At 37.6% G+C, this 67,666-nt stretch overlaps 2 protein-coding genes across 7 annotated transcripts in view; both read right to left on the reverse strand.

The window, feature by feature from the left end:
- Window positions 1-7,991, reverse strand: part of LOC124176950 — a 17,265-nt gene extending 9,274 nt beyond the window's left edge. Inside the window, exons 1-5 of one of the 4 annotated variants that reach the window (XM_046558866.1) lie at window positions 7,887-7,991; window positions 7,311-7,507; window positions 6,845-6,971; window positions 6,012-6,084; window positions 5,807-5,876 (exon numbers count right to left, since the gene is read on the reverse strand). In XM_046558866.1, coding sequence (XP_046414822.1) covers window positions 5,807-5,876; window positions 6,012-6,069 — 128 coding nt within the window. In that variant the 5' untranslated portion in view covers window positions 6,070-6,084; window positions 6,845-6,971; window positions 7,311-7,507; window positions 7,887-7,991. Of the gene's footprint in view, window positions 1-991; window positions 1,015-5,717; window positions 5,877-6,011; window positions 6,085-6,844; window positions 7,225-7,310; window positions 7,508-7,886 lie in introns of those variants that run through there. The other 3 variants (XM_046558868.1, XM_046558864.1, XM_046558863.1) reach the window with 3 other exon arrangements.
- A 21,304-nt stretch (window positions 7,992-29,295) lies between these two features.
- On the reverse strand, window positions 29,296-36,546 carry LOC124176952. Of its 3 annotated transcripts, XM_046558874.1 has the most exons (4): window positions 36,381-36,546; window positions 31,144-31,216; window positions 30,810-30,960; window positions 29,296-30,738 (listed from the first exon to the last, which is right to left on the reverse strand). In XM_046558874.1, the coding sequence occupies exons 3-4, from the start codon at window positions 30,829-30,831 to the stop codon at window positions 29,660-29,662; spliced, it is 1,101 nt and encodes a 366-aa protein (XP_046414830.1). In that variant the 5' UTR covers window positions 30,832-30,960; window positions 31,144-31,216; window positions 36,381-36,546; the 3' UTR covers window positions 29,296-29,659. The 3 variants fall into 3 exon arrangements, with proteins under 3 accessions (XP_046414830.1, XP_046414828.1, XP_046414829.1); XM_046558872.1 differs by having other exon boundaries at window positions 29,296-30,960; XM_046558873.1 differs by lacking the exon at window positions 36,381-36,546 and adding an exon at window positions 31,895-32,222 and having other exon boundaries at window positions 29,296-30,960.
- Window positions 36,547-67,666: the final 31,120 nt, after the last annotated feature.

The following is a 67,666-nucleotide window of genomic DNA, read 5'->3' on the forward strand; positions in this document are numbered from 1 at the left end:
AAAACGTAGCTTTTTAGGTTTTTCCAAATTTTCTCCGTTTATATTAATCCGATCGAGACCGTATAGGGCTCATTTCCTTTCGTATTTTCATTTCGTACAATTCATCTCCTTAGATTACCAAGATTGCTGTATCGGTTCAGCTTTTACAAGCGAAAAACGAAAAAAAATCGTTTTTTTGATGTTTTTTGTTTGTAACAAATTAACCACCCGTATTTGCGAGTCGAAAACATAAAACTATACATCTACGGACTGTCTTTTGTGCGATGGTACTTACGGTATCCTGCTAAAATTTTTGGCCGGAAAAAATCTCAATTGCGTGGTTTAGATACTCCGAAACGTGACTATCTAGAACGGTCACCAAAACTAGTGATTTCAAAAAATCGACGACCTGCCGCAACACGGATCTCGATACGCTATGCCCTACGTGACGTCATACCCGAAGAATACGCAATAATCGATCCGTCATCGATTTCGTAGACTGCGCAACTCGTGCGCGCATCCTTCGTAGCATCGCGGCGCAGAACTTGACGCCAGATCGTAATTTCGTCCTCTGCGCAGCTCTGCGATCTACCGGCGGTGAGAGGGGCGGTGATCCCCACACCCCCCCGACGCCAGTCGATCCTTTGCAAATTCGGCGGTCAACTCTTGGCCGGGTTAGCAGGGGATTGTCTGCTACGTGCCGGCCGCCAGAGGGAATCGCGTCCGCCTTGGATTCCCGTGATGCAGGAATCTTCGTTGATTTTCCCTCTGCAGCCTTGACATCCTTCGTTCGAGATCATCGCTATTCCGTCGCTCCGCAATTTCCTTGATTTCGTTGCTGACTTCCTGCTTCAGGCCGTTGAAACTCGAACAGTAAAAAATAAAAACCTGAAATATCTTAATCACTATTCGCTACAGTGCGCCCTTCCGTATTTTCGAATGCGTGACTCCAGTTCTGCCGCTCTTTTATAAATACTTCGCTACTCGATCTCGAAGACCCCGAAATTTTGGTTCCGCCCGGGGTTCAGGAAGCCACTTGTGACAGACATAAAAAATGCGACGTTACAGAGTATAGGAAAATGCATTCAAAGATTGAATTCTCAAAAAGGTGCAGTATTTAGGCTCATATAATTCAAAGGTTTCCAACTCCCAAACATTTTTTTAGGGTTAAACCGAAAGTTACAAGTTCAGATATTAAAACTCTTAATTTTTCACTCTCTCGTTCGATATCTCAACAACGATCAACAGAAGGTGAAGAATTCTCATGACCTAAACTGTGAAGCGTAAAAACGGAACAAAAAAGTATATGATCGCAATTTCTGCATCTTGACACACGGCTGAGTTATCGCAAAAACAAAATAAAAAAATAAATCAGATTGGTGGATAAAGCTCATAGGAAATCTTGGTCGACAATTTCAAGTTAAGCTTTTCTGAGTCCCCCCTACACACTGAATGAAAATTAGCCTTCTCGGTTATTTGCACTTATTAACCTTTTTGTACGATCGTGTCGAGAGGAAATGAACTTTGGTATTGAAAACGATACCACTTGCTTTTCATTGATTTCGAAGATTGGGGCTGGGACTAGGTCTGCGTGCTCGATGGGAGGTTTGGAAATTACTTTTATGAACTTTGTTAGGATCCGTGGTTGAATTAATTACTTACAAAATCAAAGTTCAGAACACAGGAACATGATGTTTATTTATTGAAATGATTGGATTAGAAACATTACAACAAAACGTTTACGACATGAAATGATTAAATTTGAAGTACACAATAACGAAGGATGAAAGTATTTGACTTAACGTGAAGGTCTGAATGTAACTAGGTCTTACAAAAGAGATGGTATGAATTCCCATGAAAGGATTCTTACAAATTGTGCGTTTAACAAAAGTGAGAGAACTTTGGAAAACCGCATTAAATGAATGCACAAATTAAAAGTACTGCTCTGTTCGAAAGCATAAATTACAGTCTCCTCCATTCGGACGCAAAAACTGAAGTAGTGACACTTGTTGAAAAGAGTCTCCCTTAGAGTTGGCAAAAGTCTGGCAAACCTTCGGATTGACTTACAACAAATTCCAGAGAGTGAAACCAATCAAGAAGAAGAAAAAATGTTTCGCGTCTTTGAATTTGCCCATACATTCCTACCCCCAGTCTTCACACGGGTGTAGGTAACAGTCCCCTCTTATTTTGTGTTCATACTTAAAAATTAACCTATTCTATTATTGCGGCATCCTACCTATAACGCATACTATTCGATGGATGGTTTTATTGCACTGCATGTGCGCGTCGAACGTGTTATCCTGAAAAATACCTTCCAGTATTTTCGCGCATTTATTTGATCTTTAGGAGATATTTCGAGAATTCCTCTGACGCACGCGTGTAGGCGGCTTACCTGAATTATTGTTAAGACTACCTATTTTATGACGAAGGAAGGAAAAAGACAAACGTAAGGTCGTATGTAGGCTATTTTATGTCGTTGCGTTTGATAATATTTTTTGAGAAGATAAAAATTTTTGAATACTCCTCCTGAAATCAGCGGTTCCTCATGTCTCAAAGATTTTTGCGTCGTCCACGCAAAAAACACAGAAATAGTAGATGTGACCTTATTCTTTATTTTTCATTTGTCAAGAAACAACATTTGCCTGTAAGTGCGATGCAGAAAAATATATTTTGGTCCCGAAAGGGCGTGTCCACCAATTATAAGGCCTTTTACCTTCAATAATTTTTGTCGTCAATTTTAGTGTGGTTATGCGTTTCGAACTGATCCGTAGCAAATGGCACAAAAAACAGAAAAAAGATTTGTTTACCACGAAACTGATTATCAAGTTGACATGAATTTTCTCTAACTTGACCTGATTCGTTCGATTATAATTCCAGCTGGCGAATACTACCACTCTTCCAGACCGACCTAAGTACCTGAGCTTAGCTAATTCACTGACCGAATTCTCCGGTTATAATCGTAACGTAACGATCTTTTGCTGTCTAAAAATCTTTACATGAGAATCTGGCGCCCGACGATCTCCTCAACCGATTGTTTGAGGTCGATTTGGGAAATTGCACCGAAAATTCGACGGTACCCCTCAACTGAGGATGACAAAAAAACGTCGTTACGGTATAAACTCGTCTGGCTTACGTGCGTCACTATTCTTTTCTCTCCTCGACAAGCACAGAATGATGAGAAAAATTTTAGTAGTGGATACGTGACGCGACCTGAATAATCAGATGAGAGGTAGAAAGTGAAACACTGCACTCGTGAGAGACGTCCGGAAAAACAGAATCTCAGTTGACGAATTGTGGATGTTCCGAAATTTAAGAGACGTGTGGAATGGCGAAATGGTCGAAATACGGACATTATGAGAAAGAACGGTCAACAACGAGAGACTGTCCTATAATGAAAATAAGGCATTTCAGAGAAATCTGTTTCAGAAATGAACTGCATGAATTCGAGAAATACGAAAATTGGTATTGGTACTCGACAGACCTTGGTTGAAGGAGCCAAAGTTGAGCCGATGGTCATTTGGAAATCACCAACAAAATTTTGTATGTTTATTTAATAGAAGTTTTTTTGTATCATTAGACAAACTTCACTGCATGTCAGGTTTAAATTCTGACAGATGGAAATCAACACCAAAATGAGAAAACGTGATTGTTCATACATCGCTGAATGTAAGTTTGAGACGACCATTGCGGAATTCGAAATAATCGTTGTATTGCAGAAATCATCAAAACATCAGTTTTCCTTAGCAAATTCTGAGTTGCCTTTGACTTGGTCTCTGCATCATGAACCAAGATCAGTCGAGTAATACAATTAACACAATATTTAAATCACCAAAAATTCTGTAAGGAATGATATTTTCTGCCCTGTTTTTCAAACACTACACTGTATCCGACGTTTGGAAATTATGTATCGTTGAGACCAAAGAGATGCTTGCAGTTTTTTGTGTACAATTCAGGAAGTATGTCAAGTTTCAGACGAATCGCTGAGTCACATGGGGATAGCTTCATCTAGGTAACTACAGCTACTGCGCAAACCTTCAATTTAAATTTTTGACACAGCAACGGCTGCTTGTGCTAATTATTCGACCGTATTGACTTGCATACCTCGGCTGATACCATTTTGGCATTACATATTGAATAGCGCATCCAAAACGAGGGGGCAGCTGAAAGTTTTACAGGGTATTACACAATACATGGATATGTATTGCGCAAAAGTAGCCGCGTGTAATAGAGGCTTAGATGATGGAGATATTGTAAGGAGAATGAAAAAATCAATGATCAAGACGCGATAAGAAAATGTATTCAACTGACTTACGATTTCATCCGGAGAAACTGTTTCCGATTATGCAACAAAAAGTGTGGTAATAAATTTAACTATGTCTAACGATTCGAGTTCTCGGGTACCATTTTAATCACGAGTGTGCAGTGCTGTGGGACTATTCAAATGATGAAATTTCACGAAAAGCGTCTAAGAATAGGTAAACGGTTTAGTAACATCTGGTAGACCCAGTCTTCAAAATTTTCTCGGTCATGAAATTTTGGATTCTAATTCTACAATGGCTGGCTGGGCCCCGCGACTCCCGCCGGAACCTGTGATAACTGCACAGCTCCAAATCGAACGACAGCATAATTTTCTAACTTTTCCTCAGGCTGCACCTCGATCGTTTTTGGAATGAAAATCAAGACTAAGATGAAAGCGACAACAAGAGTCCCCATGTCGATGTAAGATTTTACCGCAGGAGGTACATCGACGTACCAGGGATGATATTCAGGATCTTTTTGATACATCTGGTACTCAATCCAGAACACGATGGTACCTATCAGCATTTCGAAGCTGACTATAATAGCAATAGCGATGGCCCTGACATTCGTCGTGAATGAAACTCCTACAGAAGACCACGTGACACCAGTAAAGATAAAGTGACCCAAGTATTTCACAAAAATGAGTAACGAAATTATCACAGGAGCTTGTATCCAAATTCCGATTAAAGTTGCCATGAAACTTATGACAATTACTGCCAACAGAGATAATTTCTTCGAAAATAGGATTATAGCTATAGCCAGAATGATAGTGAAGACTATTGATGCGAAACGAACAATCAAAACATGAAAAATTCCACTTCTTCCCATCACTGCTTGTATAAATGATGCATTGTTATGCTGTCCAATGCCCCATTTTATCAATATCAACAAAAAAATCATTCCGAAACTGTGAATATTTTGCATTTCGGTGATTTCCCTCAGTTTGTCTTTTCGTTGCTGCGTATACCTCACCACTCGCGAATTGTCACCGGGTTCCGGTATCAGTTCTGCTTTTCTGACGTACCTCAATCCGGTATAAAAACTGAGAGACTGTTCAGTTTCTCTGCGCCTATCTCTCGAATTCAAGTAATAGGGCGTCTCAGGGCACAGTAAAATTATTGCAATGTATAATACTGTTCTGATCAAGATAGATACACCATGTGCAACCTGATATGCCCGAAAACTGTCAAAAATTTGATAGACCGATAGCACAAAAAATCCTAACACTTGAACAGTTACCAGTGGAAGTACCATTGCGGTTTGGCGAATATTGGTGCTAGTAACTTCCGAAATGTACAGAAAAATAGCAGTGCAGGTGAAACCGAGATGAAACAAATAAACGAAGATCAGAATCTCTCTTAAGATTTGCGGAAGAAATCCACCGATTGCAACAATTTCAAGTACAGCGAAAAATGATGACACTAACATAGTTTTCTTACGTCCACAAAAATCAGAGCAGACTGCTGCGAGAATCGCACCGCCTGTGATTAAGATGACACTAGGCACGAGGTAAATGAACTCGAAATATCTTTCTGTGGACTGCAGATTCAGGTGATACCAAATAGCGCCGTTGGTTGGATTGAACATTAGAGATGATGCTGAAAAATGGAAAGAAAATTGGAAGATACGTACAATGCAATTAAACTCGAGGAAGGATTACAAAGAATAACTATCATTTCTGATGGCACGTGACGCACGTCTTCATCGCGTGCATATTATTTTCGAAAACCTACCAAACGCTGCAAGGCACTGCTTCCACTGTGATGGCCGAAAGCTGCCTTTTGACTCCATCGTGTACGCAAATTGCTGCGAAAAAAATTTCAACAACATTATCGTATAAGTGTATCAACGGTGTTTACGGGGTAGGCCCATGTAAGTGGAGTGAAAAGTGATCGTTGCATTTAGTGTTCCCCTTTGACTTGAAATACATTCAGAAGCGGCGGATTCCCGCTCAGAAACAAAAAAAAAGTTTTTCACATTATCTCAAAAATTGACTCCTGTGCGTCTGCTTAAGTGGAGTACGGCAAAAGACAGTTTGAGAATTAGTGGTCACGTTTGAAAGTGAAAGAAATATCCGAAATACAAAAATCAAGACTTTCGAGAATCGTCAATTTATCCTCCGACCTTCTATAGGATAGATTTTTCATAAAATGAAATCTGACTGTGGTGTGATTTTTTTTTATTAAACTTTGTGTTATTTTGAGACTATCGAAAACGTTTGTATTATATTTTAAAAAAAAACAGGGTTGAATTTAAAATATGCCGCGTAGGAGTTTGTAAAGTATATTGACAATTCGAAAAAGTTGTGGTTCATATACTCTGGATATTCCGCTCGCCTACAAATGTGGCTACCGTTTTGTAAATTGTCTTTTGCAGAGCTTCACTGACAATGTAACGAACTTACAGGGGTCAATTTCGAAGGTAATCCAAAAAACTTTCGCGACTCAAAGCAGAAACCCGCAGCCTTCAAATGCCTTTTGACCAACTTTATTTCGACCATTACTCTAGTCACAATGAAACATTAAATAGCATCATCATTTTCTATTACTCTCACACTGAAACTCACCTGATGATCGGAATAAAAAATAGCACCCACGTCGTAGAACACCAAGAGACACGTCTGAGGCACGATGTCGACACTCTTCGAGGTTTTCCTTCCTGAGCTTTTAGCTTCTTTCCTTTGAATATTTTTCCTGTCAAAATAATAACGTCGGTAAAGACACAATAATCTTTGTCGAATGTGAACAGTTTCGTGAGTGGGAGTAGCGCTAATGAATTTTACGCCAGAAGCCTCTATGCATACATGTATATAAACATATACTCTCATGATGCATTCAACTCATTTATGTGCTCTCGATAATATACTTTGCTCGGAATAATATGTTATGAAATCTTATCACAGCAATGAACGTCAGAGGTCATCTTGATACTGAAAATCTTTCTGAAGTCTTCATACGGCGAGGGATAAAAACCTGAATATTTTTCGAACCGGAGTGACACGTGTTTGAAAAAGTATAAGAGCAACGACTTACCTGATCCCGTTGCAAATGTCCCTTCTTCCCAACAAGTATAGAATGATGTACTCGGTCTTCGTTTCTTGATCAGACCTGACGAGCTTAAGGGGGGAGCAGCTCGTTCTCCACCGACTTTCAACGTAAGACAGTTGACTTTTCGCGGCTTGGCGGTCGAATGACTTGTGGAGTTCTAATCCCCTTACTAATGATGCGCTCTGTTTCCAAAGTAATCTTATCAAGTCAGTTTGTCTAGCGCGTGGATAAAGTAAGAATAACGCCTTATGGTAGTTATAATGAAAAATATGAGTTTGGGACAGTTACGACTGGAGCGATTCGAACTGATCGTGAGATGAGGGACTTAGAAATAAGTCAAAACTTGCTTGTGGATTATTTCTATAACGGAAACTAAAGTTTCCTGAAGTGTAAAATTTGATTAAATCAGACAAGTTGAAAGTACGTGCTGTTTCTTTGAATTGGATGAATTTCCAGTTGCAATCTGGTGTTACAAAGGTATGTTGACAGTGAAACTGCCGAAACGTCAGTGACTCTCTGTTCTCACTGGAATCTTTCTACGGCGAAGCATATTTCAATTACACTCGTGCATGAAGTGTACTCGATCTACCACGAGAGTTCACCGATGTGAGGAGCGACATACGTAACACACTGGATGCCCGTTTTTTTTTTTTTTTTTTAGCTTCTTTGCGATAAATCCGGCTATGTAATCGACGACGTATTCCATGAACTCATTAGCGGTTGCAGGCAAAGTTCACGCAAGAGCTAAAAATTGTTTGAGGTCATCAACAGCATTTTTCTCTTCAATACCCAAATCATAGCTGCAGTGTGATCCAGTATTTTTTTCATCATATACATATAAATTCATTTATCACAATGATTTAATGTCGCTTCTTTTTGCTTTCCAGATGGTACATGCAAAATTTTGGTGTTATATATTTCGCGGTGCTAATGCCGAAAGGGCCTATAATTTTTTTTCTTCATTACCTACCGTTACGTAGACTTATTTTCAAGCTAAATATTGATGAAACAAACATACTACCTAAAATTTTTTTTTCAATATCCAGCTTGAAGAAAAGACTACTGAACGATTGGCAATGAAAAAAAAATTATACGCCCTTTTGGTATTAGCACTGCGATTTCTTCAACGTTTCCATTACATGATGAAATCTGCTGACGTATCAGTAATTGCTTGAACGCCGAAATGAACTACAAAACTGTTAAATTTACGATTAGACACGAACCACTTCGCTATCTCACAGCACAAAACAAAAGCTCTAGATCATCTTGGCTCAACTTATATGTGAGAAAGCATTTTAATTGAGACTCTTCGTCCTTCAGGGGTTACATGGGTTTCGAAGGTTAAAAAAAGCATATTTGCCCTATTTTTTTGTTAATTACAATATAAGAATTATTTGAATCAAACTTAAGTCATATGAAAGAACAATATTTGAACGATATTTTATACAAATTTTGTACAATAATTTGAAAAAGTCAGCCGTTCAGAACTGGTTTATGGAAACCCAGTATTTTTGCCGTGGTTCCGATAACTCATACTAGCTTTATTTGAAATCAAAAAAACAAACAATTTTTGGCCGGTCGAGACTAATGAGAAGAATTTCCATAAGCTCTCTTTTCTAGACTTTTACTTCAATTGGCTTGAAATTTGGGAGAAATTTGCTTGACATGTTGTACTATCAGATGAAAAACGAAAAAAATCGAATAGATTTCTTGAAATTTCCATACTCATGTAACCCCTTCACAAAATAACCAAACACCCCGATTTGTAAATTGGTTTGGAGTACACAATCGTCAGCTACAAAACGCACTTCAATTCTTTTTTCATTCCGGGACACCAAACTTCTTCATTTTATGCTTTTAACGGTGCCTTGAATCCCCGGCGGAATGAATTTCTTACGTTATGAAAGTCGAAGACACAGTCGACACAGTGCAAGAATGGCACAGTACTGGCGTTATTTGCAGACTGCCTTAAGTGGAACTTAACGTCACACAAAATTCTACTGCGTCTGCAACGCTACACAACTGTTGGGGGTCGGAGCTGTAAGTCACACTTTCATGATGTTTTTCCGAAGTTCATGTAAGAAGTTGTTGATTTATTTCCAGTTCTTAGACCTTTACGACCCTGAAGTTTCGCTAACTCCAGATTATGCTTCCACTCGACTCTTCCACCTTCACCATGTAACAAGATTTGAAAATTACCAAGGCAGTTACGTGCTAATTTTTGCATATGCGATGCATCTAATATTAGGTACGTAGACTTTTTTGGGAAGGATCGCTTGGATCAGAGAACCGCGATTTACGATCTGGAAAGTCTGCACATCCTCCCAATACCTTGATTTGTGATGAATCGCTACGTGGCCCGACTGAAGTCAAATATGTCACTTGGACAGAAATCTTTTTGAGGCCATTTAGACTCTCTGTAATAAGATTTGCATATGTTTCTGCATCAATTCCATGGATGAGGTAACCTATCGATAATTTCCATGATTAATCAACCCCGACGATCATTAATACTAAGGCATCTTTGACTACAGGAAGGTAATCACTAGGAATTATAGCAGACATCATATCTACATGGCCCCGCTACTTATACCATGCCGACCTCTTTCAGTGCCTCTTTTAATACCCATTTCATGAAGCATGACGGAGCAAATTGTACGTTTGTCATTTCGCTGTTATGCTTGGACTCTATTTTGCAGGGTTCCAAACGATTTATTTATGAAACCTGGCTCAGTAAGGGCCGTTGGATGAGGAAAGGCTAGGTTAAATTTTTGATGAACATGATCGTAGGCCTTGGATACGTAAAGATGCAAAGCCAGTGCAAAGCATCTCAATTGTAGTGGGTATATTTCACGAGTCAGTTTTTGGTTAGCCTTGATTTTAGCCAGTTTTTGGTCAGCCTGTAAAATTTCTGAAAAATGATCAGGGCACTCTAGTCCTTCCTCACAAGCAATACATTCTTTTCATATTGTAGCTACTCATTCTTTCAAGGATTAAACCCAGATTTTCAATTTCTTGACACTCCGTCTTGGTGGTTCTTTGCTGCCCGGACCTTGTGTAAGTTCTTCTTTAATACAATATTTTTGACGGTAGATTTTCGGAGTATTTTCATAATAATGCGATACCAACGACCAATCAAGAAGGAAAAAGAACCATCGGACGACAAAGGTGAAATCGACAAATGGAACCTCGACCTCCGTCCATTCTAGGCTCAATCTGCTAGGAGATAGCATCGCTCCTTCCTCGCTTATTGCTATAGCAAAATCTGCTAAATTCTCCCAATAATCGCTAACCGTTTTCTCTATTATCCTCCTTTCGTAAATTCCACCTTCGTGAGTGAGTGCTTGAATCACTGGCTGAGGCAAGGCCTTAGCCTCTGTAATGTATCGTTACGAAGCTGCTCGAATTTTTCTGTCTCACGTACCTTAATTATTTCTTTCATTCCACCATCTGATGCCGATGTCTTTGTAAATTACGCTCCGCGGCTCTGACAATGAGTTGCTTTAAGCCGTTGCATGACTGCATGATTTCCAATGATTACTTTCGGATTTCTGAGCGACCTCGTAGTTAACGAATAAGTATTTCTCTCTAATTTACCTCAATTTTTGTACTTGTCTGATAATTTTCTCTGAAACTGCTTCTGCAACTTCTTTCGTATTTTAAGCTATATCTGTAGTAGTTCAGAAGCTTCGACCATGGCAGCGAGTTATCTATGACTTTTCTTTTGTCCAAGTTCTGTACTAGTTGCGTTGCGTCATCGGATTATTTCCGCTTATATGTCAGGTAGCATAAAATCCCCTTGAAAGAAAAGCAGCCAAAAATTCCAAAGGAAAGCGAACCTTTGTTACCAACGTAAGTGCCGCAAGAATTAAGTATCCTAATCTCTGATCGAGAAAGTTCGACACTCAAGTATGAACCAAGCATTCCCACCAACCAGAAAAAATTAGGCTCAATAGAATTTCCGTGCCTTCACACTCCTATACATGCTTAGCCGATGACAATTAGAATATCTTTGCCTCATTAAATTTTAGTATCCCTAGTACATTTAGAAGTAACATGTTTTGTAATCTTGTAACCAGGTACAGAACAAATTCAACCATAAAACAGAAAATATGAACCACCGCACTGCACTTCTAAATAACTCAGACGTCAAGATACAGCAATTCTGCAAGTAATTTCTTCATATTTGTTTTTTTTCTTTTTTTTTTGCGGTGACCACGATAATTTCTAATCTTGAATATGTGACAAAAAATTAAACTATTAGAAGACATCATCAACACTTGCTGATTGAAGCTGAGATTTTTTTTCTATTAACATTTGCGATTTTATTGAAAAAAAACGCAAATATTGTAACACGAAAGAAGCGAGCTTTCAATAAAATCACTGCAATTTTGGTAAAAATCGGAATTTCGAAAAATCCTTCGTTCAGTCAGCAGATGTTGATATCTTCTAACAGAATTATTATTTTTTATTTTTTGTGTGTTTTTCAAGTAAGGCGTCTCCAGTCATCGTAGTAACCACGAAGAAAAAACTTTTTCGGAGAATTGTTCAACCTCGATAATTTTTAAATATATCTTGACAAAAAAAAAATGATGTGTCAAGTTCAATGATTGGATCATGAAATTACGCTCTGTTTCGTATAAAAAAAAAATGCATTCGAGTTATGAAAGAAATTCTTGAATTTTGCCTTCGACAATTGCACGTGATACCTTAAGGGTGAACATCATCTCTTGCACTCATTGCTTTGCTTAAGAAATTTCCGAATAATCCAAAAACAAGGAATTTCACAAAAATTCAAATGACAGATTGTATTGCATGAATTCAAGAAAGGCATCACTTAATACTGACACTTGATCGACTTTGATCGAAGGTGCCAAAGTCAAACCAAGGTTAACTTGGAATTCGCTAAGATAAACTGATATTTATATTCCGATTTCATAATCTCTTGTCAATTTTCTTTTACATATTTGAAAGAAGTCAGTTAAGTGGACCAGTACAGCTGGAAATTTCGAAATAGGACTTTTTTTTGCTGTAATACAAATCAACGCATTTTTCGAATCCTCGCAATTGTTTACACAATGTTTTGATTTGACATTTCTTGTTTTCGAATTGTTTGAGTGGATATCACCTTTGAAAACAAGGTATTGTCGATACCGACGGGATGCTTGTAGATTTTTGTTTGGCATTTGATAAGTATGATCACCGGTGGAACCGAAACATCACCGCAGAGTTTTGATTCGAATCTCCGACATAGCAACAACTGCTTCGGATAATTATTCGACTCTATTGACTTGTATATCTCGGCAGATAACTCTTTAGCATCTTACATAAAATGTTACACCGAAAACGAGGGGGCAGATACGAATTTTATCGGGTAGAACATAAGAGAAATGTAGGCGTTGCACAAAAGTAGCCGAGTATAATTGAAGTTGTGATCATGGGAACTTTTGTAGATGGACGAAAAAATTTATGATCAAGACAGAACGAAAAAACATGTTGAACGTGCTTGCGCTTTGATTGTAACAGACTTTTTGCGATCACAGGAATAAAAATTGTATAAACAAAACCATGTTTAATAATATAAGTTCTCGGGTTCCTAATCAGTTGCGAGTGTGCAGCACTATCAGACTCTGGTATGAGAGAACTTGTGATAGGAATTTCGTAAAAAGCAGCTGAGAGCAGCATCATGCTTCACTGAAATCTAGTGCGACTAATCCTGGAAATTCTCTCGGTGTTGAAATTTTGCATTCTTCTCTCACAACGGCGGGCTGGGATCCACGACGTTCATCTGATTGTGAGGCTTTGATGACGTCGAATCTCCGGATCGTACTACAGCATAGATTTCAAACGTTTGCTCAGGCTGCACCTTGATCGTTTTCGAAACGAATATCAAGACTAAGGTAAAAGCGACAATAAGAGTCCCCATGTCGACGTAGGATTTTACTGAAGGAGGTACATCGAGGTACCGAAGATGATGTTCACGATCTTCTTGGAACATCAGATACTCAATTCAGAACATGGTGGTACCTCTCAGCATCGCGAAGCTCACGACAATATCAATACCGATGGCCTTGACATTCGTCGAAAATAAAACTTCTACAGAGGACCACGCGACACCAGTAAAAATGAAGGGACCAATTATAGCACAAAAACAAGTATTGAAGATAAGTATTATATTATTACCGAAGATTTTCTCATAAATAATAATTCAGTGTCAGACTTGCTCCATTATCCCCATATTTTTGTTTTTTATAGGGTATTTTATTCTGCTCGAGGTACGGCAGACTAGATAACCAAAATTATGGGTCTTTGAACATTCTGAATCCGAAACCGGTGTCAGAATTACTCCATCACGGCCAGATTTTGAAATATCTGTGGGCTAATAATCCAATAATAACCGCAAAATACTTTTGCGGATGACCAGATTTTCATCAAGATCGGCGGTCGCCGATAACGGCAAGTTGAAAAACATAAATATATATATATATATATATTACCCCGTGCACGATGGAATTTGATAAGTTTTACACGTTCATAGATTTTGAGAGCTTTCATCCAAGCCCTGTCAATATGTCAAAACGATAGATGCACGGAGACCCGAAATATACTAGTTATAGTATTTCCAACATCGTCGAAATCGTCAGTTCGATCAAGAATTATCTTTAACTTCAGTCGTTATTTTTATAATATCTATGACATACGCTTTTTGGTATATATAGATATACAAATCAGTGATAAATACGGTTGTTGATCCTAGGCGTTCTCGCTATTTTGACCCCTGGTATAAGGATTCTCTATGAGGATAAACGATATCTCTGTGATACAGAAAGCCGCTTCATGTGAACGCTTGAACTGCCTTTTGTAGCGAAAACTGAACAGCCCTGTTGAGAAGCTGATTGGCCACGTTTCAAATTCCCCATATATAGCTCATGGTGTTTATACGCGATCCAATTCTTTCTGTCCTTTTTTGTCGTATCTTCGTACAAGCAGTGGTTTTGTGAAATTATAACAGACGTTGGTTTGCAAAAGGCAACGTTAACTGCTGGACTATTAACGATGTATCGAAAATTGATTTCGGTATAGTGGCAAAGTTTTTTTAATAAAAACGAAAATCCCGCCGTAGCCGAAACACCACAGGTAGCTAAGTAATGTATTATAATTTATATATTTTAGTATATCATGCTGGTCAAAATTTATTGAAATTCCTAAAATTTCATTCAAGTAAAGTTTTCGAATGCGCATTATAACCTCAAAATGAATTTAAATCGCAGTCTGCTTTGTTTATTGCGTTTTCCATCTACCTCTTTTTACCCAGGAGTCTACAAATATTAATTAGCTATTAATATTAATGAGCACCTACGTTTCCTACGTACATAATCTGACAGATATGTCTTTTATATATAGTTAGGTTGCACGCCAAAGTCGCGCACCTATGACCTACATCCCGGTACATCGCTTAGCTCAGTGTGCACTGTAGAAGCTAAAATCAGTCCAGAGTACAAAGTGCGTAGCAAATCGTACGTCGTAACATTGATGGCGGGCAAAGGCCAAGAGTCACGAATGTGTGGCGGCAGCTGGTATTTACAAATCAATACGTTTTAACATAAAATATGTGTGAAGTTAGAAGTATCATCAATTTAGTATCTTGTTTGTCAAGTGGATGAAAGCATGTTATTGTCTCTCTCGTGTGGATTCACCGATGAAGCGTAGAACAGGCACCTACAGTAGTTAGCCGAAACTGGCAAAAAGCGAAGGACAGGGGTTGGAATATACAGAAAACTAGGCTCTCATCAAACATTGCATTTCGAAAACAGTCTGTGAAATGAGTAGCCGTACAAGTATAATTTGCTGGGCTTGGTGTCTCCTTTTTTGGCCTTGTCATCCCGAAATAGTACATTACGTGACAAGTGCGGGAAGTATTTTTTTCATTATCGACCGAGCATGAACGATCGACACGCGCGCTCTTCTGCTGTCTTTTCCTCTACCCCCTTCACCCCCCATCCCCCGGAAATATGCTCTCTGCGTTATGTCTAACCTAGATCCAACCAATAGGAAACCGGCATAGTGAGCACCTGACTACTCGCGTCACGTAGTGGCGGGGAATACTAACGGAGACACTGTAAAATCAGAAGTGTCAGGAACTTGATACAGTTCAGATCAAGTGTATGTCATATATCGAGTCTTAAAGTCTAAAAGTCATTGAAAATTCTTGATCGAACTGACGTGTTCGCTGATGTTAGAAATATCATAACTGGTATGTTTCGGCTCTCCGTCTATCGATCCCATTAATATAGGGCCTGTATGAAAGCTGTAAGAATCTATAAACGTATGAAACCTGTCGAATGTCGCATTTCGCCGTGAGAAGAGACAAATATGTGATCACATTTGCACCAGGTAGCCCCAGGGGTTTTGGTCGCAGTGTAAGATAGTATGTCAGCTTGCGCGCGTTGATGGTTTTTTTTTAATAAGCTTTGCACGATCGGCAACTGTCGGTCTTGAATGCGGCCTTGATGCTCCGCACTTCAATATTTACCCGTAAAATGGCAATGATCACGGTGTTTCACATAGGTGGGCGCCATTGATCCTTCGCAGACGTGGCAGACCTCCACCTCTCTGAATCGATGTTTCTGTTTCATACTCAACAGTTTCATCGGTGCAACTTTATTTAAATAACCTTTGAAGAGCATGGCTTAAGACCAAGATTCGTCGATGAACATCAAAATGCAGTCCGGACCGCCGTTCGGGCGGAATCGAGACAAAGAATCACCAAAGGCACAGTGGGACGTGCTTTGCACTCCATCGACCATAGGCTCGAGAATGCATTCAAGATCGGCATAGACGGCGAATGGCATAGGCTCCACATCCCGATAACTTTCAAATTTCAAAACTTTATTCTCGTCCTCAGGCAGATCTCTTTTGCATTTATTCGCACTCGACCAATCTCGGATGTAATTTTGGTAGGAGCACACTTCTTGAAAATGACATAAGCAGCGGTCACATAAGAATTTTGCGGTATCATGACACGACAATTGGGTTCTAAGTAACCGGGGATAAGCCGAAAGATGTGTTGGTTTATTTTCTCTCTTCTTTCACCCTGCAAAGTTTCAACTGTATCAAAGAGGGACATTCGGCAGGTTCCCCTTTTCAAACATAGCGGCACTACCTCACTTGAGTTGAGCCCATAAACATTGATGGATGAATTATTTTGTACCCTAAACTTGGAGATACCGGTGAAAGGCGTGGGAAAACTTATCCCCTCGTACTGCACTTCTTTGCTGCAGTATGGATAGCTTCTGGACACGGGTGTTGCAGTGTTCGTCGATGTTAATGATATTCACCACGACGTGTATTCGCTGAATTTCATTTTGCAGCTTTATAAATGTTCATGGACCGCTGTTGAAATTAACAGCGGAATTGACAGTCTCAACCATTATCCACCCAGAGTCACGATGCTCGAACTCTTCGACTATCGTGATGAGACGGTTGACGTCATTATTGTCGAACCACTGGTCGAGGTCAGTTGTCGGAAAAATCATCTCCTTCGTGGTGGTGAAACGCGTCACTTCCTCGATTTCTTCCTCATTCTTCATGTTCTTTAATTTGTACGACATAATGGCGTTCCCCTTGAGACTGCTATTCGCCAAAAATCGGATCAAATCGAGGCGCAGCAGATTTGTGACGACGCTTGTCCGGATCCGACTGGTGAAAGCGCTATCGACATCATGCCCATTGGGCGCGATTGAAGCCCGCAGCGTTGCCGATATTACCATAAAGTTGAAATTTTTCTATCCAAGATCGTAGGAGCGTGATCGTATGCTGCATCATCTGTTTCTCACTCACTTGTAGCCACGAGCGCATGGAAATATTCCGTAGTAATTGCACGTTTTCCACACCAGCATCGATCCAATGGTTGGCAGTTTCTAAGCTTTCGTGTCAAAGAGCTAGCGTAGATACCTTGTTGTATGCGATCTCCATCGTTCTGATGAAACTTGCGTGTTCCTTGTCAGCCATGAATTCAACTTTTATGTTTGAACGATATTTTAAACTGATAATTCTCAAACGCTGTTCTGAGATTGATGAGTCTGCATAGGTGGTGATGATCTCATGTACGAACGAAACTTGGGGTGAGGGAGGTTACGTTCTGCGATATCTTCCAAGAAAAAATGATAATTGGTGGAAAATGTAGATATGAAGCTTTACCGCCACCATATTGGAAAAACGAGGTTCGAACCCGCACGTCTCTATCGATGGTTTGAGGGGGTGTTTCAGGAAAATATCGTATAAGGTTACTCGTTCGATTGATAACGAGTAAGCTGAAAACAAATTGTAATTATAGTAAATAAATATGAGTGTATACACAAACTGTAATCATTAGTATATAAAAATACTGTGCATTTCAAAATCTACAGCCGACGTATTGGAAAACGTGTTTTAATTTGCATGCCTCTGTGAATAGCTTGAACCGTTGTTGAGATTGCAAGATGACGTGTTTGAGTATGAGAAAGCGAAATTGAATCTGCACGTCTACCGAATAATAGTAGGTTGCATCCTATACGTATTATCGTGGAGAAAATCATTAGAACACGAAAACCTGTGACATTCAATGAATCGATCACACACTCTGAGATTGATGCGCATCAACCGTCTGAATATATTGAAGGCATACAACCGTTATTTTTAAACTTCACATTCTTTCTATTAAAAGAACTAAAATTTGAAAGAAAGAAATTTCTAAATAAGTTACCCATCGGTAAGAGTCTGCTTATCAGAGAGCAAATATTAGATAATCGTCCTTATACCGTCTATAAATGTGACAAATAAAAATACATTTTGTTGCTGAAAGTATTTACCGAAGAAAAAATCTTTCACCTTCATTTTTTCGGCTCATTTTAATGTAGATGTTGTAACCTTACTTATGGGGTTCACCTTTCACGTATATAAACCTTAAACCTAATTTATAGACGTTTAAATATAATAAATGCAGGAAAACCAGTTTATTCAATGAGGAAGGAACACAAGTTGTATGGAAAATGTTCAAGTATAGATGTATATGTTTATTCAAACAATCTCAGCAAAGGTGAACAGAGAAATTTATAAAAAGGTAAATCGATCGAATCGTAAAAAGTAGAAAAGTGTCGTGCGTTGATATTCACACCTTATTTAAAATGCGCCTTGTTTGAAAGGCCATGAATGATTATTGGAGGAAGCTCACTGTTTCTATTGATTCTTTTTATTTCGTGTTGTTTCCGAAAAATGCACGAAAATGGCAGGTGTGACCTTATTTTTTAATTCTCGTTTTTAAAAAAATACCATTTATAAATGTGATAATTGAAAATATATATTGGTGCTAGAAACGCTTATCCAATTATAAGGCCCTTTGCATGTAACAATTTTTTTCGCTAATTTTAGTGTAGATATGCGTTTTGAGTACACGTGCAAAAAGCGTAAAACAGAAGTTGTACGCCCTTTTACCACAAGATTTGCCTTTTTGCCGCATACATCACTAAACCATTAGTCACGCGATGTATAACTGATTAACATGTTAATTTTCTTTGACTTGACTTAATTCATTATTAAAATAAAAAACTAAAGATAGTTGTTCATATAAAGCAGGTAAAAAATGCAATTTAAAAGACCCCTGAATACAGTTAAAAAAAAAAGAAGTTTGCGCGTTTAAAGAATAGAAAGAGGAACGAAAATGCTAGAAATATTTCTCCTATAGTTATAGTTTGAAGTGTACTGCGATCTAAATTATTAAAATTGCAATAAAACCCCTTAAATTAAGCTACAATTTTTTTGGAAAAATGCGCACCGAGAGAATCGAACAACTGTTGAGAGATATAAGAGAGAAACGAATAACGTTTGCAAAAAATTACTATCGGTAGTTAGGCAGTTGGTAAAAATTTATTTTACAGGTGAACTGCTTGAATTCAAGAACTACATAAATTAGTATTGGTACTCGGCTGACCTTGGTTGAAAAAGCCAAAGTCTAGCCAAGATTCACTCGGGATTCGCCAAGGGAAACTTGTATTTTTATTTAAAATAAGTCTATTGGTATCATAATACAAACTTTATTGCTTAAAAGGTTCAAATTCTGAAAGTTGGAAATCAGCACTAAAATGAGAAAACGTAATTTGTCACGTATCGCTGAATGTAAGTTTGAGAGGATGATTCTGGAATTCAGAATAATCGTTGTATTGCAAAAGTCATCAAAACATCAGTTTACCTTCGCTAATTCTAAGTTGCCTTTGATTTTTCCTCTGCACCATCAACCAAGATCAGTCGAATAACACAAATTAACACATGATTCGAACCCCTACAATTTCCGTAGGAAATGATGTTTTGTGAAAGGCCTCGTCTTTGAAACACTTGACTGAATTTCACATTTGAAAACCAAGTATCGTCGGTACCAAAGAGATGCTTGCAAATTTTTCTGTGCCATTCAAAAAGCATAACAAGTTTCGAACAAATCGCTGCGTCACAGGGGTAGTCATAGTAGGTTCACCGACTTGTATATATCGGCCTATAACTTTTTCGCATTATAAATTAAATGGTGCAACGAAAATGCGGAAGCAAGTAAGAGTTTTATCCGGCATGCATAGCGTAAAAGCAGCCGGGTATAATTCAGGTTGGGATGATGGGGACATTTTGGGGAGGACGAAAAAATTAGTTATCAAGACACAACAAAATAATGTATTAAACTTACTTGCAATTTAATAGGAAGAAACTGTTTCCGATTACAAAAATGAAAAGCTTGGACGCAAATTTTATCACGTCTCAACAATATTAGTTCTCGGGTACCTTATTAGTTGCAAGTGGGCAGCGCCGTCAGACTCTCAGCATAACAGAATCTTCGATAGTAATTTCGTAAGAAGCACCCGAGATTATCATAACAGTTTAGTGAAATCCAGTGGGAGCAGTCCTTGAAATTCTCTCGGTGATGAAATTGAGGTTTATTCTTTTACAATGGCGAGCTGGGCCCCATCTCTTCTACATCAAGGATTAATATCGTCTAACCACCGGCTCGCACCACAGCATAATTTTGGAACGTTTTTTCAGGCTGCGCCTTGATCGTTTTTGGAATGTATAATAAGACCAGGGTGAAAGCGAGAATAAGAGCCCCCATGTCGACGTAAGAATTTGCTCCAGGAGGTACATGGAGGTACCATGGATAATCACGATCTTCTTGGTACAACATATACTCAATCCAGGACACGGTGGTGCCTATCAGCATCTCGAAGCTCACGACAATGGCAATGACGATGGCCTTGACATTGGTTGAGAATAAAACTCCTACAGAAGACCACGTGATGCCAGTAAAGATTAAGTAGCCCGAGTATTTCACAAAAATGAGAATAAATAATATTACAGGATCTTCCATCCATATCTTGATTAAAGTTGCTACGAAACTGATAACGATTGCTGCCAACAGGGATATTTTCATCGACAAAAGACTTATAGCAAACGCCATGCAGATAATGAAGATTGTTGTTGCGAAAATTACAATCAGAAGATCGAAACTTGAAGAGTCTACAAGCATTTCATATGGAACATTGAGATTTGACATCACTGCTAATATAATAGATTCATCGTGCCGCTGTCCAATGCCCCACTTTATCGATACCAACACAAAAATCAAGCATAAACTGTGAATGTTTTTCATTTCAGTAATTGCCCTCAGTTTTTGGTTCCATTCTTGCGCACACCTCGTCACTCGTGAATTGCCACAGGATTCCGGTGTCGGTTCTTCTGTTCTGACGTACCTGGATCTGGTATAAAAACTAAGAGACTTTTCAGTTTCCTTGTACCTTTCTCTCCAATTCAAGTAATAGGGCGTCTCAGGGCACAGTGAAAGTATTATAATGTAAAATAATGTTGCGACGAAGATGCAAACACTAAATGCAATCGAATGTGGCTCAAGACTGTCGAAAACGTTTCCAAATAATACCGCAATAAGTTGTAAGATTATCAGATTTACCAGTGGAAGTACCATTGCAATTTGATGAATATTGGTGGCAGTAACTTCCAAAATATAAAGAGGAATAGTAGTGCTGGTGAAACCGACATGAAACAAGTGAATGAAAAATAGGATCTCAAACGAATTTTCCGAAAGATAATAATCCAGGGAGCGTGCAATTCTGAATAAGGTGAAGAACGATGACGCTAACATAGTTTTTTTTCGTCCATAAAAATCAGAGCAAACTGCTGCGAGAATCGCACCGCATATGACTAGGATGACACTTGACAAGAGGTAAATGATTTCGAAATATCTTTTTGTGGACATCAGGCTAAACCAAACAGCGTCGACGGCTGGATAGAACATTAGAGATGATGCTGAAAATAGAAAGATAATCGAATGACACTTACAAATCTGACAAATTTTAAGAAAGTTCACGAGGAATATCTATCGTTTCAGATCGCATGCGTCGTACGTCTTTGTACTGTGCATAGTATTTTTGGAAACATACCAAACGCTGCAAGGCACTGATTCCACTGAAGGCTGCCGCTTGATTCCATTGTGTACGCGAATTGCTGCCAAAAAAAAATGAATAATATTATTGTACGAGCCAATGAAGGATGCATAGGGGCGCTTCTAAGGTAAAATCAGTGGAAAATGATCATTTTATTGTATGTTTTATTGTACGGATACTATCTAGACTAATGTACGGAACAGAGTCAACTGAAAAACATTTGAAACCGGCGGATTGCCGCTTTGAAACATAAAAAAATGTTTAAAAATCATCTTAAAACTTGACTTTTCTACGTCTGTCAAGTGGAATTCTGCAAAAGACAGTTTAAAAAATGGTGGGTCCGTTTGAAAGTGAAAGGAATATCGAAAACACAAGAACCAAGACTTTTGGGAGTCATCAATTCATCTTCCAAGATCCTGTGCGACGTTTTATTTATAAATTTAAATTTGGCTAAGCTGTGAATTTTTAATTAGGCTCGGTGTTGCATTGAGACTTTCGAGGACGTTTTTATTAATTGCTAAAAAATTGAAGATCGAATTTAAAATATGCCCCACAGGAGCTTGAAGGATATATTGAGAATTCTAAAAACACAGTTTCCGCTGTTTTGCAAGTCGTCTTTTACAGAGCTCCGCTAAATTCGACCTGCAGGAGCCAATTTTCAAGGTAATTCAAAAAACCTTTTTTATCTTCCAACGTGGAAATCCGCATTTTTGAAATGGGTTTCGGTTTACTCTATTTCGTCCACTAGTCTAGTCGCAGTAAAATATTAAATAGAATGATCATTTTCTACTACTCTCATATTGGCATCCCCATTCAGAACGAAATAAAAAAGTAGCACTGACATCGTGGAACATAAAAAGTCACGTCTGAGGCAGGAAGACAACTCTCTTTGAGGTTTCCCTTCCTGAATTTTCAGCCCCCTTTCTTGGAATTCTTTTTCTCCCTATCAGCATATTAACGTCAGTAAAGAAACAATTAGCTACATTGAATGTGAACAGTTTAGGGAGCAGTAGTAGCGCTAATGAATGTTACGCGAGAGGCCTCTACACATACATGGATAGATCCATTACTTTTCCCCGAAAACTTACGGGGGTGGGTCACAGATTTGACTGTCGTTTTTTTTTTCCTCGAGAGCAGGTCAGAAAAAAGGTGGTCCTGGAAATTTGAGGTCGATGCACCCAAATCTGGCCGCTGGAGAATTTTTTGAAATTTGAACAAAGTCGATTCTTCAGTCATTTTCAAAAACTTATATCTCAGCTTCTATATGACTCAGAGATTCCAATCAAATGGCATCCTTCTATGTCAGCCTTATATTTTCAAGAAAAAAATAGTCAGTTCAAACTCATATCTGGCTTAGCTGGGAGCTTCCAACTGGACTGCTATTTTAATAAAATTTTTCTTGTTTTCAAAAGGCTCTCAAATCTACATTTTTGGAAATCCAAGGATGATTGATGGCTTATATTTTTCGTAAGGTATATTCTGATGATATCTGCCCTATTTTTGCTTGATCGCTTCGATTTCACTGAGATGTTGCCACATAAAGTAGGTCATTTTTTGAAAGAACGCTGTTTTTGAATAGCTAGAAATTTTTTCTATCAACGCAAAAACCTTTGAAATTTTCACGGATTATACTTTATTGTATCCCTAAACAACCGTGAAAATTTCAGGTTTGCCTTAGAACTGGTTTCCGAGCTGTAACTTTTTTAATAATTTTTAGAAATGTCTAATTTTCGATATAATATGACATTTTTTGTGGTTTATTATAAGTTTCGATAATTTTAAGCTCCTAATTAATAGGTACTTACTCGAAATTCGATTGTGGAGTAGGGGGCAAAATAAGCCAGCTAAAAAAAAAAACTACGGAAAATAATTATTTCATCTGACCTGGTCTCAGTGAAATCGAAGCGATCAAGCAAAAATAGGACAGATATCATCAGAATATACTTTAACGAAAAATATAAGCCATCAATCATCCTTGGATTTCCAAAAATGTAGATTTGAGAGCCTTTTGAAAATAAGAAAAATTTTATTAAAATAGCAGTCCAGTTGGGAGCTCCCAGCTAAGCCGGATATGAGTTCGAACTAACTATTTTTTTCTTGAAAATATAAGGCTGACATAGAAGGATGCCATTTGGTTGAAATCTCTGAATCATGTAGAAGCTGAGATATAAATTTTTGAAAATAACTGAAAAATCGACTTTGTTCAAATTTCAAAAAATTCTCCAGCGGCCGGATTTAGGCGCATTGACCTCAAATTTTTAGGAACACCTTTTTTTCTGACCTGCTTTCGAGAAAACAAACGGCAGCCAAATCGGTGACCCACCCCCGAAACTTTTCGGCGAAAAGTAATGGATCTGCCCATACAATTTATTATACACGCTCACGATGTATTCGACTCATTTATGTGCTCTCGATGATTTACTTTACGCGGAATGAGATGTTATGAAATAATATTACAGGAAAGAACATCACAGGTGATCTTGATACTGAAAATCATTCTGAATTGTTTACACAGCGAGTGATAAAGACCTGAATATTTTTCAGGCCAAAGCGACACGTGTTCGAAAGAGTATACGAGCAACAACTCACCTGATCCCGTCGCAGATGTCCCTTCGGCCTCCTTCCCGACAAGTATAGAATGATGTAAAAATCTCGTTGGGTGCCTTCACTTTCTTCCACTCAATGTTGAAAAATCGTAGTGATCTCAGTTACTTGATCACATCTGACGAGTTCACGAGGAGCAGCTTGTTCTTCACCACAGCACGACAGAATGGCGTCCAGTCACCGAAGGACGCGTCATGACGGTTATAATTTGCGGCCAAGGGACCGAACGGTGCAGGACGAGACGCGTCTGCAGCGCCACCCTGCGTTGTTTCAACGCACTAAATGAGGACCGGTGGGCCTATGCGACTCGCTAGGCCCTGTAGTCAGGGAGCCAGCAACGGGTTACGTCACAGGTTACAATTACACCATCAGGCTAGAACAAATTCACAAATTCTCCCTTCCAACGTAGGAACAAGTGAATGCGGTATCTGGCACTCCTTCTAGGGTTACTTTAGCGCCCCTACCATTTTTAAGAGCGAGAAACAAACATTAGTCACAACATTTGCATCAGCACGGTACATTGAAGTATTAAAGTTAATAATGTTCCAAATAAGTAAAACAATTTCCAGACCAGACGGTGGGTTAAAAGTGGGTGCCAGAGGGAGTTAACGCTGCCTAACAAACTGCACTATTTAACCTGATTTATTATCGTTGAATACATAGCCAAAAAGTAAAATTGTCGATTCCAGAACAAAATTCCGATTGAAACACCCCGCCAGGTCAGATAAAGACCCCGCCCGATTGCGAGTGCGAATGAAACAGTCTTATGCGCATTTGTATTTCAGAATAAAATTTTGAACTCAGATATTAGGATTATACTGTGAATAACGCGACCTGAGAGTGAATATTGCTAAATAACAGTAACAAATAATGAATAATAGTATATAATTATAATTAATAATACGTAAGCTCACCCTGCTATACATATAAAAATGTTACGAAATAGAAATCTGGTAATCGAAAATAACTGTAGCGCCCGTTCTCTAATCTGCGCAGATTTAGGCTCTTTTTCCTTATCATTTACGATGTTCGTGTCAAGATTTTTCTCAGCCCTTTTGTATATAGAATGCGGATGAATTTCTGCAAGTATTTATTTTTGTTTCAGTCCTTACGACGTGACGTAAGTTATACACATTTTCGCGTGTCTTCATCGCTATCTGCCGCTATTTTTCCAACTACCAAGTGTACGTTATTTTTGCCATTCAAATTAAAATATCATTTATCATCTTATCATTATCATTCATCATATCATTTGATATCAAATGTCAAATATCATGACCACACCCCAACCAGCGCTTATAATATGACGTTTTTCGATTGATTTTTTTAACCTTCTGCGCCAGTCCCGCCGCGCTCTCCAGGACTAATTATCAACGATGTTAAGAAAGTATGACGAAATGGAAATTTTTTTTCATGGCGTGAAATAATGAAAGTGGTCACCAGCTCTTAGACTACAGCAGGCCTGAGAGGCTACCTCGACCCTCGAGCCCTTCTTTCCCCCCTCCGGTTTTGTCGTCACGCAACAGTCCCAGGTATAACCAGGGACTATTGTGAGACACTATTCCGCAGACATTATTTTCACTTTTGGTTTGAAGAATTTAAAAATGTTGCCAATAGATTTTTGTTGATATTTTGAACTCGTAGAAGCACAGATTCGAGAGCACAGCGTATAAGTAAAAATTGTTTCTATGTTTACCGATGTATTACATAGATACTATTGAAGATATGAATGAAATGAATTTCACTTTTTTTTATAGAGAATTCAATGAGCTTTATTTTTTATACGGATCTTTATCGCGATCGGATCAACGATTACCGAGATACGATACAAAAATTGAATTTGAGCACCTTTTCTCAAGATGGCGGACCGAGCGTTGGAGGTATATGTCAGGAGAATAAAGGTATATATATATAATATAATATAATATATCTGCGTGCGAGTAATAAGACCCAGCTAAGGTATATTTGAAATAAAATGAAAAATACCGAATTTAATCAACAGGTCTTGATAATAATCATTATTTAGGTACATTTTCTGTAAGATATGAACGAAAAATGGTACATTTTTTGGATTTTCGGGCGGGTTACGGTTCGCGATCAGAGAATGTGGAGTAGGGCGGTTCAGAAAAGGGCCTAGATTTCACTCTTTTCCGAGACTCTTGCATTTTTTGACTAAAAAATAACCCACGCACCGCGAAAGGGTTGGGCTGAAAAAGTTTTTAATACTGCATCAACGATATTGAAATTTCGAAAAAGGGTTAATCTCAAGAATTTCAAAATTGAGATATCCTTAATCCTTCGGTGGCTGTGTTTAGTATGATGTAACAAAAGATTTTTTAAAATTTGAGATGCGGCTGATTTTTTGGTTTACCACCGAATCGATGTTGAAATTTGTAAAAATTAATGTTTTTAACTTTCAAATATTCAAATATTTGTACATCAATGTAGGTTGGTACTGCACTATTAACTTCTTGCTCTAAAATTTTTATGAACGTGGATATATCAGTATTACAAATCGAACCATCCAAATGCAATAGTGACAATGGCGTAGGAATTATATGATACAATAAAATCTTCGCAATGTCGACGTTGTGCTCAATTGAGAGTCCTAGCATACGGCCAAATAAATCTCTCGACATTCGCACTTCTTGTACTTTATCTCCAAGTTTCACCTTCTCTTTTCACACCTTCAGCTGTGAAATTATAAATTTTGAATCTGTCAGGTGCCAGAACACATCCAGAAATAAAAGCTTCTCGCATTTCATTCCCAGCTTGTCTATATCAAAAAAGAAATAATCTACAGGCTTGGTGGCAGCTTTTCCGGTATAAATGTCCGGTATAAAGGTATTTATAGTCGAACTCTGGATCGAAAGGGTAAATACATTTGTTCAATATAGCCATGAAATTCTGAAGATGAGTAACATTTTGTTTTTTACTATGATACACTTCCAAATTTGCAACGATATTTTGAAATTTTTGTAATCCAGTTTATTTGTAGACGTGACATAATACCGTAGATCGAATGTTATAACTCTTTGCCAAACGCCTAAGAGTTGATATGAAGTTTGTGAAGTTTATAAAGTCTCTTAGCCACCTCGCAGTCTCAGCATTAATTGTTTGTTCCAGAATGAGGTCTATTAGTTGCTTGGAAAAACTTTTGTTGGTTCGTTTAACACCAAAATATCCTCTCTGAAAATCCTCCTCCAGACCTGGATGTGAGTCGGTGACTTACACCAAATTATCGTAATATTTCACAAGCCAGCGAGCGTAATTTGATCGATTCAATTGGAAAATTGAGGTTTATATCTTTGGGAGGATATATTTGAACAGATCGAAATGTCCTATACGGATGCTCCTGCTCAAATGTAAATGATAATACACGAGGTTTATATAAATAATAAGAAATTCGGATGTTTTACAATATTTCTCCTCCAATGTATCTTTTTTCTAAGCAATGCATTTATGCAGTAAATCAGAAAAAGATCTATTCTCAGTGAGAGGGGTTGAAATGTGTTTGGTTGGGGATTCCTCGAATGCTTTGCGCAAGTTATCAGTAATCTGCAATTTTGTATGGTTCACAAAAGTATCAAAATGCAAACCTTGCACAGACATTATCCGATGAAATCTCCTACATCGATGAAAATGTTTTCCCTTCATAAATGCATTCAGTGAACAAAATATTACGGCATTAGATAACGTTATGTAAGCCATTTCAAATTTTTGTTTTACGCATTTAATATTGTAATGTCATGCGTTAGTCTGAAAGTGCTTTACGATCATTGGCAGTTTAAATCAAATACTTATCGTGAGCTCGTCCGTGCGCACGATTATATTCGATAATGGGAACCGCTCTCGTTCGTTAAGTAATAATTTAATCATTCTTTGAATACTTTGTGTTCACATATTAGATTAATATCATAAACGTTGCATATTTTTGGCAGCACTACGATCGAGTTAGTAAGGCTCATTGTAAGGTCAAGAACAATAGCCTTAAGTGTCTTGTGAGTCATGTTTGTATTTGGCTATTGCAACGTTCTGAGTAGTGACTAGGCTAATTGTTCTTTTTTTTTCTCTTTTGCAGGTATACACAGTGGACCGAAATCACGGGACTGCTTAATAACTTTTGAATGGGTTTAAATACTGAAATGGAATTCCGAAGAAAGTTATGGAACTAAAACGATCTACAATTTGAAAGATTGGCCAATGTTTCAAGGCGTATACACACCGAGAGGGGTGAATGAAGGAAGCAAGGTGAAAATCTGAGTAACAAGAGGGGTCGAGTGATGGTTCATTTCAACGAACTTTCCGAGTATAATGCTTGCTATTTCGGACTGATCGTTAAAGCCAATCCGTAGTGGTGGGCAATCGAAAATTGGCGTTCAAGGATAATCAATGAAACAAAATGAGAGTGACAACATTATTTATGGCAAAATAACAACAAGGAACATACTATTGTGTGGTATTAACTGCCCCTTTCTTGTCAAAATAATTTTTTCAAAACGTTAATTTCATTTACGAATCTTACAGTGAAATTATCTTGCCAAGACGGTAGGTACAATAACTGACTATCAGATTATTCTCAGTATTAGGCTGCTGAAAATATTTTTATTCCCCAAACTGGTTCAATATTCGATACAAATAGATTACAATTAGAAAGAATAATTTTTATGTTGCGTTATCCAATGCTATTATTATTTTACTTAAATTCAATGTTCTCTTAACAAGTAATACACAATTTGAGCAGTGGCAAAAATTGTTGGAAGAATTTTTGTCAATGAGGTTTGAATATTTATGAAGTAATTGGTTCAGTAAGAATGATCGACGTGAGTAATGACACCTTACTTATTTTATCTATGACTGTGAAAATAAATACATCATAGTGAAACGTGTCCTGGAAGACCATTTCAGATCGAAGAAGAATTTATTAAACGCGATGAATACATTAAAGTTGAAAAATGTCGAATCAAAATTAATTTGCCAATTATTTTCATACGTTACATATAAAGTTAGAGGAAAGATGTCATGGACATTTTTCAATATGTCGTCCCGTTGAATAGTACGACTTTTCAGACGTCTCGAAAAAAGACTGAACTAATAATTCCCAGCTAGTTAACCTATCTACAAGTCATCACGCTAACTTTTCACAATAAAAGCACACTATGGTGGCACATCGAACTCCAACAATCAGGCATGAAACTCCTCTCAGTGAAACAAATTTGAAAATATTTTGACATCAAGGGAACCAAGGTGATATTTTCTTTACTGTCTCGACAACTCCAAATCTGCCGTCGAGGCAACCGCGTAATCTTTCGACATATCATCAGACTGCACCCTAATGGTGTTTGGAATGAAGATCACGATTAAAACACCAGCAGCAACAAGTGTCCCAATGTCAATGCAAGTTTTAAGTGTAATTGCTTCAGAATAGATCCATAAGTTCTCTCTCTCTATCAGAGACCCGATCCAGAAGAATGTGTTCCTTGCCAGCACCTCAAAGATCATAATTAAAGCAATGGCGAGAACCTTGATGTTAGTCGGAAATGATACTCCTGCGTAGGCCAAAACGACACCGACAAAAATATAGTGAATTGAGTATTTTACGAAAATCAGTATCACAAGTACCGGAGAAGTCTCATCCACGAATATGCTAATTACAGATGCTATCAAGCTTACTATAGTTACTACCAACAAAGATTTTTTCCTTGTGAATAGATTGATCGATAGCATCATGAGGATACTGAACCCCGCTAACGGCAAGAGTAAAGCGACGGTCAAGGAAACCGGAATCTTCTTAGCCACTTCCGCAAGGAGTAACTCACTGTAGGACTGCTTCGTGGCCCATTTGACTACTATGAGAAGAAAAATAATTCCCAGACTTCGACAATTTTCCATTTTAACAATTTCTCCCAGTTTTCCTCGCCATTGTTTGCGATACCTATGCGCTCGTAGATCGTTTAATGGTTGCGGAATATCTTCTGCTATTCTGACGTGCTTGCATCCTGTGTAAAATGACAGTGACTGTTCTGTTTCCTCATACCGTTCCATCCAGTTCAAGTAATAGGGTGTCTCAGGACAGTTTAATACTACCCACGTGTGACATGCGAACAGGATCAAAACACAAGCACCGGATCGAAAATTAAACGTCTGAAACTTTGGTCGCGATTGTTCAAGTGTTAAGGTCCAACTGAATATTGCGACGGAGTAAATTGACAATGGAAGCACCATCGCCATTTGCCGTATATTGGTGGTGGTGATTTCCGAGATCCAAGTAAGTACGACAACGCTTGTAAAGCCCAGGCCAATTTTAATTATGATCACTATCGCAGTCACGTCTCTTGCTTTGAAGTATACACAGATATAGCAGGCAATTTGAAATAACACGAATAATGATGACATCATCATAGATCACCTGCGTCCTTTAGCATCGGCATAGACTCCTCCGAGAATTACACCAATTATTATCAGGCCGATTTCTAACTTGGGGCTGATACCATGATACATCGTCAAGTCTTTGTCGCAGAAAAAAAGGCCGATTGGTGAACTCAATGTCAAAGTTGATGCTGCAACAAGGAAAGAGTTGACCTGTACTTGGTACTCAAAAATTGAATGGATATCAATTACTTGATTCTCGTTTAATCCCAAGAAAGTCGAGTGAGTTTATGATGATGCGAAATTTGCGCGAACTGATCAGATCCCGGACTGTAATTGTTGTATGTCCAATTTACGTATTGCTGGAAACCCACCACAAGCTACCAGACACTGCCTCCACTGTGACAGCAAGACAAAGCCGTTCGATTCCATTTTATACGTGAATGTCTGAAAAATAAATATTTTCAATATTACTGTACGAATATATCGTTCGAAAACTTGCAAGATGAATTTTGTGGGATGAAAATTTCATGATCCAGAACTTGTCATTGGGACACGCAGTCCATTCTTTTTGCCCCCTTTACTCCCAGGCCTTCAGGATTTTTCTCATTTTTTTGTGTTGAACTTGTGTGTAACGGAATTTATATTCATCAAAATGTAAAGTTTCACATTATTTTAAGTTTGTTTTTCATGCTCATAATTGAAAATATTACAATATGAAAAATCGAATGAAACGAAAATTTCATGACATTAATTCACGTCGTCACATTAACTTCTAGAATCACTGCTCGAGTTCTGTGTTCGGTATCGTAAAGGTCAAGAGATCTGCGATGGATTGAACAAAACGTCGCACCGAGTCAGCGTTGCTTGATGGCTTCATGGTGATTTAAGAGTCAATCTTAGGCATGTCTTTTATTTTTATTATTGTACCACATGTGCACGTGTACAAATAATTTTCGCAGGATGAATTCTCGAAGACGGGAGAATACTTTTCGAATGTTTTGTGACGAAATGATTCCTCATTCAAAAGTATCGTGGGTGAGGTAGGAGCATCAGATCACAGTTACGTGAAAATTACTGAAAAAAATTATTATAAAAAACCCACATACGTATTCACCCACTCACAATGTCAACATGGCTGCCGCTAATCCGACTGCGATAGCATTTCGGTTGATTAACGATTCACGGCACTTAAGTACCACTGAAATCTATTTCATCCACAACAAAACAGCACCACGAATAGGTTAATTGCAACTCCGTTGTTGGTTAGGCTCCATATACTGAGATCTTCTACCGCGAAAATTCATTGATATAAGATGGCGCCACCATAAACTTTTCGGTTTAGCGCTGTCTGAACTGGCGAGACCGAATCACAGTTGAGTGCAAATTTCCGTGGGCCACGTCCGTGCACATCACAGACATGTAACAACAGACCGCGCGACAGAGCTGAGAAGTCAACAGCGAGAGAGAAAACGAAAGTTGTATGTAGCCCCCCCCCCCCCCCCTACTTCTAATAGACGCGCATGCGCGAGGCACGTATCTGCTCCGCCGTTGAGTTTTATGTCCATGTTGCTACCAAATGTTGTTTAATGTGATTTTGAACTGATGGAGTACCAATCAAAATGCCAAAAAAATGCCTTATATGTTAAGGACGCCCAAGTCCATTTTGCAAACGCACTTTTACATGTAAGTATTGTATTTATAGTTCATAGTCCTAACCTAAAAATTTCATACTTATAGATTGATTCCTATTGTTAATGCAGGTTTCTTATATTTTACGTTTCATTACAGTATATGATAATACGGTATGTACTTGTCTGTATTATTCATGTTTGTATAAAATTGTCATAAAAATTATGAATAGCATTTTACTATTTAATATTCAATTTCTTACTAAACAAACGCTGAGCGCGCATGCGTGATTAGATAGAGATAGAGGGGACCCCATATGCAGCTTTCTCTTCCTGCTGCGCTTTCGCGCTCACCAACGGGCCACCTCCGTACTCTCGGGGTCTAATCTTATATGCCTATCTATAGTGCACACGCATACCCATGCACAACTGGTGTAAGCCGTGTAAAGAAACAAGATGTGCTCTAAACAGAACTGCGCAATAGCAGAGTCACGTGATAGCCCCCAGATGATTAGTTAAATATAAATGACGTCATCTGGAGGCTGTTATTAATGGCCGAAGCTACGAAGCTACAGTGATGCGCAAGAAAACACCTTATTTCCTTTCACCATGGCTCGTGTAACACACCGCAAACACAGCTTGAGTGCGTTGAGCCATTCCAAGCTCCGACAGTGCCAAACAATTTATGTATGGCTGATACGAAGAATCGATGTCACAATATTCGGGTGAGTTCCTGCAGGTAAGTACTCCAGCAAAATATGTGAAATTATTTATATTTCTCATATCATTTGGTAGATCGTCATAGTGGTTTTCTCACATCATGCTAGTTGTTTTATAACATGCGTATCAGTTTCGAATAACTTTAAACTTGATTGCCTCTTGTACTCTTAGGTGGGATTAGGACATGAGAAATGAGAACTGTCGCACATTCATTGCATACTTTCATTTAACCATTTACCATGCTAAGGAACGTAATACATATATGTCGATGTTTTAAACATCATCGTGCAATAATTAATTCTGTCACCTATAACGATTTGTTATTATTTACGAATTTTATGAAGGAGATGCGAGCAATCGATGCACATTTATTGTAAGCCAGGCGATATTGTGAAAATGCGTAGTAAAAAAAAAATTATACCATAAAAGGAAAGTGTAAAAAAATTCGTACCAATTGCTTTGCATCATCTGCAACAAGATAAGATATTGTGTAAAAGCTGGGCTTGATCACTTACGGAAATGTACGAGGTGAGACGTCACTTACTTAGCCATACGAGTGTAAGCCAAATTTGACGCTGTATGAATCGATTATATACAGCAGGTAGGAAGCGGATTCTTCATTATCAGACAAGTTCAGTACCTCAAATATATTTGTTCATTAGAAACTGGTGACAAATGTTTTAATATCATTATTGGAGATATTGCTATTGAAAATATTACAGCATCAGCATTTACAAAAATGCACTAGCTCGGAATTGCAAGTACAAGCGATTTTTTTAATTTTCCTAAATATGATATGAATTGAAGTAACATATAAAAGTAAAAAAGTTCATATTACAGTTTACTTGCATATATTACATGTAATGAGTAATAAAATGTTATGCGCTGTATAGCATTACACTGTAAGCGCGTAACAGCCGTACTTCACGGAAGTGTAATGAAGAATTGTTTTTAATTTTCTAGATAAGCTATCTTGATCTTTAAAAGACTGTTGTGCTAGGTGTAGACAGAACATGATTGAAATCAGTAGCTTATTCGCTTGATGGCTTCAACACAGCTTGGAAGTTCAAAAAACACAAAATGAATCCAGCAAAGGCTCCAAGAAAGCACTGAGTTGAAAATGCAATGTCTTGCAACAGTGTACAAAGTGAATACAGCGACCTCTTTGAGGCAGTCCAGAGTGTATACAGTAACAGCTAAAAAATGATGTGATGTGAGAAAACTACAATCCAAAAGATGATACTATGCACGTATGGAAATGGCACGAAGATGATATTTAGTAAGTATACAGATCTTCGTGATCATTCTTGATGATGAGTAGACATAGCTCAACATACCACGTATGCGCATGATTTTCTGAATCTCATTTTCCCAAATTATGACTCATACGAGATATTGGAAAGCAATTTTCGAGATACCTGTTTCTTATTTTACATGGCCACCAACGTTGAAGGTCAATTGATGCATTTGGGTACACGTTTAATTTTGAGAGGGCCATCGGCATGATAGTATCAGAAGCAAAACATGTAGCATTGTTTGGTATAATCATTAAGGTGGTCCTTAAAAAAGTCATTCTCGAATTTGAACTGGCTGTGGACCCCCCAGATGGATACAAAAAAAATGAGAAAAAAATTAATTCAACATTTTAGAGTTTTAGTTCAACTCGTAGTGTGCCTGTGAGCATAAATTGATTGTGAGTTTCGAATTTGGGCAGAAGACACTGATGATATAATCACTGATGATGAAAAATAGCGTTATAGCGGAAGAATGAAGAAGAAATCATAACTTTGCACGTTGATACTCCTGGGATCTTCCAAACCTTGGCAGAAAAGTTCTTTGAATATTTACAATAAGAACAGTGATAAATCATTTCTAATTTAGTTAAAAATCGATCAGTTGTTATTCTTAATTCGCACGCATTAATCATTACTTGGAGTTAGCGATCGATTATCATTTCTTAGTGTTTTTGTTTATCTCCAATATTCGAAGAATTTTTTTATTATTTGAACCGTTCTGGGAGGTGCAGAGTCGGTTAAAGATGATCATTTTGAAGGACCACGCTATAATGTTCATAACATTTTTGTTAAACTATTTGTAAAAAAATTTTTCGCAAATTTGTTGTAACCATGATATGGCAATGATTGCAAAATTTATTTCTACTAATAAGTTATGAAAAAGACTGTGATCTCTACAAAAAATGTAGTGGAATAAAACAAGCGGCTTTAGCCCTCGAACTTCTCGTTCTCACACTGAACGTTCCAGGTTCACAGAAAAAAAATATTAATATCAAACTCGAATTTCGATCCACAAATTCGGATTCGTGGTCAACGATTTGAACGATTTTTAACCGAAATCATTAAATTCCGGTAAATCGTTCTCGAGATATCGGACAAAAAAATTGAACACATGCATAAGTACATACGTACACACACAAAGACGTCCATCTGAAAATGATCGGAGGTGATTCTCTATATCTCGAAATGTCGAGATGAAGTGAAAACTAAGCTTTTCATTTGCGGGGTGGTTACAATAACTTCCTATTTTCTCTGATAACAGAAACGGGAAGTTAAAAATTGACCAGTAATTAACCTGTATACTTGGATACAAACATAAGTTTGTTCTACTTCTGTTCTATGGTAAAATATTAATGGAAATGTAAGACCATTATTCGATATATTATGTTGAATAATATCATATCTATGTGTTAGCAAATGTTACTATGAATGATCAACACGTTCGCTATTGACTTGTTCATTTGTACTAATCGTGCTGTTGGATATGAAGTAGTTTTACAGAGAAGAGAGTTTCACAGAAATAGAAGCAAAAAACTATACCTCACTACGACTGAATGAGTCTTTGCTACCAAAGAACTAATGTTCAGCATATGAAGTCGTAAAAAAAAAAAAAAATTCGCACATTTGGAACCCCATAGGTCCCATAAATAATGTTACACATTATACGCTCCTGACGGAAGAAGTTCGTACGTTGACCACCAGTAAACTCTGCTATCCACTAACAAAGATGGCGCCCACCATGGTTGACTGTCGGAGGCTTAATACGAATTAGATCAGCTTTCGAGATCTTCATAATACCTTTCAAGTGGAATAAGCTACCAATAAATATCCTTGCAAATAAGGTCACGGTTGACATTGATGCTGAGAATGATTTGAAAACCGTAAACCAGCGAATGATGAAGTACGAAATATTCGTCTGGCATAAATGATACACGTATTTCAAGAGGTACAGAAACATCAACTGACCTGGCCACTTAGTTAGTTTCCTTTTCCCCCCACGAACATGCAATGATGAAATGAATCTTGGTTAATTCCTGAAGTCTCTCCTACCCGACGTTGAGAAATCAAAAAGGTCCTCGTTTGATGATCGGACTTTGCCAGCTTGCGACAGATACGTAGTCCTTTTCTGACATTGAACGCAGCACATTATACCTTCTGCGCCTGCGTGGTCAATACTTTGGCAGGTTTACATCCCCGCTTCTTCTCTCAGAGAATCCTATATCGATCCAGTCGAGTCAGTGCATTGGATAAGTGAGATGCGCTCGAAAGCAGTCAGACTAAGAACCCTAAGTTTCTGGAGTAAATAAATAGTGCAGTTGAAGCAAAATAAAGCGGCGAAGGAAATACTATTGCATGGATGATGGAATATCCGAAAAACCAAAGCCACGTGAAAAACGATCAGAACGTCCAAAATACTACGTCAGGCTTAGTCCTTCACTGATAACTCACTCGAAGCAGAAAATAAATGCGAACATCCACAAGTTCTACGATTCGTGATATTCTATTTGTCAGAAATAGAAATTCAAGTCTTCGAAACAGCAACAAATGGTTTGGCGAATCATTCAACTGTTGTGATTTTCATATCTCATTATCAATACCTCCGGAACATACGAAGCTAGCCTAGAATTGTGTTGAAGATGTTTGAAATATTCTCAGATAGACGGATAAAGTAATGAGCAACGCATAATGAATACATGGATTTATTATACAATACTTGCGTTTCTTTGCAAAGAAGTGATCTGTAATTAAAAAACAAAAAAAAAAAAATTTCATCGAAAATTTTTCCCCATATTACGACATAAATTCACCAAAGTTACGATCAGCTGCTAAATGACGTACGAGCTGCACCGATGCATGCCAGACTTTTTTATAGCAATTTAGTAAGAAGTGCATAAAATCATGATTCTGGCTTACTAAAATTGAATGCGGGGAATTCACGAAATTCTCTCGGTGCCAAAATATTTAATATTCTTGAATCCTGAAAAGCCAAGCCTAACGATTCTCGCCTAAGGCCTCGATAATTGGAAGACTCCTGATCATGCCACAGTATAATTTTTAATTGTTTCTTCAGGATACACCTTTATCGTTTTTGGGATAAATCAAGATCAAGACTAACAAGATGAAAACGACAAAAAGAATCCCCATATTGCTGTAAGATTTTACTGAAGGGACATCGTGGTACCATGCATAATTTTTAGGATCTTGTTGGTACGTCAGATATCCAATCCAGGACATGGTAGTACCTATCAGTATCTTGAAGCCAGAAAGAAAGAGATAAGGAGACGTAACTTAAGCCTGCCTACCAGTAAAAAATGGGCCAGAAATTAGCAGAGAGTCATTTAGTACAAGGTTTCACTGCGCTGAGCGCACTTGATGTTCGGTCCTCTAAAATATTATTATTATTATTATTGAGTTTAACTGACAGTTGATCGCTGGCTAAATGACTGGCCTGAGTTGTCGTTGATGTTAAATCGGTACTCTTCCTCCCTGATCAGTATTTAAGACCTCTTTTCCTCTTTACTTAGCTGTAATCTATACTTTATTTTGCAAATTATGGAAAATCAGAAAATTAAATTCAGAATACAAGATTTCATTTCATGACTGTGAGACAATATTAGAAGCTCTGAATTGACGATAAAAAAAGGAAAAGATTGTTCCCGCTACTCCGGTATTCAGAAAAAGAATGTTTTCAATTATGAATTCGTAATGGTGAGAAGAGAGAAACAGAGCCAATACCTCATTAATAAAAAATGAGCTTTTGATCTACATTAATTTAAAAATTGAATGTGATAAAGCATATGACACTTCCATTGTAGACAAAAGATTGTTGAAAGATGCAAGAAGTGCAAAAAAATATGGTTCTTACAAGAATAAATAAGTGACAAATATACCTTTGTCTTTTTTTTTTTAATCCTTCCATAAAATACTGTATTCTTTTTATGCCTACTATATTTTTTATAGCTTATTCTGAAAAATATTATAATCAGCCAAAAAATATTGGCAACGCAAAAAAAATTTATCTCATCCTACATTTCAATCATCCGTCAAACCTGTGGCAGTGCCAGAAGAATCCAGGGATCAACGGATCGAGATGACGGAACATCCAGGTTGGTGTATTTACATTTTTACAAGGCCATTTTGTGTTTTGAGAGAAATAACTCTGTGTCAATATCTGACCCAACTTTGTTTTAAAGAGTTTCGTCTCCCTACCTCTTCCTCCCTGCTCGAAGCCCACAACAATAGCAATGGTGATAGCCTTGACATTAATCGAAAATAAAACTCCTACAAAAGACCACGTGACACCAGTAGAAATAAAGTGGTCCAAATATTTCATAAAAACAATTATTAAAATTATTACAGAAGATTCTGTCCATACCCTGATTGAAGTTGATATGAAACTGTTCACAATTACTGCCAAAAGAGATATTTTTTGTGTGACAAGGATTGATAACCAACATTGTAAAGATACTGAACATCACTATTTCCAAATATATAATTCGAGAATACTAGATCTCATAAGTCGATAACATTCGCTGCTGTCCAGAGCTCCATTTTATCAATATTAATCGAAAAATCATTCCTAGACTTCGGAGAGTTTTCATTTCGGTGATTGCATTCAGTTTATCCTTCCATTCCTGCGCATATCTCACCATTCGGGAACCATTACGGGGTTTCAGTATCAGTTCTGCTATTCTGACGTGATTAGATCCCGTGTAAAAGGTTAGAGACCGCTCAGTTTCCTTGTACCTTCCACGCCAATTCAATTAGTTAGATGTCTCAGAGCACAGTACTAGTATTATAGTATAAAGTAATGTCGTGGTGAAGAAGGTTAGACTGGAATAGATATAATGTACCAGCTCATAATTGAGTAAGTTGGATCAATGTAACAATCTTCAAATAAATACTTTCAGCGAGTGACTCGCCATTGGAAGGACCAAAGTAATTTGACAAATATTGGTACTCGTCATTTGTGAAATGTAAGGGGGACTGATGGTATAACTGAAACCCATACCAAACATGGTGAATGCTGCTATAACAATCACGTTTTGTACATCAAGAAATTCACAGATATAGGGAGCTATTTCAAACAACACGAAGAAAGTTGAAAAGTTGTGGCGCAAATTGCACTTAAAAGTGCAACGCATATTTAAAGGATGACCTCCGGTAAGAGACTGATCGATCAAAAACCATAGGAAGTGGATGCGGAATCAAATGGGTAAACCCACCATCAGACATGATGCTGCAATCAAACAAATGGTTGAATATGTATAGAAATTGAATAAATTCTAACCAACTAAATAGAGAATAATTATCAGTTCTGACTGCACATATCACACGTCCTTGACGCATGCACTGCATGGGTACAGCATTTTTTAAAGTATGGCCAGAAATTTTGAAATTGAATAGCAGTTCAATTGAAAGCAACAAGTCGTATGCAAACATAAATACGACTTTCTGCTACTGATTCAACGGTAAGAATATATGTCAATTAATTCGATAAGGTCGTATCTGCTGAAATTTTTTTTTGATTCACTTTTTTGGATTCAAGTATAAATTCATCAACTGAAAGCAAAAGATCTTAAAAGCTGGTAGATAGAACTTTTTGGTCCTGATGAATTTTGCAAAACTAATCTACTACGACAATTGCGTAAAGACGTAACAGTTGACAATTTGGATAATCGACGTTCAGAAAAACGACATCCTCACTTTATAACTTTGTTAGTTTAAATTGCTTATGCGTTTCAGTAGCCTTTAGAGCGATTATAAAAGAAAAAAAATTCGTGGTTACGTCCTTCTATCTTTATCTTCGAGATTTTTTTTTAAAAATCTCTGGATTGTGGCAGATTTCAACTTATTTATGCATTTGAATGGTTTCTAAAACTATTTCAGAAAAAAATGGTTGTTACGACCTTCTACTTTTTATGGAAAACTACTACTATGGAAAAAAGTTGTATCTGCGTAAGATACGACTTTTTGCCTTTATATTTTCGAACACTTGATTTTGATTGAATCATACTTTTGGATCATTTTCAGAGCGAGTGGTGAAAAAAAAAAAAAAAATGATACGCCCTTTTGCTACTGAAATCACATTTTTGGCGATTACGACCTTATGCTATTAGACACTAGGGTGGGCCAAAAAAAATTGGTATTTTTTTTTTACTTTATACTCTGAAAATCGGTTGCTAGATACCTCCAAAGAATCCTCACCAAATATGAGCTCTTAATTTTGATAACAAGGTCCTCCGCTTTACAAGTTTGCATTTTTTCCTGAGTATTAGAAACAAAAATTCACATCTCTTTGACAACTGTTCGTTAAAAAATATCTCCCCTCATATTCTTGTAGGAAATCGAACGCTCTACAAAAAAGGTCTCCTACAATTTTTTCGTAAACCTTACCGTTTAAAAGATATCAAAGCTTAAAGTTTGATTATTTTAAGAGAAATTTCTGTTTTGCTTATGAATTTTTTAACTCGCTTACAAAAAATTTTGATGAATTGCACAACTCACAGTTTTGTAGGAAATTAACTGCTCTACAAAAATGGTGTCCTATGATTTGTCGATTAAGTTAAGCGTTTAAAAGATATTCATCGTCAAACTTCTTTTAGGAACTCTTTTAAACTTTTCTTAGGAACTCACATTGGAATAAATTTTCATGAAACTTATAAATTAAATTGAAATTTTTCGAATTATTCATCAAAAACTGTTAAAATTAGTATGCATTGAAGTTTGACGATGAATATCTTTTAAACGCTTAATTTAATCGACAAATCATAAGACACCATTTTTGTAGAGCAGTTAATTTCCTACGAAAATATGAGTTGCGCAATTCATCAAAATTTTTTGTAAGCGAGTTAAAAAATTCATAGGCAAAACAGAAATTTCTCTTAAAATAATCAAACTTTAAGCTTTGATATCTTTCAAACGGTAAGGTTTACGAAAAAATTGTAGGAGACCTTTTTTGTAAAGCGTTCGATTTCCTACAAGAATATGAGGAGAGATATCTTTTAACGAACAGTTGTCAAAGAGATATGAATTTTTGTTTCTAATACTCAGGAAAAAATGCAAAATTGTAAAGCGGAGGACCTTGTTATCAAAATTAAGAGCTCATATTTGGTGAGAATTCTTTAGAGGTGTCTAGCAACCGATTTTCAGAGTATAAAGTAAAAAAAAAAAATACCCATTTTTTTTGGCCCACCCTATTAGACACGCCATATGCTGCGAGGCATTGCTTCCATTGCTACAGTCGAAGACCACTGTTCTTAATTCTATTTTTGAAGAGAATTTCTGCGAAAATATACTCGATTATACTAAATCAATATAGGCTAGTGAGGGTATCCTCTAGCCCTGTATATTTAGACAAGGGAATTTCAACCCCTTATAATGAATTGCATGTCGCAAATAGATAAATTACTGGGTTATTGCGTCGACCACTATTGTTGTAAGCACAGGACTATCCCAAGACTTTAACCCATGAGCAAGTTTAAATAAAATATACATTTCGCCCTATATTTTCTATGTTTTCTGCATCTGTTTTATTTAATCGGAAAGCTATGTTATTTTTAAAATAACCATAACATTACGATGTGTATCATCTTGTGGAATTCTCGATTACAATGGCAGCCAGTTCACGAACGGAGATTGTTAATCCTAATCGGTCACAGGGGGCTAAATTTCACTCAGAAATTTTTCAAACTCCTCGTAAAGTTCAGGAATAGACTTTCATAGTTTTGTTGCTCAGAATCAATTTAGTGAAAAAAAATAAATAAAAATCTGAACCATTTTTTCCGTTTTACTTTAACTTTGCGGATGTTTGACAATATTTAAACAATCAATTTTGGTTGGGAAAACTGAGAGAACTTTTTTTACGATCCTTAAACAATGTTTAAAACTCATTGTTGAAGCAGGATACCACTTTTTTGCAGCTAGGGTCAATTTCACCCCGTGTAACCGTTATGCGATTCTACTAAAATGGGACCTATTAGGGTTAAATAACCGACGCTTACACACAATCTTCGCAGTTTGTTTAATAACAAGTATACTGAACTGCGAAATAGATCATGGGTCTAAGAACGAATAGAGAATGTAAATTTTTAAATGAAAACCAATTTTCAAGTTTTTGATCATTTTGACTAACTTTACCATGCGACAGTCGTTCATTGAGTATTCATATTTGTTATGTTATTAAATGATGCCTTATTCTTCGCCAGTCAAAGTTCTCACATTTACCACGATCTCTCAAGCGAATCGGATGAAGATTATCCAACTAGCTGACGACTCCAGCGTTCTTGAAATCACTAATAAAAAACGGGCAGGTCAATCATTCGACCGACAACGAGATGAATTTTGGTTGGTCTCTCAAATCTTTCAGAGGGTGACAAAAAGAAATGTGAAGCTGCCCAGAGTCCTTAACTGTCATACGAAAATGGCTTCAATTAAGTCAGATGTTATTTTTTGATATCGTTGTCATGTGGCCTTTTTAGTTACAATGTCCGGTAAACTCGCAGTAACTGTCCGAATTAATCCAGAGCATCACCCAACTTTTCACAACTGGCATGAAATGACACTTTACACCGGTATAAATGTTCGCCGCTGGTGAGCGGATAAAACATAAATGAGCAGGTGTGCACACAGTGGTGGCAGCAGTGGGACCGATCGGTATAACGGAACATGCAAATACAAAACCACGCGTTTCTCACTGTCCCCCCGGACTCTCGATACAACCGCAACTGGTGAACAACGCCACTGACAGCAGATCGTAATTACGGTAATTTCAACGCGTCTCCTAAAGTTTCAATTAACATCGTTTCTGTTCGGCAGAACTGCCGCCACCGAAATCCCACCGCTGTCACCAATCCCACTATTTTATTGTTACGCAAGACGTCTGCAATGAAGACAAAAACTCAAGAATCACATCGTTTCGCGTTCTTTAGATCAGAATCATTTCTTCTTTGTCTTGTCGCGTATTGACTAGTTTGACTGTATCTAATGATTCGGGTGCTTAAGTGAATCAAGTAAACCAATCGATGCTTCGAATGAGCGAAAACAGTTTTATATTGAAGTATCCTCTGGAAACAATCACAGAATTCACAAAAGCACTGCGTAGTTTTCCACTCCAATTGAAAAGGAATTATTGGTAACGAGATTTTTTCCCAACTGATTGATTATTCGAACGGCAAATGTAACATTGCGGCTTCAATGTCACGGTTGCTTAACTTCCTCTCAGCTTGAATTCTGTCAATGGCAAATGAGCGAATACCAAGAGGAATCTCGAAAACATGTCAATAGAATGTATCCTGATCAACATTGGTATAACATTGCTAGAGATTCAATTTTTCTCTCAAAATTGAATATAGTTATTACGCACCCAATTGTTTTGTTGCTTTTTCATTTTGTTTAAGAGAAAAGTTTCGCGCTATTTCGAGCGTTCATAGCCTGCGAATATATCCGCTAATTAAATACGCCGAGTGGGAAACTTGGTAAAGTTAAGTAATGAAACCTATTTCGTGTGAATTGTTTCGAGCCATAACGAAGAGGCAATTAATTGGACAAGGTATGAGCCACTGTAACGTCTCTGATGAGCAAGCCGGCTGAAATACGAGACCTTTTTCCATCGAAAGAAAAATATCAGAGTGTTTTCCCAGCAACTCGTATTGTCTGCCGTCTATTGTGTACCTCGAGTTACTTATCCGGTATCCGTACCTATAGGTCAGTACAGAAATGTCGCCGGTGCTGCAGGGCACACCTACTCGTTCTCCGCTCCTCTGTTTTTCCATTACTCCGAGGAATATTTGTCAAGTCAACAAAGCGCAAACAACCCATAGCTTCTTTCTAGCAATTCCCTTTTCTCCACCTCCGCTCAACGCACCTTAAGTTAAAGGAAACTAGAAGCAGAAAGCAATGTTGCGACCAAGATTGATTTTCTATCCCGAGGTTCGGACATGTAGCTTCAAATTTTATTCGAACATCAATGCAACCGTATTTTTTATATATATTTTCTAGCTTTCCATTGGCTACTCTCCGCATATCGATCACTACATTTTTCAGCTTCATTTTGAGCAAACGGCGGATTCCCTTTTTTGAACCTTTTATACGTCATTCAGCATTCCGAGAATTGCAATCTATTTTCCAATCAAAATGTGGAATATTAAAATGGTGTTTTGAGTCGGGGATGAAAATCTATCGCGTTTACTCAGCTATATAATTGAGTGTGGGATTGAATCCAGTGCACGATATACCATTCCATTAAGTCAACTGGATAAATTCATCGAGATTACAATTAATGCATTCAACGGTGCATCCATTCCGCCACTCCGATACATTAATCCACCCTTGTACACATCCCGTCTGCCAGCAGGCCATTCTAGCCCATTTACCTACGAAGGTATACATAGATATATACATGAATTATCGACATTGCAAATTATCAGCAGAAGAAATTCCTGACTGTTGAACACACAGTGGCGCCGAATCGGTGACGATGAGCACCTTTTTTGCTGAATGAATCTCATTTTTCTTTCTCTTTCCGAAACTGGCCGTAAAATTTTGTTTAGTACAACTAATTTCCTACAAAATCGATAGCTCAATTTTCATGCAGAAAGTTAATTTTGACAATTGTACGGAAAAAATTTTAACATTTTTGAAAAATTTCCGACTACTTTTCACGTTTTATTTGCACCTCAGTCGATTTGACCAGAAACAGAAAGAAAGTTAATTCACTGGAGTTTTTCAGTTTTTTCATACAGAACAAATTGCCGAAAGAATACAAGTTCCAGAAAGTCCCAGAAATCTCTCATGGAAAATCAGAATAATTTAAACTTTAACATAAGTGACACGTGATTGCTGCTCAGAACTTTTCAGAAACACGATGAGTAAATTTTTGAGACATCTTGCAAGCAAAAAACTTTGAGAAATTTGTAAGAATTTTTTCTTGATCCCCTGGTTCATTGATTTTTCAACATCGTTTAATACTGACTCTTATTACGAGGTATCCCCGACTTGCCTTTATCGCAGCAGCGGACTGCAAGCTACCCAAGACGCTTTGCGCGCGGCTCCAGATGGCGCTGCTTATCAGTTTATGCAAGAAGTTTAGATTTATGCAACCGCGTCTCATTTCATACATAATGCACGAAAGTGGGAAACTGTATGCATGAGGCGCGAGGCGGACTCGGTTTCACGGTTTCATCAGGGTCCTGCAGGACTCATTATACCGATACGACGCTGCAGGCAATAAGGAAACCTCACCTCACTCTAGCCCAACCTAATCGCAGGGGCCAAACTCGCACGGTACAACCTTAAAGACGATCCGATGACATCATCGACGAACTTATGACCTTCCTGATTCTCCAAGGACATCAAGATCTACGGGAGACGCGCGACGTACCTCTCTCGGAAACTTTCTGAACCCTCTGAATGAGCTCAGCTGTTTTCGCGTCTTTTACTAAGAAATCAAGGTAATAGCGATTTTTACACTTCAGTTTTATCTTGCAATGCCCAGACTGTGCAATTTATAATAATTACCAATTACGCCAGTGATACTAGTAAAAACGCGAAATCGCTATATAGATTATTTTTGGCAGAATTTTTCTAAATGCTTAAAAACTGTGACGTTTTTTGAAGAAAGATTAACAATATCTAAAAGTGAAGGTAATTACGATTCAAATTCGTTGAAGACTTTCAGTATTTTGGACATTCTAGAAGAAGAATCGGGCCAAAAATTTTCATTTGGTTTTCGATTGTTTCTTCTTTGAAAGGTTATAGATGAGGAAAGATTTTCTTCCAGCACTGATGTAAATGTGGAGGGTTACGGATGAGGAATTTGAATTATGAAGACTAATGGTGAGTTGCAGCTGCTTAATCTCCAGTGAAGACTCCGCGACTCCGTGTTTCTTGACTGATGTATCATTGGCAATTTCTCCTCATTGTTTCCGTAACCGTTGTCTCTATTTCACCCTGAAACATAAAGCAAGACTTTTAAATTACATCGTAAGATCGAAGCGACCACCGCGGCTCAACTCGGTGGAAGAAAAAATGTTGAGGTTATGTTTCCATCTGCATAGTGTGTGCGAATTAAAGTTTGAGTGATACTGCCTAGCTGGGGGAATAAGAAATCGCTTCGTGTAAGGGCAGGGACAAATGACAGGGAATGGAATATATTTTCATGCGACATTATCCACCAGTGTCAAAAGAACATTAGAACAAATTCGAAACGTTCCATAGTCGTCGTTTTTTCCCTTCCGTTTCCTCTTTCTCTTACTCTTGTTCTTGCTCTGCAGGGGCAATTTTTCTATCCTCGTGAAAAACGATAACAACGCGACGCTTCCGACGCACCCAGCTGAAGAGGCGGATATTATTCTTGGATGAAGAAATTCACGGCCATGCATCACGACGCGTATTATAAATTTCGAGATCAAAGGTTGTCGGAGGTGTAAAAACGCGCTGATTCCATTGCTGCTTCCCGCGCTTCGGTCGTTCCGGTGAATCTTGGGCCTCGAAAAATGGCTCACGATAAATCCTCTGTGCTGGGCGTACGTTTCGCCCCATTACATAAGAAGTATGCAAGAAAACGAGGCACTATTATCCGGAAAGCCTCTGCCCCTAAAAAAAGCCTAACCTAACGCTGTTTCTCATAATGACGTCAGCACCTCTCAGGGATCTGCAGCCAGCAGTCCCGATCTAACAAATTTCTTGACCCTGGAAGCTAGAAATACAGGATATTTTACCGAACTTGAGGAACGTAACTCAATTTGAAAATTTTTAAATATTTCACAAACGTAACTTAATTTGTGTGGTTGAAAATGTTTCAAAATATTGTAGCAACATAAATTTTGCAAAGTTTACAATATTTCAGAAACGTTAGCTTGCGGAGCTTGAAATATTTCACAAACATTGCAGCAGCGTGACTCGAAAAGTTAAGAATCTTCAAGATAATTCTCCAATGTTTGAAATATTTCAAAAACGTAACTATTGTAAGGTACAAAGCATTTCGTACACAAAACGCAACATACTTGTATACGTACTTGCAATATTGCTACAATATTTTTGCAAAGTTGCAATGTAGAAACAGTGTAAAAATATTTATCAATCAACAACGGAAGTGTGACAAAATATTACCGTTAGTATTCGGAATTACTGCTTTGCGTGAAAATCAAAAAAAAAAAATAACTTCTTGCAAAAAAAAAAAAAAAGGAAAAATGCTACGGTATTCATATCTGTATAGATTTACGAAAATAGCTGAAGGTACACTGCAGAGCCAGGAAGGTAGAGGGGAAAGAAGTTGATACAGAGTAATAAAAGTAATGGGCTGTCAAAAATATTATTGCATTAGAAATCAATTAATCATCGCGTGAGGAATAAATCAGTACCTACTGCCTCCTGGTATAAGAGAGGGATTAACCCTGTAAGACAGGACCGAGTGATAAATTGCTTCCTTCTTTCCTTCGTTCCTTCGTTCCTCCACCATACTCTCCTCTCTCTGCATCTACTTTCTCTCTCCTTCTCCTCTCCTCGGGCCATTTATAATATTGGATTACGCTATCAATCGAAGTCACCGGCTGCATCGACTATACACCTTGACTCTTCCGCCTCTACCACGGACGACCCAGAGGCCGTGATTACGTAACCATAAATTTGGTTAACCGTACTACCCGATTACTGAAATATTTAATGGCGAACGTTTAATACACAAGCCAGCTACGTCACTGTCTAGTCAGAAAACATTCAGTCCCAAATATTGCATTTTTTTTTTTTTTGTGATTTAAGCCAGCGATCGAGAAAATTGTAATCAGTCAATTACGAATCACGAATCGCAAGTATAATTTATATTCGGACCGCAGTGGAATATAAATTGCATTTTTGAATCGCAATTGTTAAACGAACGTAATTTGCATTTTGTAATCCAAAATAAACTAAATACCACTTACAATTATGTTTTGTAATTGAGCTGACGACGTGAAAAATAAATAAATAATATGTAGTTATACTCGCATAAGTTCGTACATAGCATGATGATGTTGCAAAATTGTAATTGGATCGATTAAAGAAACATTAATGCATTGCCAAAATTTCAGTTACAAATATGATTTTTATTTTATTCAGCTATAAATACTAAATACAAATGTGATTCTCTCACCCTTATTACAGAACATAATAATAGTTTCTGATTACATTTTTTCTTAGGTCATTTATAATTGTGATATATATTATTACTAATTTTAATTTGGCTATGCTTCGTGCAGATTCACACTCAACAACAACAATGGAATGAAAAAATCCCAATTTGGCGGAGTGACGTTCAAAAATTCAGTTCAAATCAACAACAGGGCAAAGGCAAGATTTGATTTCCTTGGAAACGAGAATAAGTACGTGTTTGTTCGATTCATTTCTCATTCATTTTTTTTTCACTTACTTTCTGATTTAAACAAAGCTTGAGAGGAGACTTGGGTAAAATTTTAAAAATCGTTACTACTAGTTTTATAGAAAAAGCAATTTTCGGCAGTGGTGAGCAGAATCTTCTTCGAAAGGTTTTTTGCGCATTCATTGTCTTCGCAGGTGGTTGAAACTTTTTTCGAAGCATATAATACCGTGACCTAAAAATCGGTGGAAGGATTTTTTGTACGGCTGTTTTTAATTATGTAAGAATCAAAGAACCGTTTTTTGTCCAAAATTTCACCGAAGTCTTCCATTAAATTAACTCTGCAACATAAAATCGTAAATCATTGTTCCATTCCAAGGTCTTCTTTCACAAGAATTTTCACCATCGAAAAAATACCATTCTCACATTCTGATCCGGAAAAATCCAACACTCGCAGACAAAAACAGAGAAGAAATGAAACGGATATTATCGATCCGGTATGAATTGCTCGGTTCTCGTGCAAGCAGATGGGCACGCGCAATTTGAGGACAATTTCGGGTTTGGCGGTTAACTGCTATTTGCGCGGGAAATTGCACCCGCTGACGTCACATCCGTTACCTCCCCACACATACGCAGCGCATCCAATTGTTCACGATGTGATACGATTCGATCCCCTCGACTGACTCTCAATAGTACCTACGATAGTCCAGAACAAAAGATATTGGCCGCTCGCTATTTCTAATTCCTTTTTACAATTATCCTTGTTTAGCGTGGCGCCAAGAGAAGCCGATCAAATACAAAACTAGAGTAAAATTTAACCACTTTTTCGATTTTCAGGATTTTGTTTTTCGTAATACTGAAAACTAGACGAATGAATTTTTGAATTTGCATTTTAAAATCCAACACACAAATCTTTATCCGTTCCAGATATGCACACTTTATGACTTTTTGATATCTCTGCAACAGACAAACAGTTTCCGAATTTTAAAATGAAATATTAATTCTTCTAGATTCTAGAAAAAAAAAAGAATCTTGAAGATCGTTAGACGCATTTAGATTTTACTCAGATTTTACATTCAGCCTGCGTTTTAGTCTATGCGATTTAATGTAGAATATCCAATTGCAGATCGATCCTAAAAAGTTAATGCATAGTTTCAGCTCAATTTTCAAGTTTGACTGGCAAAACCGAAAAACTGTATAAAAAAAAATCCTACCACACCAATTATCGGTTCACTTATATGACTGCGGAGCATGAATAGAATGACGAGACTGATTTTTTCTTCTCGATGTTGAAGATAGGATTCCAAAAGCTTCTGAGGACCTACTGGGCTAGTTCATAATAGTCTGAAAATAGTCAAAAAGAATAAAAGGAAGAACGAACTATCCGCAAGAGCATCACCTGGAAACGTATAAAATTACCTGATTAGTATGGAAAACGCATCTTCTGAGTATTTTGCGTGTCCATGCAGCAATCTAATTTGGGTAATTAATTAAGGAAATCCTGTAAAGTTTGGGGTCTGCAGGACAAGCTCGATGTGCAGAAACAGAGAGCCGGGTTTCCCCTCTCGACGTGAAAACGAAGGTACGAACTTGCCGCGCAGCTCGCTTAACCCTTTCATGTTTGGACGTCTGCAGCACCTCCAGTCCCGGAATTATGTTCACCCGGGACGCACATTGTTCTGGTTCTAATAACTCGAAGTGCTCTCTCGTCCTTGCTGCTAACGCTGGAGGCGAGACGCGAGTTTCTGTGTGACATCTCTTTGCCGGCTCTAGACTACTCGAGTTGATGTTAACATTTTTCCCGCTTTCATATTTCCTTCTTCCCAAGTTCGAAATATTCACAGTGCAACCGGTGTCTTCAGAGCTAGCGATGGTGATGAAAGAAAATGTCTTATTCACCCGACGGTCTTTCAGCTTGTGCTAATCAGGATTGTTCCGAGCTCTTTTCCGCCATCGAGAAGTAACCTGTGATATCAACCTTACAACGAAAATTAAGCAGTCTATTAAAATAAGCTGCACGGAGGGAAAGGAATTCTTGAACCAACAAAATAGATTTTGTTCGACTCCATTCACTTCAATACAGTATCCTTCATTTGTTCCAAATACGATAACATTAATAAAGCTATTTCTGTTTAGTCAGTTTGGCAAAATGATTTGGTCAAGCGAATTCCTTGATTGAACAAAAGCTTTTCTTGTCGCGATTAAGTGAAATATTGATTCGAGTGAACCTTTTGAAGTGTTTCCAGAATTGAGTTACCTAACTTCATTACATTTTAGGTGCATGTTTTGATTCCTCCAAGTCGCATATTCGTTGACAGAAACAATAAGGAGCTTCAAGAAAATAAGTACATGAATTTAGCCAACAAAAAATTTACACCGATTGAATGCCATACTTTGTTGATCTAACCGAAGCTTGTCTGCCGTAACTGGTTGAATCAGTTGCACTAATTTGTTCACCAGGTAAAAGAAACACCACATGCTTTGAAAAAAGTAGAGACTATATTCACCGTATACATCGGTATACTAGTACTAAAAACGGCCACTAGGCGGCGAACTTTCTCGCTACGGAAATAGCTTCAGAGATAGTTATGAAACCGGGTAGTCAACGGGGAAGTTAACCGAAGAAAAGACAATACCAAGGTCGGGTCACTGAAATTGAAAATGATATTGACTATACAACTTATACTTCTACGTATACAACAATAATTTTACGGGTTTCACCCATCAAATATCGGGTGAATCCCACAAAATTTCAAGTCAACCGAATTACAAATAAGATTATTCGAAGAATAAATTTGATGCGCGTGAATAACTAATGTTCAGTCAATGCCAAAAATTTTTGTAACAACAAATCTCATAACTTGCTTCAGCCATTATTTAATAATCTTGACTCAACATAACAGGAATTAGAAAAAACTCAAGTTGCTTTTGACACAAAGATTTCATATTTTTTAAACAAAATAATTTAAGTGCGTTCAATCAAACTTTCAGTCATTTCAATCACGCATTTTCTGCGTACAAAATTCACATTATCGCAAGAAACTGGCGCGGTGTTATCTTGAATAAATTCAGAGTCAGCATGATCATTCAAAGGCTTTATTCAATTCTATATTAAGTTGTCACAAGTATATTATTGAATTAAGTTATATTGTTCTCCGCATTTGTCTATAGCATTTAGTTCAATCAAACGAATATCGCTTGACTAGAATAATCCTTTCCCTCCGAGTGCGAATTTGAATGCATCGATATTTTCAACTTCGAGGTCTTTTGAGAAGGAAAACAATTGTAATTATGCCAAAAATATAACGTTATGTTTTTATTAGATCTTCACGCTGTGAGATCTCAAAAATCACCCCTGACCATTTTTTTTTTCTCTTGACCAGATGGAAATCTTTTGGGGAACGATAACTTAAGAACGATGAAATGGATTTTGATGATCGTGGTCACAATCGATACAGATTTTTCCATCTAAGAACTGGTTGAATTTTCAGCTAACTCGATTCAATAATTTTTTTGTATTATTTGGAAATGCACCTTTTTTATCCGACGATAACTCCAAAATGAATCCACCAATTTGAATGATCAAACAAAGAGAAATGACTTCAAATGAATTGAAATCGAGAACCTGGATACCAGAATGATTTAACCCTCATCAAGTTTTATCTACTTTGATCAGTGTGAAATCAGAGAACTGCGTGATAAGTACTTCGCGAATTAAAAATTACGATTATACGAACATACATCATCGGAAATGACTGCTCCCAGTTTGAGCCATTCTTGTAATCTCTTAGTTATTTCAAGCAAATTGAAATGACTTCAAGTGATTGTTCTTCCATGTATAAGTCTAATCTCAAATATGATTAAACACTCCGATATATTGAGAAAATTGCGGTTGATGTTCACGAAACTTTAGTTATTATGATATTCTATTAACCATTACGAATTTATCTTCAAGACCCATAAGCGGTTGATTTCATTCTTCTAACCTTACGTTACATATAAATATATCTATATATGCATAATGCAATTGCAGTACAAAAATACTGTAACAATGCTGCATGTAATACTGTGTTCTGAGTTGGCTGTAAATGTATAAATAATTTGTCACAATGGCAAAGTAAATGCTGTAACGATCCAAAACGTATCATCTATAATCCTTAAAGTCAAATTTGAATCTTCACATGATTTTTTTTTTCAAACATTGACATTCTTCTTAGATGATAAAACTAATTGTAACAGCTGATAAAGTTCATGAAACTGTTAACCCTGCGGACATTGTGACAAAGAGATGAAATTCTCGGGGACAAAAGACCTAAGTTGAATATAATGCGTGAAAAAAATAATTAATAATAATTAATAAAATTTAGGAATGATGGTATTACAACTCGAATGTGTACGAAACTACTGCTTTATATGTTACGTTGGAGACTGTTAAACCAGAAATGATCTCAACACATGAGGAAGGGCAAAAAATTCAACTAGCCGAGTCACATGGCACTCTCAAACCATTTTTACGTAGCTAACACCAGCCTAATATTAAACATTCTTTTTCTGTTAGTATATCCACAGAATATAACTAAAAATGTGCTTCTCTAAAAATGCAAGGTTGACTAAATCACACTCCGCCATACAGAATTTGAATTTTTACATATCGTGAAGTCTGGGTGAATAGAAGAAAATTTTTAGCCGACAGCAAAAATACGCGTGGATTTAGTTACAGAGGTATGAACAAATCGATTTGAAATAAAAAAGATTCCAATGAGACTGAAAAGATAAGACAAAGATTAACAACAAGAAATCGCTTATCGTGATTTCAATACAGATCGCAAAATTTCAACGCTGGAGATTTTTCTTCTTTCTGTTGATCTAATTTGTCTCTCGATAAAATGCCCTCGTTTTGCGTCGAATTTCATTGCCTTTTCTAATTAATTTTCTCGTATTTCGTGAGTTAATTTCAGATCTGAAGTTTTTGATCCCCAGGAAAGAAAACTGTGAAAATTTTATCAAAATTAATAATGGCTATCGACGAATTTACTTATCAATCGAATAATGGAAAATAGATTTTGTCAAAAGTTAAAAATTTTCTGATCGTTTTTTGTGTCACTGGCTGACATACTTAGAAAATAATAAAATAAAACTGGTGAAATTCGTGTCGTGGAACGCCCTATATATATATATTATACACACACCTAATTTGGCGGGCGCTGCTGGATACCAGGAGCACCGTTGTGTCCGGCATACGTATCGTTTCATTATGCTAAAGAGCACATCTTTCGGCCCTCGGAAGTGTCAGAAAATCTGGGAGGATAACAGGCGACAAGTAGGTCCTTACCCGAGAAGTGTCTGTTTATGATTTCAAGCGAAGGTGAAGGCTAAGGAGGAAAACTGAGGGTAGGGGGCCTCCCTTCCCTGGAGGACCGCCACTCGACCCTTGTCGACATCTTGAATAAGTACAGGGTTGAATCAAATCGTCGGGGTCCGTCAGGTGCAGCAGCTCTTGGGAACCCGAATGGCTTTTCGAGGAGAACAAAATATTTCTGAATATTACCGGTCCACGCAACTTTCGTACCTGAGTAAGGCATAGTTTGATCTCGTTTTTATCGCCTCAAGACTGATAAGAACCGTTATTATTCTTCAAAAACTTTATTTCCGTGTCCAACAAAGCATTATTTTGAATTTCAATACGAGATAATTGAATTAAATCGCCCGATAGTGATCAGTCCCATAAAGTAAAACAGAAAGCTTTAATCACAAGACAGGTTCATACATCATAAAAAATTGTGATGGTAAAATTAACCAAATTTGTCTGACAGGGACAACTATACAAAAATTTTTGTGGTGATTTCGGAAGTTCAAGATTGTCATCAAATTTACAAAAAGCCAAACGGCATTTTTTTTTTTTTTTTTACACTACATTTTGACTGAATTGTCTTAAAATCAGCAATCCACGTTGACAGTTGAAAGTTTACACTTTCTTTTTTGGTTTTGTCTTACGATTATAGACTTGATTATTTTCTCATATTTTAGCATAATTTTTATGTTTAATGAGTGCCTTTTCCTGTTATTCCAGATTTAACCTGAAGAGAAAGTACGATTTGAAATGTGGAATTTTATAATTCTAAATATACTATGTTTCTCTTTACAACTCATGTATACCAAAACAGGATTGTAAAACTTACCTCAACAATATTGAACGTTTCAGACATTGTCGATCCACAATTTGAGGCGAAAATCAGGCATTCGTACGGATTGCTCACCTACACAAGCGGTTCTCAGAGTAATCACACCCCGGAGTAATTGGCATGGTGAGTAGATATACAAGGTCGGTTCTGGATACAGATTCTTGTACCGAGATTTTACCGACACTTAGCCAAGATACAAACCCTTTTCTATAATATTGGAGGTCGAGTATATCCCCACGCTGATTTACTTTATCGATCATCGAAACATTTAGTTGTCCGATGTTATCGATCTTCCGATAATTCTGTTGCTCTACCTTACCAACAGCTTTAAGATATCTCTCCAGCACTTTTATCGATTCACGTTTCATGCAGCACGCAATGTGAAAGAAAAAGAAACATTGCTATAGAAATATAACTGTATTACAATTGCAGTAGCAGAAATAATGTTAGAATACTGCCATCTTATGCGACGCCGCAACTTGTGCTCAAAACTTTGCAGAAACTTTGGGTAAACGCGACAAAGTTACACTTTTGCAATGTTCTTGCAACATTTTTAATGTACAAACATTACTTTGATGCTATGCTTAATACCGAAATGTGTCAATCCTGCTCAAATTACGTTTTTACAATATACTCGCAGCATTTGAAACCTTGTCAAGTAAATCTTTTTGCAACGCTTTGAATCTCACAATTTTACGTGCCTGCAATACTGTTACAGTATTTGAAAATAATGCCTGCAATTAATTTACGTTACTGCAATGCTTTTACTGTTGAGAAGTTTGAGGGTTTTATTATTTATTACATTTGCAATCAACCACTTGAAACGAAGTGTCCCAAACTTTCGGTTGATAGCCAGGTTATTGGGTAGTGGTCGTGAACAAATTAATAATATCATTCCCCCTTGGATAGTTTCCAATAAAGCCCCTCTCGGTTGTTGCGGTTAATTGAAAAGTCACGCTGGAGTGGTGGGCACAGGTATACGTATTCCAATTCCACAGTTTCTCATAGCGGGTAAGAAGTCGAGAGAGGAAATGCGAGGCGGAAACGTCCTTGGGGATGAAATTAAAGAGACAAGGTTCTCGGCTCGAGTGTGTTGGTCCATGCTGCCCTTTATAAGTCCAACGCAAGCACGTGAAATTACGTTTCTACGGGTGAATTAGAAGCTGTTCTTTTTCTTTTTCTCCTTTTTTAGCTGCACTATCTAATTGATATTCATTTTCTGTGAAAGATCTTAACTGAGCTTTACACACCGCCAAATATTTGACCCGTACAGCAATAAAGTTACTTGGTGAGAATTTTGTGGGTATAAGACTATTGTAAATGTGTATTCCAGCAATCTGACAACAAGATTCCATTGACTAGTTACATATTTTTACGTGCAAAGAATTTTATTTTACATAGAAAATGGCGTGTTTCTCAACAGTTGTTTGTTTCAATTTTGCACAGCAGCTGCGGCTGGATGAAAATTACACCACTTAAACGTAGATTTGTATAGTCAGTCCCGTCTGAAAACCGGCCGATCCTGATGCCATGCGTGTGATAAATTGGAATCGATATTCGGCTTTGTTCCAAGAACTGACCAAATTCGTTGGAAGGATGGCGCAGGTAAACAGAGAGCTAACATTAGGCGTAGTTGGTAGAGCTTAGTATTTACCTACCTCCATAATGATTCCCGGGTTATACACTTCCGTTTTGTATATGTTTATAGGGTTGAAACGCATAGGTAGGTACAAGCGTCGCGAGATATAGGCAGTTGTAGACAGGCGTCGCGACGCCTTAACGACTGTCGACACGCACATCGTGTTCCTGATAGTTGTATTCAATTATCAACCAACTTTCGAGCAATGAAATTGCGGATGCATTAAGCCACGTTGAATAAAATATTCGTGACACGATTAAAGAATGAAAAAAAACTGTGAAACTAAGACAAGTGAGAGTAAAGTCGATTGGGATCAATTTTATTATTTAAAAAAATTCTCTTGCATTTGAAGAAAATTACAAACTGTAAACATAAATTAGGGGTTCGCTGCTTGTGAATCATTTTTGGGCAAGTTGAACTTTATCGTGTAATTCGTTTGTTCAATTCGAAAGTCATATATTTCATGTCTTATTTCAATTTTGTTTTTTCAGAGAATGCGTAATTCGTGGAAGAAAATTACCTACAATTCATTAAAATTGAATAAACGATTTGTTTCTTGCAGCAAACCAGTACTATTTATACCATTTAATACTGTCATTGATTATTTTAATCAAGAATGTTTCATTCGAATTGTTGGATTCCAAATTTTTTCTTACATCAAAGAATTGTTGCTTTTATTCTCATTCAATGACAATATTTTAGATCAACGCACTAGAATTCGACCAAAAAGGCCAACATCAGACTCTCATTTGAATATAAAATTATTTTGCGAAAAATTAATGTGTTTCTGAATTATTGAGAATACAGTTTTTTGTCGACATTTCTTGACTCTACTAAGTACGAAAAAAAGATGTACGTGAACAAAGAAGAGCCTAAAGCCAGGATTAACTTAAATCGAATCACATGTAATTTAAAAATAATATATTTTAGGATCATTCGTTTTCCGGACGAGTATAAAAATTTTTACTTTGACGAATGATAATGCCTGAAAAATTTATACCTCAAATGTTCACGAAATTGAACACGTTAAAATTTATAAGAGGTGATCTGTAGATCGCTGGGAAATGAATAAGATAAGTTTTTTTTATTTTTAATAATTTTTTTCATTCCAGCAAAGCCCGGAAAAGCAATAATTCTTGCGAATATTCCTTTTCGTCAGGCGTTGTATAGAAAGCAAAGGCATAATATAAAATGAAATTTAATCAAGTGCGCGTGAAAATATATTGCTCAAAATCTCAATTACGTAGGAAATGCAAATTTAATATACCGCGAGACCGAGACGCTGGTGTTTCCCCATAACGCTAAGCAAATGGGACTCTATTCACTCTTGCTCCGAGCTTTCCTTAAAGCTCCCCGGATATCTAACATTCCTCACAAAACTGCGCTCAACCCGATCAATGATCGGGTAATTTCGAGGCAGAAAATATTTACTCTTCAAAACGTCAGTACTAAATTTCAGTGAGCAGGCGTGGGTCGTTTTTTTAGAAAAATAAATGATTAATGTAGGAACGAAGGAAATCTTCGGTAATTTTGCAATAAAAATAAATCTGGTTTTTTAACCTCATGTAAGCAGAACGAGTAATATTTCATTCGGTACTATGAAATTATACATGCATATTTTATCGCAAAATAATTTCACGGACCTCATTTGAAAGGGTGAATACCAGAATGAAATTTTTTTTCCGATCTCAGCAGCTCGTCGAAGAATGAAATTCCCAGCTGAAGCACATCTCGTTATAACTGAATATTTTACAAAAGAAACACAAATGGTTTTTTTTTCACAGCTGTTATCATTTTTGAAGAGAACAAAGAGATGGGTAAGCTCATGAATGTCAGCGGGGTCTCAAACGCGATAGAAGCAGCCTAATTAAAAATTTGATCTTCGTGTAACGCCGCTGGAGCAAAGAACCTCATATTTAATTCACTCACGACAAGGCTATTATAATACCTGAGGTTCCAAAATGCTGTAAGAAAATTTAACTCGCTTCTACGAAGCGAGTGAGAAAGAATTTCTACAATTTCTCTTATTGAATTACCGAAATTCCGATCGTTGGTATTGAAGAATAAACTCCGTGCAAAAAAGTAATACGTCGCTGAATCTTACAATAAGAGTAAGAATTTACAATTATGTTTTAGTTACATCGAACAAATTATTGCGTACCACCCAGCGGCGCAAATTATTCCACTATGATTACGCTTTTTGTATGATTTAAAAATTCTCAGGAATCGATTATAGATTTTGAAGGCTTTCTGTATTTTCGTAGATGAATGGAATACATTTTTACGTTTCGCCAAAGAACGTAATGGTTTTCGAAATGTTTATCAAAATTCTACAATTTAAAACACGAATTTTAAACTTTGCAATACGTATACAAACATTTCAGAACAAAAAATGAATTGAAGTGATTCTTATGGTTAGCATTTCAAGTCGCATTGAAACAAATGCTACATAAAAAAAATTAACACGCGAAAAAACGGTCCGTTTTAATTTCAGCTTTAACGACATCCTGAAATGAAAAAATTATCGCTATGCAACTTTGCACAACAAAGCCCACAGCCAGAACCATGGCTTCATTTCTTAATCACGTAGAGTCGCTGCTTCTATACGCCATTATAAAAGGAGCTACTTAGAATGACATGTGCTTGCAAGTTTTTGGTGAGTGGCATTTTAGCCATTCTATCAATTATCCCACTACTTTCCGAATGAATTACTATTGTTCCCCGTCATCTGAGGACTCAAACACTGATTTTTTAAACTCCGTTCACTTTACTTAGAATGATCTGTGCTTGCAAGTTTTCGGTTAGTGGCATTTTGGCCGTTCTATCAATGATCGTACCACTTTCCGAATGGATTACTATTGTTCCCCGTCATCTGAGGACTCAAACACTGATTTTTCAAACTCCGTTCACTTTACTTAGAATGATCTGTGCTTGCAAGTTTTCGGTTAGTGGCATTATGGCCGTTCTATCAATGATCACACCACTTTTCGAATGAATTACTATTGTTCCCCGTCATCTGAGGACTCAAACACTGATTTTTCAAACTCCGTTCACTTTACTTAGAATGATCTGTGCTTGCAAGTTTTCGGTTAGTGGCATTATGGCCGTTCTATCAATGATCACACCACTTTTCGAATGAATTACTATTGTTCCCCGTCATCTGAGGACTCAAACACTGATTTTTCAAACTCCGTTCACTTTACTTAGAATGATCTGTGCTTGCAAGTTTTCGGTTAGTGGCATTATGGCCGTTCTATCAATGATCACACCACTTTTCGAATGAATTACTATTGTTCCCCGTCATCTGAGGACTCAAACACTGATTTTTTAAACTCCGTTCACTTTACTTAGAATGATCTGTGCTTGCAAGTTTTCGGTTAGTGGCATTATGGCCGTTCTATCAATGATCACACCACTTTTCGAATGAATTACTATTGTTCCCCGTCATCTGAGGACTCAAACACTGATTTTTCAAACTCCGTTCACTTTACTTAGAATGATCTGTGCTTGCAAGTTTTCAGTTAGTGGCATTTTGGCCGTTCTATCAATGATCGTACCACTTTCCGAATGGATTACTATTGTTCCCCGTCATCTGAGGACTCAAACACTGATTTTTCAAACTCCGTTCACTTTACTTAGAATGATCTGTGCTTGCAAGTTTTCGGTTAGTGGCATTATGTGTGAATATAGAAAGTGTTCTTCCTCTTCGAGCACAACTTGTAAGAATGTCTGTAAGTGTGTTTACATTTTAGAATCTTACGCTTCTTGATGCGAAGCTCGTAAGACAGTCAATGACCGTCTAATATTGAAATGCGGATATGCATCATCAATATTAATATTAATCACGAGGCATTTTTCATTGTTAAAACGTATAATTTTGAAAAAAAGTGGCATTATGGCCGTTCTATCAATGATCACACCACTTTTCGAATGTATTACTATTGTTCCCCGTCATCTGAGGACTCAAACACTGATTTTTCAAACTCGGTTCACTTTACTTAGAATGATCTGTGCTTGCAAGTTTTCAGTTAGTGGCATTTTGGCCGTTTTATCAATGATCCCACCACTTTCCGAATGAATTTCTATTATTCCCCGTCATCTGAGAACTCAAACACTGATTTTTCAAACTCCGAAAAACTGATTTTTTAAGCTTCGCCCACTTCACGCTTGGAGACCCTCACGGAAAAAACCCCAACTTAGGTGTAAATTCGTACCCCCAACTCATAGATAATGCTAAATTCCCATAAGAAAAAAGCTAGGGGTACGAATTTACCCCCAAGTTGGAGTTTTTTTTCCGTGAGGGGACCAAAGTCGTCAGTTTTGTTATGTCCTCGTTCTGAATGGTGGATCGTTGGATTTGGTGCAACAGGCCCGGGGGGCCAACCTGTCAGTTTGGTAACCAGCATTTCAAGGGACATACCTCGTTAAGTTGACGTGGCATTATAATGCCTCTTGATAATGCTGACGCCCCGCTGTGCCAGCATGTACCTTCCTACCCCTGGCCGATGTATATTCCGGCATTGTACCAACGCAGGAAGGATCAAGCCGCGCTCCCTACCATCGAACAAAGTACCAACAACTATCGGAGCGAGCTCGTTAGCAATGCTGTGAGGCAAACCCCGTGACGTCTCAGAATCTCCGATAACGATTCTCAAATTAAAAGGAACGCGGATTCAAAATAAAGGCAGTGTATTCCAATCAAGTGAAAAATTTACTGTCACATTAACTCGGATAAAAATGGGACACTTGATCTTTGGAAGTATTGATTTCAATGGTTCAAATTTCTATACGACTTTGGAAATAACATGGACCTAAAATAAAGGCAATTATTTGTTTATTTGTATTCTAATTTCGGAAACAACGCAGATTTATTGCTAGATTAAGATCGGTAAGTGCAATTAAAGAAGATTATATTTGAGAAAAATAGGATGCCTAGTTGATGTTTGAACACATTCATATTTTAAAAGCAAGTTGTAGTATCATTGTTTTCAAGGAACCTTAATAACTCACCGAAAAGTTTTGGAATCGCAAAAATACAGTTTCAAATTCGAATTCCTCTGGCTTTTCACCACTCATAGGCGAAGAAAATCCGGTTAACTGACATTTTCTGTGAAACAGTCAAATTCTTTAATGCCTCTATCTTTTTGATCACAATGTTAGTACGAACAAACACTCGATTAAAAATATGTTTACACAAAGATGGGGTAAATTGGGATACCCGAAACTTCGTTAAATTCAATTTGAATGCTTGAAATTTCTACATTTCAATAATAATACTGGATGCTAGTTGATAAAATTTCACTTCAGTTCCCATTTTGCACCCAAAGCTTAAATCTGATTAATAAAGTAAACCTTTAACCCAGCGGATGAATTAATTTTCACATTCGTTATTTGGCCATACGTCTGCATAGATGCGTCGTTCCGATTTAATCGCGAAACAAGAAGTCGTATTCAAGCTGGTTGTAATTTCTACATTTAATTAGAGCAGATTGTCATAACAGTCACCATATTTCAGTCCACAGAGTAGCCCACAGTTATGGTTATAGTCTCAGTACGGGATGGCGGCCGTTACCTTCTCTTGGGGCAGCCGCTGTGTAAGCAGTAACTTGGGGTAAAAAAAAACAGAATTCACTGTATTATCCTCAACGGTGCGTCATGATTAATTAGATCGTCCAAGTTTGATCGTAAAAACTGTTTTAAACACTGCGGGATTTTTGAACGGATAATATTTTTCTACTATATACATACTTGTAATACTAAACAATCTGAGGACGTGATAGCTAATTATTCATCACCTGTTTACTAATTTTTAATTCGTCATGTCACCGCGTGATTCATAAACCACACTTACGCATAATTGTAATTTGGCAATTTAACCTATCCAAAGAAATTAACTTTGGTGCTTAGTTGAAACGTAAAAGTGTAAGTAATGACGTTACACGTACGGCGTAAAATATTTCAGAAATATTGAATCAAATTCACCTTGCAATATTTTCAATATGCCTGAAGACACGTTGTGTATTATCGAAGAAATATTACTTTATAGTTTATAAAGTTTTGAAATAGAAACACTGCGCAATGTTGCAAGGATATTGCAGCAACGTTACATTGCAGGGTTTATAGCAATTCAAATATATCGTGCGAAACTGCAGAAACATAGCAACAACACTAGCTCACAAAGTATTTCACACAAGTTTGCCACAAGATTGCAGCAATCTTGTTGCTTAAGGTTTACGCTGGTTTACACTGAGAAAAGAGTCCCGTTACAGTAAATAAATATATTTCATTGACTATCTTCTGGAAACATTTTTTAACTGTTAAAAAACTTATTAACGTGTAATAAATATATGTGCCGTTACAACCGCAATCGATATTTTACAGTATTTGAAACAAATAGAATATTAACTTCTCACTAAAATATGTCCACTATTGAAAACATACTCTAAAACTGTGGCAGATAAAGCGAGAATTGATTCCAAATTTTTTTTTTCTCTTACCAAAAAATTAGCACTAATTGTAAGAAATTTCAGACCATGCTATCACAAATGAAGATTTATTAACAGTTAACAAATCTTATTTGAGTATTCGAAGTTCATAAGCACACCAATCGCACGTTCCAAGCATGTTCTTTACATTTTGCACGCAGTTTGTAGGCCGAGTGGTTTATTTGTGATAAAAGCCAGTGTGACAGTGCAACGGTAATGTTACGCAGCTGATATTACAATCTTGGGGTTTATCCGAGCTTTTTCCAACATTTAAATGTCGATGCAGTGTGTTTTTGTTCATAAATTCCTGATCTAGATACGCGATATTATGTTTGAGATGAGGTGCGTGTGATCTAAGATTTATTTCCAACTCATACGGGGACTTTCGGACGTTCGTCTCACCGATTCGATCCAAATTCACGGTACGTAATTTTCATGCCTCAAGAACGACGTGCGCTTTTCGACCGTTCCAGAGTGAGCAGGTTTGGAAAACGTGACAGCGGCTATATCCGTAATACGGTACCGAAGCAACAAGTATGTAGCTTGACATTGCTAGATAGGATTTTCGATAAAATCGATGATTGATTGACTATTAATAAATATTCATTCGGTACCAATACTTGATTAAGTAGTTTAACATAGCAAACCCGCGACATTTGTAAATTGGAAATATTTTTGAATAAGTTTATCAATTCTTCACATTCCGTGTAGATCACCCAACATTATCACGTTTTCCAATCGAGGTAAGATCGGCTCTGAAGTTTCTTAACGACTCTGACCTGCAACCCCTGACACGAAATCGCCGCCAAGCAGTGAGGGTGAAATGGTGGAGAGGTGAAGGGTCAACAAGAGCTCAGAGGTGCTGGCGGGAAAGACTGATGACGAATCACCCTCTCGCCCAGCTGCTCAACGTCCGTGGGGCAAAGTGCTCTTGTCGTCTCTTCTTTCCTCCGTCTTGCGCCTGTTTCGGCCGTATCCGTTGCTCTTTCAGGTTGTGTGCAAGTGCGCGTGATCTGCCGCAGCTGGGGTTACCCCAGGAAGTGGGTCAGTCACTACTTATGTCACCGGCAGAAATAAGCGACCCGTCGAGATCTGAAGTTTGATACGGTTTAGCCCTTAACTACTTATGATCGTCCCCTGGTACTTCCTGTATGTTCCATAGCTCATTTCAGCCCCGTTTATATTTTTTTCGCCGTGTTTCAGGTCTGGGATAACGGTGATTTTTCGCAGCTTTTGATGCAAAACACGAAAAGAGGATAACCCAATGTTCTATCAATATATTTACCTAATAAACGAAACATGTGGAAAAACAAGAGAAAACTTACGCAAATTTCCTTTCTGAGGGATCGTTAATTGTTGAAAATCTTTTACTTTTATTTTATGGTATTCTCATTTGTCAACCATCCAAACAACGAAAGTACGTAAATACTAAAACATGAGACCCGTGTTCTTGTTTCGTGTCAATTCGACCGCTCAAGAGGTAAAAACCACGCTGAAAATTTGCCACAAAAAAAAAAAAAAAATAAGGAATTCAACCCTTGACCTAAGTAGGCACATTTCGCATATTATTGTCTGATGATAGTGAAATGCAATTTGTGTGATCGAAAAATTTTACGTCATCGTCGAGAAATCTCGCAAAGTTCATTATCGGAGGTAACATTACAGGGGTGGTCTTTATCGACACTCGAATAGCCAAACGAGCAGGTAAAAAGCAAATGTCTGACATTTTTTAATGTACCGCGGTTTAGGTACTCGACTATTTTCTGTGTGAGCGAAATTGTAGCTTCCAAAAGTTCCAATGAATCCTTCACGTTAGAAGAAATAAATTTTTTTAACTGCTGGGTCTACTTTTGGGTTTTAGTTTTACGAAAACACAACTCAGCTAACGCCGGGAGGAAATCAATGTCACAAAATTGACCGTCATTCGTTCTGAGGGAAGTTACTTACCCTACAAATACATACCTATACGTGATGTGAACTTGAAGAATCGACATCAATAATTCACGTCCGCAGGGGCTTCAATTAAGTTATAAGAGGTTTTACTGCAGAGAGGATTGGGGTTAAGTAAATATTTGAAGAGGGTGTGGAAGAAGGTGTCTCTCAAAGCGAAACTCCGTAATGGCTGGGAGAGATGAATAATTGATTCTCGCAGACTGGACAATAATTGCGCAGTCGATGAGCTTGTCGTTTTCAAGGAGGATCCCTTTGGTGCATATTGCAACAGGCAGACAGACAGTGAATCCATTCTGCCATAATCTCCTCTCAGCCCGGCGAACCGTCTGTAGAAATGACGAACTCTAATTCACCCAAAGTTTGACTCGACCGAACGAGTTCCTTGACGAATATTCCGGGGCTCTAGGAAAACTATAACGGCCAAGTTGTTATCCTTCAAGTAGGATAACAAATCCAGTTATCAAAGTCGTTATTTCTGAAAAGTTTTATTATCACCGATAACTCTCGAAAGAGTTGTGGTGGGATACTTTTATCACACTGAAGAAGAAGAAAAAAAGAGAGATCCGAACTTGCGGATGCACCTCTCCTCCCTCCAACTCCCACGACTTGCCCGAGGTCGTTCATCTCCGCAGTTTACTAGTCTAAGGAACTTGCGCCTCACACCGAACCCAAGTTACATCAGCCCGGATAGTTTCGAGAGAAGGTTAGGTGAACAGCCCAATATTAAGCGACCTCAAATCTTCCTTCCACTGCAGCTTGCCCCCCTCCCCCAATGATTACACACAGAATTGATCCTCCACCTATGGAATTCACCCTGGGCTCCTCCGTTCGTCCCTTGGAATAAAATCTCCTTGCCTCACAATCAGTCGGAGATCTTAGGGTCGGAAATGAGCCCTTAACCGAAGTCCTGAAGCCGTAGCGAGGAGAACGGAACCATCGGAGGAATCTGGAGAGCGTTGAACAAGAGGCAGCAGGTGCTGCGAGACGCCTTGAGCCTGCAGCCGCACAAACAATTCTCGCTCTCCCGTATCGCTCCCAGCAGTCCCCGGGGAGCTGGTTAGAGACAAAGGCGGAAATAAATCCTGAGCCACAATGCCGGCGCCTGCCAGGTTCGTTTGCCCGTCCACCACTTACAACAATACCCGATCTCGAAAACTCGCCATCACCCACCTGGTGGAACAACAAAGCTCCGAAAAGCCTCCGCGAATGGACCAGATTATCTAATCAGAAAACTGGACTCGACGCTCTGCTGGCACACTTACACTCGAATTTGAATTCGAATCGGAACTCACAGTGACACCAATGCGACTAAACATGGGGTAAAGTGGATACCCCATAATTTTTACAACTTTCATCAACCAACACTGAGGCAATTAGTACCATTGGTTTGACTACAATAAAGGGTTGCCCTGGACATTTCAGCTAACTCTGAGTAACTGCCATAAACATGGCTGAAAAATATCAGTTTTACCTCAATTAGTGTTCTGAAATCTTAGTAATGGTCAATAATCGTTTAACTGCGGTAATTTACTCGTAATAGCGTTTTTCTAAAATTTTCATTCGATAACTTCGAAATCATTCTTATTATTTTTATCACATTTTCTCCACATTCTATTTTGATACGTAATTTTCGTAGTAATTATAAATACTCAGGTTCGAACAAAACTCTATGAGTTTTAAATTAAAAACATGTCGAGACTCCATTATATTACGAGTAACACACTGAATTTATCAAATCTAATCACGTATTTAATTTATACTCACAGAGTCTAGTTCAGACAAGAATGATTCCAGTTCATGCGGAAACTATGCATCAGAATAGAAAGTATACCAAATTTCATTTAAATTGCAGAAACGGTTTCGGAGTCATCGCGTCACGTGAGATATTGGAAAGACGTCGCTCTAACCAAAATGAGTACAGTTGAAGAATTACGGGTTGATTTTCAAATTTCATGCTTCAAGCAAATGCTGTAATAGTATTTTTGAATCTCACTATCGTCTGTTGATTGCGAACTCCCACCTTTTTTTAGACTCAAAAAAAAGCATGAAAAGATGACCATCTCCTTAAACGTTAAAAAGTATATTACCACAAATGCAAAATTTAGGACTGACCTCTGTCTAGTTGAAGAGAGTAACAAATAAACACTGTATTCTGCAGACAACGCAATAGAAAACGAATAGGTTAGTAACGTTAAACTTTACAAATATCTGATATCATAAGTTAACCTGTCCTTTGCAGCACGTCGTCTCTAGGTCAAGGGAAAAGAGAATGAACTTTACGGTATCAAGAAAGACGGCAAGCAAACGGTGAAAGTTATCAAGATGAAAAGTATCGATCCTACTTTAATTTCATCTACAACTTTTCGTACATTTCTTGGATTTTCAATTTTACTTCAAACCAGCAAATCCATGGTTATGACTAAATGCTCCTTTTTGAACAGTCTGGTGCCCCAGACCAGGGAATAAAACCGTCGATGGATTGCACCGAAGCTGGTTGATTTTAGAGGAGATAATCGGGTGTCTGGAGGCGAAATCGTCGGAACAGTGGAGTTTGCCAATTTTATCGATGTTCGATAAGCCCCGCGAGGCGAAAAATTCTGCAGTGTCATAGACTTGCAGTCCAACCTTCATCGACGTTTGTA

This window comes from Neodiprion fabricii, chromosome 2 (assembly GCF_021155785.1).
Source record: "Neodiprion fabricii isolate iyNeoFabr1 chromosome 2, iyNeoFabr1.1, whole genome shotgun sequence".
In the NCBI taxonomy this organism is placed as follows: domain Eukaryota; kingdom Metazoa; phylum Arthropoda; class Insecta; order Hymenoptera; family Diprionidae; genus Neodiprion; species Neodiprion fabricii.

Coding starts and splice junctions, on each gene's coding strand:
- LOC124176952 (XM_046558872.1), bottom strand. CDS start 30,802: ATGATGATGTCATCATTATTCGTGTTATTTCAAATTGCCTGCTATATC.